The sequence below is a fragment of the Solanum verrucosum genome, unplaced genomic scaffold (assembly GCF_900185275.1).
Source record: "Solanum verrucosum unplaced genomic scaffold, falcon-dt-bn FXZP01000187.1, whole genome shotgun sequence".
Lineage (NCBI taxonomy): Eukaryota > Viridiplantae > Streptophyta > Magnoliopsida > Solanales > Solanaceae > Solanum > Solanum verrucosum.
In genome coordinates this window covers 681,166-753,254 of record NW_026020413.1, presented here as the reverse complement: position 1 = coordinate 753,254, position 72,089 = coordinate 681,166, and the positions used below count along the sequence as shown (strand labels likewise).

Genomic DNA, 72,089 nt, shown 5'->3' with positions numbered 1-72,089 from the left:
CGAATACAATTGATCGCTTCCCACATTGTCAATTCATATCTTGACAAAATATATCACCACGAATGTAAAAGTATAATGAAAAATATGAATTGTAAATTTAACCATATAACACAATCCCCTTATCTATCAACATTAGCTTATATCTTGAGTTTTTTTAATGAAATCCTAGATCTTCGCTTAGCATTGATCGTATCTCCATCGATCTTACAATATCTTTTCGCTAAAATTTCAATTGTACTCCTTACTAAACTCAAACAAAACAAGACACTTATCATCACACTCAAGCTAATGTCTGTACACACCTTTCTCAAGTCCTTTTCAATAGTTTTTAACCAATCTGACGAACTTGTGACACTATTACCATAGCCATATCAAAACGAACGAGATCATGTGTCCCTGAACCCTATTATCTACCCCTCTAAGGATATCTCTTTAGCCTTCGCAACCAAATAAAATATTCTTGTTCTAGCCTCTCTCTAAAGGTTGTACTATATTTCACTATATTTTCCTTCATTATAACTCTAACTCTTTAACATTCTATTCGAGTGGTGTTCCACTATCTCTTAAAACTTTCCATACAACCACGTTACTCATCAATTATTAGAAAACCACGACCTTGGATACTCGCAAGTCGTAATTAGTACACCAAAATTCACTTAACCCATAATTTATTATATAGTTGCATCCCGTCACAATCCATCACGAACTCTTATTACTATTTTACTCCGTCAACCTTGACTATCACTACGAAGTCACCTTGACTATCACTACGAAGTCAACCTTTGTCATCAACACGACGCCTCAAACTCAGGTAAACTCATCAAATTCAAAGGACTAACCCAATTTTATATGCACATTTTTCCTAAATACTTTAATTTCCTTCACCCAAGTATACTCAATGGGACTTTCTTTATCCATAAGCTTGTCATTCTAGTATCAATCCTCTCCTTTATGGCTTAAGATAAATTCACCAATCCTCATACCACCCTCATTCTTCTTAACAAAAAAGACAGGAGCACCCCACGGGGAAGCAATAAGACGGATGAAACCTTTATCAAGAAGCTCTTGGATTCGAGCTTTAAGCACACTCAATTCTGCCGGAGCCATACGATAAAGAGGAGTGGAGATGGGGCGAGTGTCAACTTCCAAGTCAATGTAGAAATCTATATCTCTATCCGGAGGCATACCGCAAATTAGTAGGAAACACTTCTCTAAATTCTGACACCACGGGAATAAACTCAATAGAGGGAGACTCAACCTCAACATCTCGAATATGAGCCAATTACGCCAAACAATCCTGCCCCACCAATTTCCTACCCCGCATGAAAGATATGACCTTAGTTGACTTAGGTTTGTACCCCTTCCACTCTAACCTTTCCCTACTCGAGATCTCTAGAGTTACCGACTTAGCATTACCATTAAGCACAACATAATAGGGGGCAAACCAAGTCATGTCTAAGACTATATCAAGTAAGTCATATCCAGCATAACCAAATCAACACAAATCTGAAAATCGATAAACACAATAGGACAACTCAATACTCATGGGTGACTATGACGGACTCTTCAACTGGGGTAGAAACATGGATGTGAGCATCAAGTATATCAGAAATCATATCAAATTCTGAGGCAAATTGCACAAATACATAAGAATAAATAGAACCCAGATCAAACAAAATAGTAGCCATCCGGGCACAGACAAGAGTAGCACTTGTGACCACTGCATCACACCCTCAAAACTCGGTCTTGCCCGGAAAAACATAAAACTAAGCCTTATCATCTTGACGGGCAACCTCCTTGCCTGGCTGCACTGCTCCTCTACCCGCATTACCATTTCCACAGCCTAGCTGATTTCCTCCTTATATGCCCAGGTTCTCCATAATTTCAACACACTTTATAACTTATATTCGATTGCTGAACACTGAATTAGGTCGCGGGGGTTAGTTTGGGTACGATTCGGGGTCCATAATTGTGACTAGGGGAAAAAATATAGGAGACATGGCTGAGGTTCTGTCTTGCCCTGTCCCGCTTTGGCGGGAGAAATCCCGCACATAGGGTCTCGCCGTGGAGGGGAAACTCCTTCCCCAACAGCCTTGATGGAAATAGAACCTCTGCCAGCAATTTCTGGGTTCCTCTCTTTTCTATATTTCCCCTAGATTTCCTGGCTATAACTAGGCATTTAAGAAAATCCCCTTATCTAGGATAATTATTGTCTACCCCTGGTCAACCCAATGAAGTACGCACTTTAGAATCCTTTTACATCGTTTCAACACTACCACACACATATCCCAAGGATACACCCAGACTCTCACACGGTTATCAGTTGGGCGCAACTTACATCCAGATTTCTCGCTTACGAACCACATCGTAATTTATCTAGACTCTTGTACCTAATCTCGTGATGACTTTCTTTTGACAAAATGTTTCATGACACTCAAACAGTTACAACTTGCAGACAAGTCCAAATTCTTTAATTAGTTAGTTTCATAGACGATCATTACTGATCATCTATGCCTTATACGACCCATAAGGCTAGATACCAATTGGAACCTTCTCAGTTCTAATTAACTTGCTTATGTCCCTTCAACCGGGACTACGACATCTAGTTCACTTCATTGAGATACCAATTGGAATCAGGAGATACCAATTGGACTCAACTCATACCACAAGCAACAATAGTAGCTAGCGAGCCCCACAAAACTTCTAATTTCAATCATAGAACTTGGTCGAACCCAATTCTTAACCGCCTCAATCTTTAACTGATGGTAACCAGACCTTAAAACAATCTTGGATAAAATCGATGCACCTTGCAATTGGTCAAAAAGTTTATCTATCCGAGACAATGGATACTTGTTCTTAATGGTAACCCTATTCAACTGTCGATAGTCTATACACAATCCTCTCTCTCTCGTGATGGTGTTACCTCTTTTGTTGCTTTAGTTCGGACCATAAAATGAAGGAGGAAATATATCAATTTGTATCACCCAGATACCAATTGAATTCAAGTCATAGCACGAAAGAGTAGAAATAAGTGAGTTTTTTCCTAAAGTCCTATAGCCTCTCGAAGAAAAGTACGGACGTCTTCGTACTGTTTCGCAAGACTCTACTAGACTCGTTTTCGTACAATGAGATCAACGAACCTAGGGCTCTGATACCAACTTTGTAATGACTTAAACCATCGTGATTGACACCCACACTAACCCTCTGGTGGGAGAACCATTATTACTAATTACCTAACCAAGAACTACACAACTTAATCAAAACTAAGATATTTAAAGATACACAAGCAGGTTTAAATGCAAAAATTATATAGAGTTCCCATAAACTCCAAAGGCTTAAATAAAGTAGTCAAACTAATGTGGAAGAACAACCCCTAGAACCTGAAAGTCATTGTACCAAAACTCTACTAACAACAAGTATAAGAACAAAGGGTACAACCCTGAAACTAAACAAACACCTTAAATAAATAGTCTGAAAAGAGTGGACTTAAACAAGAGAGATCCATTGTCACGCCCCGAGCTAACCCCGAGACGCGGACATGGGACCTAAGACCACAAGTGATCCCAAGCTAACCCTGCTGGCATGATCATGAGCATACTAAAGAACATAAACTAATGCGGAAGCTAAATCATAATTAAAATGAAAAGATGGGGAATACCAATATATTATAACTGAGATAAATGATAACTAATGAGTTTAATACAAGGAAGATATTAACTCAATAATAAGCTGAATCTAACTATGTCTGAAATAAGTTTCTAAACTGACTAGAAATGTTGGGACATGCCCTAACTAGATCTAGCAAAACTGAAACTAAAGGACTAAAACTACTGAAAAGAAACTCATGACTATTGTCCTCGGAGAATGAGGACTCACCACTGATTCTGCTGAGCTGGAGATCGGGAACCGATCTAAGTGTGATCTGGATGCTGAGAACCTGAACATACATGACGAGAAGATGTAATGCACATATGCGTTAGTACTTGAGAAGTACTAAGCATGCATGATAGAGTAATGCTGAAATAATATATAACTGAACAAAGCAATAAAGAAATGAAATCACCTAAACATGATATAGATACTGAAAATACTGAATACTGAGCTAACTGATGCAATGACCAAATTTATAACATGCATAGACTGAATACTGACTGTACTGAAATATAGTCAATGCAAAAGAGTCTGACTGAACTGTGGGAGATACTAATAACCAACATAAAACCACATGAACTAAATGTGGAGTCCGATGTATACGCTCCATCGAGAGGACTCAATATACCCTGCCAGAGATATAGAGGCATGCTGGCGTGATGACTAAACTGATGTTGCCTACAGAGGAGACTTACACCTACATGGCTCGTAGTTCTGGGACTATATGGGTACACTGAACCCTACTCCAACTCGGTATTATGCTACTCCCAATGAATTAAGTGGTTAATTGGTTATGACTGAAGTTCTGTAAAGTACTGGATAACTCAAAACTTAACATGCAAACTGAGAATGCAATAATTAATCTGATAATGATACATTAATAACTGAGGCATGTATAACTGAATAACTGAGATATCTGACCTAGCATGTGTAATTCAAGAACTAAAGAAATACATAGCTAGGGTTCTGAAATTCATGCGAGAAACGATGTAATAACATGATAATTTGATTTGGAACATTTAAATAACTAATTCATGATGATCTGTTGAAATTCTAGAAACCCTAGGTCTATTCATAATAAGGGAATCAAGAAACTGACTGAATTCTAGGGACCTAGTGGGCGAAAGGAACCCACTAGTGAAATCCCACATACCTGGTGACGAATTCCACGGAGAAATCCTTTGATTTCTGGGCTGGAACTGAAGAAAACTTGCTGCATTCTTGAACAAGGGTTCTTGACTTCTCTTCTTCTCTTACGCTCTAATTTTTCTAAATTTGATTAAATGTTTTGACTTGGGTAAGTTCTAGTTATGTTTCTAGGCTTAAACTGACTAAAAGCTCGTGATTTAGGGTCTAAACGACGAATCTTAGGGGTTAAATGAAATAGGAAAAGACCAAAAGACCCCTGACTTAATTGCTGTCAGAGTGACTGACGGACGGGACTGACAGGTCGTCATTTAATCGACAGTCCGTCAATTGGATCCGTAGGTCAAGCCTCCTCGACATGCTTTCACCAAAATGAGCATAACTTTTTACTTAGTGGTCGGATTTTTGCAAATCCAGCGACGTTGGCAAGAGGATTCAATTATCTATCATATCATAGATCATGGGATACATAATTCCTTTTGTTCTAAAATTTATGAACATGTGAATTTGATCAATCAACAATTTTCAGCTAACTAGCTGATGACCCTAACCTACGGTCAGACCTACGGACCGTGGATCAAATGACGGTCCGTGCTGGTCGACTGTAGTTTGTGTCAGAGGCTAGGTAAAGTAGGTCTCAATCCACAGACATAGACCACATATCGTGGTCTGACCTACGTGTCACGACCCGGGAGCACCCCCAAGTCGTAACAAGGCGTACTCGACCCCGAAGGGGTCTTATACAAGCCACATAGTCATTCATTGCATTCAATAATGAAAATAGTGCGGAATAATTATAAAAAAAACTTATTTACATCCACACATTTAAACTTCTTAAAACAACTTTAAAAACACACAGCGGAAGTCTAAGTCTCACATGGCCATCTTAGACACAGTCATTAAGATTTAGAGAAACTCACTATGACCCTCTCCAAGCCTACTCGTGCAATGTATAGGTAGCATCCCATACTACTACCTACACTTTGTAGAACCTGTCAAGAAACCATAATGAAATCTCACATGATGGGAAGTAAGCGTTTAACCGACATAGACCATGAGAGCTTGTCATGGAATCCGGTGTCATGAATCCCCACACCGAAAAGAGGTGGTCTACTTGCCTAAGGAAGACCGGTATATATAGCTTAATGGATCCACTAGCTTCCTATGCGGGCACATAGTTTATGGGATAAGGTAGACGATCATTGAAACTCATGCCTAACTGTCGGGGGAGTTTCCATCTAACCAAATCCGCTCGGTGCTTAGCCTACATTCCCATAGAATAGTTCATTACTTTGACATCATCACACATGAAAGGGTGCCATAAGCCTACCGATTCAAGGTACATTATTTAACACATGAAAGGGTGCCATAAGCCTACCGATTCAAGGTACATTTAGGAAAGCTCATTAACTCCTCTTGAAAGGGTGCCATGGGCCTACCGATTCAAGTCTCATCATTAACCTTTATGGAAAGGTGCCATAGGCCTACCGAATCCAAGGTTCATTACTTATCATTAATGGAAGGGTGCATTAGCCTACCGATCCAAGGTTCATTATAAGCATGTGTGGAAGGGTGCCATAAGCCTACCGATCCAAGGATTCAACAATCAACAATATAATCATTTATACAAGAAAATGATGCATAAGCCCTACCAATTCAAGGTATACTTTATATTGAAGAATCCTTCATATTATATCATCAACATTCATGAGTGTCATCAACACATCTCTGGATTTCCATACATCTCATAACTTAAACTTTAAAGCATCGATTCATCAATTCTCCATAGTTGGACATTTTGTCGAACACCTTGAAGGCATGTAATGGAATCAAAGAGCATGGAAAATAGGGTAGTAATTATGCAACCAAACCAGTGAACAACCTACAACAACACCTTTACATTCATAACATGATCACATTATCTTCATTGAATTCTCATTCGTATAATGTCATGATAACACTCCAATTTCTCATACTATGCCTTTAAGGCCATAAGCCTCACATACCAATACACCAACAATACACCATAAAATAAGCATGGGTAATGACATACTTCAACAATCTAAAGACCTTTAAACAAGTTTGATTCATATACATTCATTATCTACCAACCCACTTCATAAAGGCATAAACTAGGAATAGAGAGAAATCATGGGTTCATGGAGTGTTTTCATCTTAAATCGTCAATACAACAACAATATAACCATAAAGTGCCATTAAAAACCTTTTAAAACCATTTGGTGGAAGAACCCATGAGATTGAGTGAAAACCTAGATTTTTCATACTTTGAAATAACTTTGGATTTGGCTCCTTGAATGGAAAATTAGACAAGGATCAAGACCACCATACCTTTGCTATGATCTCCCACGAAATTTGATGAAGAAAGCCTTGAATCCAAAGCCCTAGCTCCCACTTCTTCTTCTTCTTAAATGGAGGATTGTAGAGAGGGAAATGTTTTTAGGGATGGGAATGAACTAATGGTATATAGGAAATAATATAAGTCCTTTGAAAAAAATGGTCCAACACTTAGAAAAAATTTCAGGCAGGTGAACAGTAAAATCAGCTACTGGAATTTGCCTTTTTCTGCCGGACAGATTTTACGAAAATGGGCATAACTTCTTCGTCCGAACTCCGAATGAGGTGAAACGAAGTGAGTTAGGTAGCTAACTCAAAGGGCTTTCCATGGATATATTATTGGCCACCCAAATAATTTGTGTGCTAGGAGATATGACCCTCCAAAGTAGACCCTCGAAAAAGGCTTCACTTGGAAATTTCGGATTTTGATACGGTTGCTCTAAAATTTGGGTTAGACCCATTTCCCACTCAATTTGACCCCCTAAACAAGAATATGAAGTCGGATTTTCAAAAAACGAAACGGATCTTTTAATATACAGCTAAACAAGTTTCCGGTAACTTCCGAAGCACATTTTAAAGAACTTTTGGGTCAAATTCAAATATAATCATTTCATTAAGTTCTCGACTCCAAACTCACATGTGAGGCTCTAGTTTCACTCTATCATTTTCCGAGTCGTTACACTACGGACCGTTGGTCTGTTCGTGAGTCGGGACTTAGCAAATTTTCTGAGCTGGGTCTGGGAGGGGTTTCAGTGGTGAACCACGGACCACCAGCACGGGCCGTGGTTTGACCTACGATCCGTGGATGGCAACCATGGGTTGCACCTGGAACAGCTTAAAATCTACATTTTAGGTCTGTTTCGGATACGGGGTGTTACATTATCTCCCCTTTGGGACCATTCGTCCTCGAATGAAGACTAAATTAGCTAAAATGGAGGGAAATGGCTGCAATCCCTACCACTAAACACTGAGAACTGAATTTCTGACTGAACTGAGTTCCAATGACATGCAAATTCGTTGAAAATGCAAGTACAAACTGAAGGAACATGATTCTAAGACTGAATTTACGCATGAATGACTGAAAAACTGAAGAGAAACTATTACCTCAAGCTGGAGTGGAATCAGAAGGAAAGAGGTGAGGATACTTGGCTTTCATGGCCGCTTCTGCTTCCCAAGTAGCTCCCTCTACGGATTGACTCCTCCACCAAACCTTCACGGAAGCGACTTCTTTGTTTCTCAACCTTCTAACTTGACGATCGAGAATTTCAACTGGTACATCCTAATAAGAAAGGCTATCTTTTAGAGCCACGCTCTCTAATGGCACTACGGATGTTGGATCACCCACACACTTCTTCAAAAGGGAAATGTGAAAGATTGGATGTACTGTTGCTCAATCTGCTGGCAACTCTAACTCATAAGCCACTTTACCAATCCTTTTCAAGATCCAGTAAGGGCCTACATATCTGGGACTGAGTTTCCCCTTCTTGCCAAATCTCGTCACCCCCTTTATAGGTGACACTTTCAGGAAAACCCAATTATCAACTTGGAACTCTAGTTCCCTTCTTCTCACATCTGCATAAGACCTCTGGTGACTCTGAGCAGTCTTAAGTCTATCTATAATGAGTTGCACTTTCTCCATAGCATCAAGGACTGAATCTGGTCCTATAAAGCCTGCTTCACCTACTTCAAACCAACCAACTGAAGATCTACATCTACGCCCATATAAAGCCTCATAAGGGGCCATCTGAATGCTAGAATGGTAACTATTATTGTAGGCGAACTCATTAAGAGAAAGGTGATCATCCCAACTACCCTTGAAGTCGATCACACAAGCTCTCAACATGTCCGCTAAAATCTGAATGGTACGCTCTGCCTGACCATCCGTCTGTGGATTAAATATTGTGCTAAGGTTAACCTGAGTACCAAGACCCTTCTGAAATGACTTCCAGAAATGAGAAGTCAAGTGAGGACCTCTATCTGAGATGATAGACCTTTATCTGAGATGATAGACAAAGGAACCCCATGCAACCTCACAATCTCATTAATGTAAAGCTTGGCGTAATCCTTCGCCGAATCTGTAGTCCTGACTGCCAAGAAGCGAGAAGACTTAGTAACCCTATCAACAATCACCCAAATAGAGTCATGTTATTTGCGAGTACGAGGTAAACCTGTGATGAAGTCCATGTTGATCACTTCCCACTTCCAAGTAGGAATGTTAATCTCTTGAGTCATACCTCATGGTTTCTGATGTTCTACCTTGACTTGCTGGCAATTGGGGCACTTAGCCACAAAATTTGCTATATCTCTTTTCATACCATTACCCCAATAGACTTCCCGTAGATCGCGATACATCTTAGTGGCGCCTGGATGAATAGAATATCTGGAATTATGTGCATCTGCAAAAATACATTGTCTTAACTCGCCCATATCAGGAACACACAATCTACCTTGATAGCGAAGTACACCATCTCCCCTTTGGGAGAAAACCTCCACTCTCTGATTGTGGACGACACCCTTAAGTTCAAGCAAGATTGGATCACTATCTTGCTTTTCCATAACTTCCACTACCAATTAGATTCTGCCCCATTCTGAACCGTTACATAACCATCTGATATGATCATAAGACGAACTCCTAGGCGAGCAAGTCTGTGAACATCCTTTGCTAGCACTCTTCTTTCTTCCTCAACATGTGTTACACTACCATGGATAATCTGCTAATAACATCTGTTACTACATTTGCCTTACCTGGATGGTAATGCATGCTCATATCATAATCTTTGAGGAACTCAAGCCAGCTTCTCTGGTGAAGATTTAGCTCTTTCTGGGTGAATACATACTGGAGGCTCTTATTGTCTATGAACACATCTACATGAACACCATACAAGTAGTGTCTCCAAATCTTGAGTGCAAACACCACTGCTGCAAGCTCGAGGTCATGAGTCAAATAATTCTTCTCATGCACCTTAAGCTGTCTGGAAGTATAAGCTATAACCTTACCTCGCTGCATCAACACACAACCTAGGCCGACCCTGGATGCATCACAATAGATCACATAACCATCTGAACCCTCTGGTAGAGTCAAGACATAAGCTGTAGTCAACCTAGTTTTAAATTCTGCGAAGCTTTTCTCACAATCATCTAACCACTGGAACTTAACCTTTTTCTTAGTCAACCTAGTCAATGGTGAGACTATGGATGAAAATCCTTCCACAAGCTGTCTGTAATAGCCCCCTAGACCTAAGAAACTTCTGATATCTATAGCAGAGGTACGTTTGGGCCATTGTTTCACTGCTTCTATCTTTTGGGAATCTACTCGAATTCCTTCACTAGACACAATATGCCCAAGGAAAGCAACTGATTGTAACCAAAACTCACACTTGTTAAATTTTGTAAATAACTAGCGATCTTTGAGAGTTTGCAGAATAACTCTCAAATGACTTGCATATTCTTCCTCATTCCTAGAGTAAATGAGGATATCATCAAAAAAGATGATAACGAACAAGTCTAAGTACTGCTTGAACACTCTGTTCATCAAATCCATGAAAGCTGCAAGAGCATTGGTTAGTCTAAATGACATAACTACAAATTCGTAATGACCATACCGAGTTCTAAAGACTGTCTTCGAAATGTCACTATCTCTGACTCTAAGCTGATGATAACCTGATCTGAGGTCTATCTATGAGAAATGACTAGCACCCTGAAGTTGGTCGAACAAGTCATAAATCCTGGGGATGGGATACATATTCTTGATTGTGACCTTGTTCAATTGCCTATAGTCAATGCACATTTTGAGAGAACCATCTTTCTACCTTACGAACAACACTGGTTCACCCCATGGCGAAATACTAGGTCTGATGAAGCCCTTATCTAGAAGGTCTTTTAACTGCTCTTTCAATTCCTTAAGATCAGCTGGAGCCATTTTGTAAGGAGGAATAGAGATAGGCTGGGTATCTGGAAGAAGATCAATTCCAAAGTCGATTTCCTTTTCAGGAGGAACTCCGGGAAAATCATCTGGAAACACTTCTGGAAACTCATTAACCACTGGAACTGACTCAAGAGTTGGGTTTTCGGAGCTAGAATCCTTAACATGAACTAGATGATAGAGATAACCCTTAGAGATAATCTTTCTAGCCTTAAGGTAAGAAATGAATCGAACCATAGGCGCTAAGCTACTACCCTTCCATTCTAGGATTGGTTCATCTGGAAACTGAAAATGAACAATCCTATTTCTACAATTGACTGAGGCATAACATGAATGTAACCAATCCATGCCTAGAATGACATCGAAGTCTACCATTTCTAACTCTACAAGATCTACTGAGGTGACTTTCTAAGAGACTGTGACAGGGCAATTTCTGTATATCCGTCTAGCTATAACTGGGTCACCGACTGAAGTAGAGACTGAGAAGGGTTCTGAGAGAGTTTCTAGACTACACTAATTGGACTGCTATCTAAGGAGGTACAAAAGATAAAGTAGCCCCTGAATCTTTCCACTGAGTGTACCATATGTGAGCCACATCCTTAAGCTGGTAGGATGTCAACTCAACCCTACCATTTTCAGTCACTTGCATCACTCCAAAGATTTTCTTAACCTTATCAATGAAGTTTTGTGGGTCTTCACCAACTTGTGACCCTAAAACTCAGGCGTATTCATCCTTAACAAAATCTCAAACTCTAGCTGCCACTGATCCACCATTTCTATTAGTAGGAACTGGAACCTGCTGATTGTTCTTGTTGGTCATACTCTGAGCCAATAGTTGGATCACATTCTGAAACTCTTCATTCTTAACCTCATGGTTTGGGACTAGAGGAATTGCGTTAGCATTTCTGGCATTCATATTCCTGGCGTAAGCCCTACGAGGAGGCATGATCTTACGCGTATAACGATGGATTAGAAAGGAGATCAAACCAACGCACGATAGAATAGCAAGAAAGTGAAGTTTTCCTAAAACACTTCATAGCCTCCCTCCCATTAGATGTGGTGCACTTCACACCCATGAAAAAGACTCTACTTAGTGCGGCTTTTTAGACATCCTAGGACACTTAAACCTAATGCTTTGATACCAAATTTATCATGCATCGAGCTACCTCTAAGACGCGACACAGGACCTAGGACCACAAGTGATCCCAAGCTAACCCTGCTGGCATAATCATAAGCATACTAAAGATAATAAACTGATGCGAAAGCTAAATCATAATTAAAATGAAAAGATAAGGAATACCCATATATTATAACTGAGATAAATGATAACTGATGAGTTTAATACAAGGAAGATATTAACTCAATACTAAGCTGAATCTAACTATGTCTGAAATAAGCCTCTAAACTGACTAGAAATGTTGGGACATGCCCCAACTAGATCTAGCAAAACTGAAACTACTAAAAAGAAACTCATGACTATTGTCCTCGGAGAATGAGGACTCACCACTGATTCTGCTGAACTGGAGATCGGGAACCGATCTAAGCGTGATCTGGATGCTGTGAACCTGAGCCTACATCACGAGAAGATGTAGCGCACGTATGCGTCAGTACTTAAGAGGTACTGAGCATGCATGATAGAGTAATGCTGAAATAACATATAACTGAACAAAGCAATAAAGCAATGAAATCATCTGAACATGATATAGCTACTGAAAATACTGAATACTGAGCTAACTGATGCAATGACCAAATTTATAACATGCTGAGACTGAATACTGACTGTACTGAAATATAGTCAATGCAAAAGAGTCTGACTGAACTATGGGAACTACTAATAACTGACATAAAACCACATGAGCTAAATGTGGAGTCCGATGTATACACCGCATCAAGAGGACCCAATATACCCTGCCAGAGGTATAGAGGAATGCTGGCGTGATCACTAAACTGATGTTGCCCACAGAGGGGACTTACACCTACGTGGCTCATAGTTCTGGGACTATATGGGTACGTTGAGCCCTAGTCCAACTCGGTATTATGCTACTCCCAATGAATTAAGTGGTTAACTGGTTATGACTGAAGTTCTGTAAAGTACTGGATAGCTCAAAACTGAATATACAAACTGAGAATGTAACAATTAATCTGATAATGACGCATTAATAACTGAGGCATGTATAACTGAATAACTGAGATATCGGACATAACATGTGTAATTCAAGAACTAAAGAAATACATAGCTAGGGTTCTGAAATTCATGCGAGAAACGATGTAATAACATGATAATTTGATTTGGAACATTTAAATAACTAATTCATGATGATCTGTTGAAATTCTAGAAACCCTAGGTCTATTCATAATAAGGGAATCAAGAAACTGACTGAATTCTAGGGACCTAATGGGTGAAAGGAACTCACTAGTGAAATCCCACATACCTGGTGACGAATTCCATGGAGAAATCCTTTGATTTCTGGGATGGAGCTGAAGGAAACTTGCTGCGTTCTTGAACTAGGGTGCTTGACCTCTATTCTTCTCTAATTTTTCTAAGTTTGATTAAATGTTTTGACTTGGGTAAGTTCTAGTTATGTTTCTAGGCTTAAACTGACTAAAACCTCATGATTTAGGATCTGAACGACGTATCTTAGGGGTTAAATGAAATAGGAAAAGACCAAAAGACCCCTGACTTAATTGCTGTCGAAGTGACTGACGGACGGGACTGACGGGCCGTCATTCAATAGACGGTCCGTCGATTGGATCCGTAGGTCTAGCCTGCTTGACTTGTTTTCACTAAAACAAGCATAACGTTTTACTCGGAGGTCGGATTTTAGCAAATTCGGCGGCGTTGGAAAGAGGATTCAATTATCTATCATATCATAGATCATGGGATACATAATTCCTTTTGTTCTAAAATTTATGAACATGTGAATTTGATCAATCAACAATTTTCAGCTAACTAGCTGATGACCCTAACCTACGGTCAGACCTACGGACCGTGGATCAAATGACGGTCCGTTCTGGTCGACCATAGTTTGTGTCAGAGGCTGGGTAAAGGAGGTCTCAATCCACGGACACAGACCACAGACCGTGGTCTGACTTACGGACCGTGGTCTGACCTACGGACCCTGAGTCTGTCCGTAAGTCGAGATTTAGCAAATTTTCTGAGCTGGTGTCTGGGAGGGGTTTCAATTGTAAACCATGGACCACCAGCACGGGCCATGGTCTGACCTACAGTCCGTGGATGGCAACCGTGGGTTGCACCTGGAACATCTTAAAATCTGCATTTTAGGTCTGTTTCGGATACGGGGTGTTACATCCATGGCAGCCTGAAAGAACTGGTTCACCCTTGAATCCGGTCATGCTCAATAGTCACCTAGATGAGGTCTATCAATAGCCGCCTGAAGATGCCCTGTACTCAACAAAGAACAAGCAAGTGCAGTATCAGTACACAACCACCGTGTATTGGTAGAATCACACGGCTATCCTAATAAGTGAAACATACATGAGTAACCACAACATTATAAACATACGTATACTGAATATATACAATAATAGTCATCTTTTCAGGATCAATGTAGCATCCCACATTCTTAATAATACACATTGGTTATTAATTTAGAGTAACGTACAATCTTCCAATATCAATCATCATTAGATATGAACGTAATCATCACAAGTAGATACACAACACAATTCAATAGTCCTATCACGGAACCCAATTCAATGGTCCTCTCATGGAACCCACACCCAAACTGTTAGCGTACCGGTACGTGGTAGCCAATCTAATATTTATGTCGGAACATGGTAACCAATCCCATGTTTATGTCGGAACGTGGTAACCGATCCAAGTTAGTGTGTCGGAACGTAACACCCGATCCATTCAACAAACCATAATCACAATCACAATGTATATTCTTACAATCATACAAGAAGAGGTGATTCATGACATACAATTATTCAATTATCCTCATTTATGATTAGGGTGATCACTAATGCAACATTTACATACATACATGTATCATAATGAGCAATTACAAACATATATCACACCAACATGAAATCACAACCATCACCTACTTCGAATCCAAGCTTGAATCCCCTAAGGCACTTCAATCTTCCCTTTCAAGATTTTTTTCGCTTATTCTAGGTCTACAAACAATAATTTATACGCAAGGATCAACAATCAAGACTCAATTATCCGGATCATAATCAATAATATCAACCCTAGGTCAGACCCTTGATCCCCATACCAAGATTAGGGCTTTTTCCCACCATCCAAACAGTTTCAAAACCCTTCCCCAATAATAATCACCCAAGAAACTAAGTTCTACCGATTGAAAAACATATTTGGGGAGTGAAAACCTTACATTTAGCCTCAAGAATGGTGGAAAACTGTCATGAAAACCCCTGGGGTCGTTCCGTAGCTCTCAAAGTCAAAAAGTGCAGAATAAAATATTTTTAGGGTTTTATTTCCAACTTAAGTCGCGTCTGTCCCGCTACGGCAGGACCCATCCCGCTACAGCGGCAACCATCCCGCTACGGCGCCATGCATGGAGTCAAAATGCTAGAATTTGAATTTGACGCCCCTATTTCACAACACACCTTCAACCCTTGACATTTACAAACCACCTGTTCATGCTAAGATTATTTTCGGGAGTTCTACCCGCCCGAATTTAATTTCGTAAAGTCGTACGGGTTCCTTAACGCCTTAACTACTTAACTATCTATTCATATAATCAAAATCATAATTAAATTACCAGTTGTTACCAGATTTTCCTAGAATTTATTGACTCCGATTTCTTCCAAATCTAGACTAGGTTAGAAAATTCCAAGTTACTACCACAAGTTTTTTTACCCCAATTCTTTCTCCATTGACTTTTCCCTAACAACGGAAATCAGGTCGTTACAGGTGTAAACTTTGGTGTTGGATTGGAGATGTTCTTAGTGACTTACACATGTCATAGGTTGAATTAAATGACTAAGAGCCCGTTTGACCATGCGATATAAAATCATGATATGATATCATAATATTAAATCATGGGATAAAATTGAAGTTTTGTTTGGACATGCGATATGAAATTTTTGTGTTGTATATTTTCTCATAAACATAATAATCCTATAAGTTGTAAAACTATTAAAATAGCCTCAATTGTTTATTAATTCTTACCAAATAAATAAAAAATTATAAAATTGCATAATAATAAATTATTACAAAACTATTTGTTCTCCACTTAAGTAATTATTTCATCTAACTTTAATTGGTCTAACTTTAATTAATAAAAAAAATTGAACATGAATTGTAGTGTCGTACTAGTTTTTAATATATTCCCCTACATAGTACGAACAATCTCCTCACGTTGAACTTGCATTTCTTGATCATATGACTGAGAAGACGAACCAACATTGATGCTTTGAGTAATTTGTTGGTCAATATCATTCGCAACTATATTTTCATGCTCATAAACCATAAATATTTCATCACTCCTTTGGAATTCTCGCAAATAATCATGTAACACTGCACAAGCTATGACAATTTTCACTCGTGTGTCAATAGCATAATGATTCATGTATTGTTTCACTTGTGTGCAATTACACATTTTTAGTGCATTAATTTGGTACTAAAATCAAACATATTGGAAGTAGTGATTATCAAACATACATCACCATTTTTATCCCTTTTCATATTAAATTGCTTTAAACATTCTCATAAGTAGCCGAAAGAGAAGGTTTTTTTAATTATGAAAAAACCAAAAAAAAATTACTCCCTCCATTCTTATTTATATTCACCAAATCAATTTCTACTTTATCATTTATATTCATAAAATTTAAAGTAATAATAAATTTTATGTTGGTGAGAATAATAAATTTTAAAAAGTAATGTTGTGATTATAAATGATGAAATAATGGTTAGTAAATATAAATGTGGGGTTGTTTGAACAAAATATAAACTTATGGATCAATTTTTATATTTAAAAATCCCTAATCATGATATGGAATTCTCATATCATGATTTTTTGAGAATATGAGATTTCATCTCATGATATGGAATCATGAGATGAAATCAACATGAAATCGCATGTCCAAACGCTGATTCCATCTCACGATTCCATATCGTGATATGGTATTGCATGGCCAAACGCCTACTTAGACAAAGCAAGTATTTCAAATAAATCAATGGAAGAATTTAAAATGAGACATACCTTCATGCCTATTTATAGAAAAATAGCAAACTTTAACTAAAGAAATAATGAACTCCGGACAACATTTAAGCAAGAGAATTAAATAATGAAGTATTTTTGTTTCAAACAGTGAAGAAAAAAGAAATGATGTACAACATACAAATGCTAAGTCACATCAGATAACAAAACGCAAACAAAAACCACGAATAAGAAGATTATTAACACATACTACTGAAATAAAATACAAGAAAAGAAAAGAGGGTTAACTTCTTCGTAGCAGGAACTGAGACAACGAGCTTGACCATGAAGAACTTTGTTATGATCTAAGAAGTCCAATAGTTGTAGAGAGTCGAAGTCGAGTAAGTAAGGGAGGTTAATTACGTTTCTTTTATATTGAGCGGCTGAGATTGAAATCAGTTTAATGAATAGCAAGAGCAAGGATTCAACCACGACACTAGAGCAGTTAACACTGTTATAACCACCTTGACATGGGAGAGCGGGTTTACGTGAAAAGTGGTATTTTTCTCATCTCTTCTAAATTCTCTCTTGTCTAGATTCTCTTCTCACATCCTTTTGTTTCTTCTCCTTCCTCCTCTAATTCCCTTTTTTTTTTCTATCAGGTTACCCGTATATCAATGAAATACTTATTAGTTTCTGTCATTTTCTATTTTCATTACTAGAAGTAATAGCTTTCAATTAAGTTTTAATTTAGTTAAATATAGAAACTTGTCCCAAAAATATATTGTGTTGATTATTTTCTATTTATTTGGGATTAAACAAGGCAAACCTTGACAATTGGTATCACAACCATCAATCCTACGACATGTGATCTTGAAAATGGCTGAAGGTACTCGTATGAAGCAGTTAGATGAGAAACTTGCTCGTCATGATGAACATTTAACTAATTTATTGAATAATCAACAGGATGTTCGCAATACCCAAACTGGGATCCAAGGTACACTTGAACTAATATTTGATCGTCTTGCGTTGGAAAGGGATCCTAACAGAGTTCCAGTTGAGCAATAGTTGGGTGGTGGATTGTTACACATTCATGAAGACTACTGGCAAACTAGGCTTCAAGTTGTGCTTGTTCCTCCGTCTAAGTGGGAGTTACCATATTTCATGGGTCATGACCCTAAGGTGTGGATCCGTAGGTGTAAGAGGTATTTCAACCTCTATAGAACCCTTGATAATCAGAAAGTAGAAGTTGATGCTCTTTATCTGAATGGGTTTGCTGAAAATTGGTATCATTCGTTGGTATTAAGTGTTGGGGTACTTGGATGAATTTAGTTTAAAGAGGAAATTTACAACAGATTTAGGGAAGAATCACTAGAAGATTCAGTGGAGGAGTTCAATAAATTGAGCCAAACTTGTACAGTGAACAAATTTCTAAGGAGGTTTGAATACTTGAAAGCACAAATGATCATCACGAATCCTACTTTAACTGAAGCACACTTTCTTTCCAGCTTTATGGGGGCTTTAAAGGAAGAAATCAAGTTCGTAGTGAAAATGTTTAAACCTACTACCCTCAATGCATCCAGGTATTATTGTGTCATAGCATGTGACTGAGAGTCTATGTAGTTTGATGATTGTTATTATATGCATTGTTTTATGTTACTGTATTGTAGTGAACTGCTTAAATTCATCTTGGAATGGTCGTGTGATCCTATCAGTACACTGTGATTTATGTACTGATACTACACTTGTTCTTTTCCTGGTTAAGTATATGCCATCTTCTAGCAACTGATCCAAGATTTGAGTTGAGAGACACTTAACTTCAAATTCAAGGGTGAGCTGCATCTTTCAAGTTTCCATGGATTTTTCTTCATCTTCTTGTTCATTTATTCGAACATAGATTTATAAACTTTAGTTTATGTTTAGTTCGGGTTGCATCCCATGTTTGATTGTTTAGAGTTTTGGTACTGTGACTTTCACTTTTTAGGGGTTATTTTGCATTAAATGTTTTCAGATTATTTAGTTGAGTTTATGGAGACTCGATTCTTTGGTGACTAAACTGTTTTCCTTATTTTATATAATAAACTTAGTTTTATTTAATGATGTTAGGTTAATTTTGGGTTAGTCTTTGCTTTCTCAGTAGGTGAATTAATGTTGATGTCATTTATGACGGTCGAGATCATGACATAAATAAATGATACATCTTACGTAAGAAGAGGAACTTTTTTTTCTATATTTTTGGACAAGATCATAATATGTTATTAAGATTGTGGGACTATAATAATTTTTTAAATTAAATATATAATGTTTTATTATTTAAATTATGTTTATAAATTTACTTTACATAATTAATCTTAGTAGGCGTTTGGCCATGCGATACCATATCATGATATGGTATCGTGCGATGGAATCAGCGTTTGGACATGCAATTTTACGTTGATTCCATCTCATGATTCCATATCATGAGATGTGATTCCATATTCTCCAAAACCCATGATTTGGGAATACCATATCATGATTTGAGATATTTTAATACAAAAATTGATCAACAAGTTTATATTTTGTTAAAACAACCCCACATTTATATCTACTAACAATTTATTTCATATAAAAATAAATTTATAATGGCATCATTAGTTTTTAAAATTTATTATTCTCACCGACATAAAATTTATTATTCTCATCAACATATAGTCACTTTAACTCACACCAACCGATTGTTGAGTAATATTAAAGACTAGTACATTACAATTTGTGTTCAATTTTTTTTATTGAATTAAAGTTTGATGAATTAAAGTTAGATGAAACAATTACTTAAGTGGAGAACAAATAGCAATGTAATAATATATTATGTGATTGTATAAATTTTTGTTTATTTGTCAAGATTGAATAAACAATTGGGGCTATTTTTATAGTTCTACAACTTAAGAGATTCTTATGTTTATGAGAAAATATACAACATCAAAATTTCATATCGCATGTCCAAACAAAACTTCAATTTCATCTAATAATTCCATATATCATATCATGATTTCATATCATGATACCATATCGCATGGCCAAACGGGCCCTAAGATTTAATGTTGATTGGATATTAATTCCACCATGAAGCCTCCTTATGTCTTTGTTAAGTTGAGTTATGCATGTTATTAATTTATTTTGTCTAACTCCAAATGTCCCCTTCAAATAAAGTAAGCTCTGACTCCTTTAGGATATAATTAAATGTTTGATTCCCCAAATTATGTCCAAATATCCTATTCTTTGAATTTTTTCAGCACTGTTCTCTTGCGTTTTTGAGTTATTATATGTGCAAATCTTAATCCATATTATTCTTTATTTACATGTGATAACAACCCGAGTTCAATTTGAACTCCAACCTTGCATGTCGTTTAGTTGTTTTGGGTCAACCTTGTCTTGGTTCGAGTGAAAGGGAAGCAAATATACAGGTCTCAGAAGTCAAAAAAAGGGATATATACATCCTTATACATAATATATACAAGAAAAAATAGGTGATATACACTTATATATGGTGTTGATATACATTGAAAATTGGCCCGATGTTTCTGGGCAGCAGCAGCTTGGGCCCAAAAGGCCAAATTCATCTTTTTTTTTCTCTCTCTATTAATTATTGGATTGAATTTATTTTTTTTGATTAATTCTAACTTTGAATGCTTAAATTAATTTAATTGAATCTCTTAAAAGATGAACCATTTTTGTTATAATGATTTGAATGATTTTACTTAATTACCTTTCTTTACTTGGTCATTTTTGACAAATTTTACTCTTTCTTTTCAAAATCATTTCAAGTGATCAAGTTAATTTACTCTCAAATGATTTTAAATATCTTAGTTCTTTTAAATACTTTTCAAGTTAGTAAGTTTTCTTTTTCAAGTCATCAGATAACCGTGTATTGACGGACATTTCAAATGCCTTAAAAAACTTCTTTAAGTGTAAATAAGAACCCCGTATCTTTTCTCTAAATTTTTTAGGCTTAATTATGTTAAAGTCTTTAAAGTTAAAGTTTTCTTTATTTTTATTTTTAAGAAATTAAAAGTTGATTTTTCTCTTAAAATGCATGAATCGATTTGGAAAACCAATTTTTTCTTAACACATAGCAGATATCAGCCTAGCCAATTTCAAAACAGGCCAAATTCACCGTGTTTCTTAAATTAAATTTTTTTAATAATTGCGTCATATTTTTGAAATTTTAAAATTCCACACGAGATGCCTTTGAGTAATGACGGATTGGATCATTACAACAATCACGCCCTACCGGAAGGAGTCCTCACCAAATCTTTCCTAAGCATAATCTAATTACCACGACTATCTTTCCCAGGATAACACTCAACCATAACATGCATACAACCATAACCAATCAATCCATCATCGGCCTAAACCATAACTAAACATATATTTGATCATCCAAACTTCATGTTCGTAGGCCTATGCATGAAATCTCCTGACAGTCTATAATATATATTATAAGAAAATCTAGCCTACTTGAACATTAAACACTTGCTGAAGAATGCTGAACATAGACTTTTGACTCCGTGTGACGAATCTTGTTGAACGTTGATAGAAAATTATTAGATTTTAGCCTCTTTTTTTTGTGCCGAAATCCCTCCCCTGTATTATTCTCAAGCTTAGAATTTTTTTAGGAATAACCCTCATCTATTTTCTCAATGGAAAGTGGTAGGAAAAATAAAAGACATCAAATTCTGTTAGCTCCAAAATAGCTGTCATGCAGGCACTATAGTGGCGTCGCCACACCGGGAGGCTACCCGCTATGACAAGTTGACATCATTCCAGATCAATGCAAAGTTAAATAATTTCGCCGTGTATCCCAATTTTTAATTTGGAACAGTATTTCAAGATTTTTTTGAAATTTTGCATAAGGTGCCTTTTGAATAACGATCGATCAGGTGGTTACACCCATGAGTAAACTTCTCAACAACTGCAAATCGTAAAACCTCTTTAATATTCATTTGTTTTATTTCTGTCGTTGTTCACTGTATATGTGAAATTCCATTCACAAACCCTATTATACATACCCTTCTCATATATAATCTCATATACTCCCTCCATTCCATATTAAATTAATTTTTTAGGTATTTCACATCCTTTAAGAAAAGTAGATTAAGACATAAATTGAACCTAATTTTTCATTTTTACCCTTATTAATTATTGTCAAATTTATGATTAAAATAACTAAATACTAATTAATCACTAATTCCAATACTAACTAATGAAGGGTAAAATTGGAAGAACACTTTAAAAGTAGTCTTGAAAATTGAACAATTAAGTTAATTTGAAAATAAAAAAAGCCTCAAAAATTAACTTAATATGGAATGGAGGGAGTATATTTTTAGTCTCCTTTCTTTTTGATATTTCCTTTTTTTTTTCTCACGTTCTTTATTTCTTTCCTTTCCTAATTTCCTTAAAATATAATTCTTTTATTTCCATTTTTTAGGCACAATCTAATTTCGTTTAAATCTTATTTTTTGCTTATTTTCTAATTCCATTTATTTTTATTTCAAATTATGTTTTTCTTTATTTCTTATTAGGGGTGTACATGGCCGGGTTGGTTCGGGTTTTTCAAATATCAAACCAAACCATTTGTGTCGGATTTTTAAATTTATAAACCAAACCAATAAAACTCGGGTTTTACAATCTCGGGTCTTTTCGGGTTTTTCCGGTAAAGTATTCATACAAACATATAATTTACTTGTATTTCAAATATTTCTTTAGTCCTACCAAAATACAACTATTTAAGATGTTTCTTAAAAATATAACACAATATGATATGATTAATGACACTAAAATATCCAATAAAAATAATAATAATGAAATCGCGTAAAATAAATATTGCAAATTAACAAGTCATAATGAAAATGATCATAATTTAAAAGTACTAAATCAAGCTAAAATTAAGTTTAATAAGTATTAGTTACATGACTAAATATTAAAGGAAGTTAAAATTAGATTATGTATTTTAATTGTCTAAATCAATGTAAAACTAAAGAACAAATATTCAATATTATTGTCATTCTTAGTGTTGAATTGATTTTCTTTTTGCATGAGTATTAATTTGATTTTGATTTAAGCTTTACTATAATTACCAACATTTGTGGACTATAATCTTTATTGGCTCATTCATAATTCTAAGTTTCAAACTTGAAATAATATATTAAAAGATAAAAACTATGAAAAAGTATAAGAAATATTTAAAAATTATATCAAAGTAAATATTTTTATGTATAAAATAAATTTTAAAATTATATATATAATGTCGGGTTGGTTTGGTCTCGGGTTGGTTTTTTTTAGTTAAAATCAAACCAACCCAAATATAGTCGGGTTTTTTTTTTTCAAAACCAAACCAAGTCAAACCAAATCACTAGTCAGGTTTTTTTTCCGGATTGACTCAATTTGCAGTTTGGTTCGGTTTTCGGTTCGATTTTGTACACCCCTATTTCTTATTTTGTTCATAATCTAATTCGACACACCTTCTTGGCTCCTTTATTTTTTTCTTTTGAACTTTTACTTCTATCAAAATAAATATAAAAGAGATACTAACTAATATGGTATAATTTTTTTTATATTTTGCTAGATTAATAATTTGCAAATAATTTATTGTAGTATATCGTATGCCAAAATTAATAAATGAGTAGCAGTAGAAGTATATTGTTGCAGTTACAATAATAGATTCATTTAACCATGCTAATGCATGCATTAAATACTATGAATTTCTTGGAATTAATAATGCAAGAGATTTAATGCATGCATTAGCATGGTTAAAGACTCAATTACTCCTCAAAATCCTTTTACATCTTTTTCACCATAATTGAGAAAGATATTTTGTATATTAATATTTTTATGCAGTGCATGCATGTTTTAACATACCAAACCAAACAATGCATAAAAAATATCTATGTATAATTAATGTAAATATAACTAATACAAACATTACTAATACATCCTATTTAACATTATTTTTATACACTCTCCTAAACTCTCTCATAATGTATTTCATATACTAGCAGAGTATCATAGATCAGAGTTCAAATTCATTCATTCAAAAAATGTTATTCTATCCTCTGTAATATCCAAAGGGTATATTTCATATACAGACAAAGGTATCATAATATATTCATGTTAATGTCATGTTTATGATTAACCTTTTGTATGCCTCTATGTTACACTATAAATAGAGGTATAAGGGTTCATATTGTATACACTTGAAGACTTGGAATAATAAGAAAAGTTCTCATCTCTTGTCTCCCTATTTCTATTGCTTTCATCTTCTATATTTCTTGTCTAATTTTGCTTTAGTTTTACAACAGAAAAGGGATTATTAACTTTTTTTTTAAAGTTAGCCACCTTTTTTTTAAAACGGAAGGCGCGACGTCTTGAGCCTTGTAAGGCTCATGCTGTCATATCACTACAACAAATTCGATTATCAGGGACAAATAATTTCGTCATTTATAAATCATATTTCGTCATTAAAATTCTTGTGAGACGAAAAATAATTCGTCACTCAGTCGTCACTAAATGTGTGTCTCTAAAAGTATACAAAGACGATTTAGTGCTTCTTCGCTAAAAGTATTATATTAACTACAAAAAGAAAAATCGTCCCCAAATGCTTAAACATTTGTGACAAATTCATTTGTCGTAAAAAGTATATTTTTTGTAGATAATAGTATGTTTTGTCACTAAAAACGTTATTACTACAGACAAAATTATATCGTCGCTAATGACTATATTTTATATCCAAAAATTATTTTGTTATTAAATGTATTAATTAGGGACAATTTTATTATTATAAAAAATATTAATTTTCCTATTATCCTCCCCCCACCCCCATCTCAAATTTATTTTAAACTCCTCCCTAGGAGCTCCCACATCATGCTTTCTTGGGGATTCGAACTCACAACCTTAAGGTTGGAAGTGAGGAGTGCTTACCATCAGATCAACTCTCTCTTGTCTCTCATTTTTAATTTATTTTCTACTTCATTCACTTCTTTCAAATTTAACTTTTGTAGATATAATATATTATATGATTATTTATACACATTGTGCATGAAATTTACCACCCACAACTCATTCAAATGTAGATTATATTTTAATTAAACTGTATATTTTTTAACATATCTTTAAATATATTCAGTACGATTCTGTTATTTTATTCAGTTATTTTTATAAATTTTAAAAATTATATAGTACAATTATAAATTTAAATAAAATTAAACTTTCAATTTTATCTAAAAATTTGAATAATCGGTTCAATTCGGTCAGTAAATCAATTGTTTTGTAAAAAAAAAAACATCGATACCCATAACTATATATAGTACTTCATCATAATATATTTGAAATCCTAGGTTGTTCGTTTCTTTCATTTGTGCTTTCATTTTTTTAGTTTATTTCGATTTTCACACTGATGGAAAAGTTAATAGAAATTCATGAAATATTTCGCACCTTTGCAAAGACTAAGTTTGTAAGTCGATGTTATCTCTGTATAGTTGATCTACGTGCATTTGTGGAATTACTATTAAATAACTACATATTTTTAGACAAAAGCAAATAGATCGACTTAGTCTATGTAGTTTACCAATCACAAATCAATAGACACGCACAAAAATTATCACCAAGACTTGAGAAATTATTTTTTCTATCGTCTTTATCAATGAAAGTGTATCAAATAAAAAAAAAAGTGTTAAACCAACAAATATTAGTGATCTAGTGGCAGAATCGTACCCCACTCACGATACTTATAACCTGGATTGTATTTTTGAAATGATGTATAATTGTGTAATTTAAGAAAATTCATGAATTGAACTTTTTCATTTTTACAAAATGGACCGAATTCGTTGGTTTTAATATTTTCCCTCGCCAATTAACGAAAGGACTCTGTCTATTTCTTATGAAACACTTATATTATTCTTTTTGTAAGTTGTCACTTGTAATTATGAACAATTGTGGCAAAAAAATTGTATTTAGCTATGATTTTTTTCGTAGCAAATAGTTGAATTATTCACTACAAATTTTAAGTCGTCGCTATTTAACACCTACATATTTTGTGACAATTTTTTTGTTGTCACTGAATCATAGATTGTTTAGAGACAATAAAATCTTTGTCACCAATTATTTATACTATTAGTGACGAAAAATAAATATCATAATTAAAGTTAAATTCTTCTAGCTAAAACTTATAATATTTAACTACGAATTCTAATTTGTCGATATTGTAACAACATATTTTTTTAGATGAAATTTTTTTGGGGTAAAAAATTCAATAAATTTTAAGACAAAAAATAATTTGTCATGAATTAGATACATTATTAGTGACGAAATAATGTGTCACCGATAACTTTAAATTTGTGACTAACACTACTTAACAAATGGCGCCAATTAATTTTTTGGTGGGAAACTTTAGTAGACGAAACTTTGCTACGGTTTTTTTGTTTCGTTACTAAAAGTATGTGTCTCATATATTTGAGCACGAAAAGTAAATTTTGTCACTAAAAGCGAACAATTAGTGACGAATTTGATGTCGTAGCTAATAATTTCGTAGCTATATATCATATTTGTTGTAGTGTATGTCTTACCCTATAATTTTGACGTCGTTAATGGCGTAACACCAATGTTTCCCTTTTGATATCATCCTTAAATTGTTTACACTTTAGAAATTTTTGATCAATTTTGTTGGACTTTTGACTCTGGACTCATCATATCGCACATAAAATGTATTACTTCCTCAGAGAAACACTGCTAATGGTTGAGCTATATCCTCTATGTCAATCAATAACTTGTCGAATGCGAGACCCGCGTCTAATAACGACGTCAGAAGGTTTTTCGTGCCGTTGAGTGCATTTCTCATGCCTGAACTAATTTTATAACTTGAGAATATTTTAAAAATAAATTTTCAAAATCTAATTAAATTTTATGACGAAATAAATTTTTAAGGATACATTTTTATAAATCTGATCTAAAATATATGGTCAAAATTAATAAATGAGTAGCAGTAGAAGTATATTGTTGCAGTTACAATAATGGATTCATTTAACCATGCTAATGCATGCATTAAATACTATGAATTTCTTGGTATTAGTAATGCAAGAGATTTAATGCATGCATTAGTATGGTTAAAGACTCAATTACTCAAAATCCTTTTACATCTTTTTCACCATAATTGTGGAAGATATTTTGTATATTAATATTTTTATGCAGTGCATGAAGGTTTTAACACACCGAACCAAACAATGCATAAAAAATATCTATGTATAATTAATGCAAATATAACTAATACAAGCATTACTAATACATCCTACTTGACATTATTTTTATACACTCTCCTAAACTCTCTCATAGTGTATTTCAATACTGGAGAGTATCATAGAGTTCAAATTCATTCATTCAAAAAATGTTATTCTATCCTCTGTAATATCCAAAGGTATCATAAATAATTTGTTCAATCCTAAAAAAAATATATTGTTGAGTCCTTTATGATACTAACCTAGTATATATCATAATTTTTGTCTTGATTCAATTGGACACCCATTACCATTGTGTCAAGGCATAATTTTTGTCAAGGGTGTCCAACTTTAAATATATATCCTTTAAATGAAAATTTTGACATATATATACAATGTAATTTTCCGATGAAAGGTGTCCAGTTAGACACCCTAGAATGGCTATAGCTCTACTTCTATAAACACACCTCATATGCGCTTTAAATAATATTGATTTTTTTCTAATTACAATAACTGTATAATATTATAAAATATTGTATATCAAAGGTATAAGTGTTGCTGCCCAGAGAGAAGAAGAAAAATAATAAGTTAACTATAGGGTGTAAATTTAAAATATAGTAAGGTGGGTGCAATGTTATGTTGGATGGTATATTTTAAAATATTTTCTTTTACGTATTGCAAAAAAGGATTGGTCAAAATAAGTATAAATATTTTTGGCCTTTTGTCTTGTATTACAAATAAATAAAATAAGGTAAACTATTATGTATTGGAAATTTATACAAATTCAATAAATATTTGAGACATGCATTTATGTATACTATTATTACTAGATTATAATAAATTAATGATTGATTATGATAAATTCATATAATTCAATATAAATATTAAACATTCATCTTTATGGAGTCCACGAGGAAGAGGAGAAGGAGATGGCTATGTGTTCTATTTTAAAATCAATAAATTATAGAAAAATAACAAATAGATATTGATGATCAAGATTCTGTATTTATCTTGAAAAGATGGTATAATATTTTCATTATTAAAATATTTCTTTTTGGGGTTCTTTTTAATGATCCAATCGTGATTTTTAAGTTGTTATGTTAACTTATGTACAACTTGGGAACACTTTAAAAATGAAAATTTCATCGTCGTGCAAACTCCTAAACTGCTCCACATTGTGAAATATTAATTATTTGGGGGTTTGATCATGTTTTATGTGAAAGTTGCAATTTTTTTTTTGTTTTTAAAGTGAAAAATGATATTGAAAATTGATTCATTTGTATTCGGTCATGAAATACATATTGAAGTCGTTTTGATTTTTTTAAGTAATTTGAAGTGAAAAAAATGAAAAAGCATATGTTGTTTTTCAATTTTTTGAAACTTTTGAAATTCAACTTCAAGTTGGAAGTTGAATTTCAAAATTTATGGCCAAATATATGTTATGAACTAAGAGGGTAAAATTGTAAAAAGTGTTTCTATGTTGACATTACTAAAAAAGAATTATTTTCCATTGAATTTTTCACCGAGAAATGTTTAGTAGCTAAGTGAAAAAAGAAAATAATAATATTGTTTTCATACGAAAAAAATAGAAAGTTTCTTAGTGTTTCAAAAATAATTTGTTGTTCATCATGTATTTTCCCATTGAGCTGATCCCGTGTGAATATGGTGAATTATATATATATATATATATATATATATATATATAATAACACAATTTATTTATTAATTTTTAGTGAAACAAACCGTAATATTTGTAGTGCTATGATAAATATTGGAATACTAATTGGTAACATAACATATGTAACATGTACTGAACAGAAATTGACTTAATTTTATTAAATATAGACTCTAATTAACATAGCAACAGATGATACAAAATATGTGGCTTCCAATAAACACATCATGTGTTAACATAGTCTGCCTTCTTATTTAGGGATTTTTACCATTTCTATTCACAAAGTCAGAGCTAATAAAAATTTACTCATAATAACCCTACACCACCTCTAAAACAAATTACCTCCACATACGAGGATTTAAGTTATATTCACTGATAAGATAAAAATTTTCTTACACTATCAGGTTAATTTAACCTATAACAGGTAAAAACAAAATAGAGTAATTAATAACCTATTATAGTTCGTTAAATCAAAACTGTCATGTAAAAAATCTTTAAATTGTCAGTGTATATGATTTAACCCCTCTAAAAATTATAGTAACCCTTTGTTAGCCAGCAAAGAATGTGTTATCCTGGTTGTCCAAGCAATAAAATTGAGGAAACATTTTAGTTTCTTCTTCATTTGACATCCATAGAGTGTTTGGGCAATAATTACATATAGGTGATGGCATAATTGGCTTAATATTATTCATTGTTTCACTTTCTTGTGATAATTCAATATCTTTCCATATTTCATCCATGGAGTACACCTTCATTTTGTCACCATCATTCTTTTTCTCAAATCCACCCGTATCGTAGAAGTTCCTTTCATTGTTTTTCTTAATGGGCGTGAAATCCACATCAGGACTATTAGATGAGAAAGATGAAGAGTTGGAGAAGGATGAAGATGGAGAAAAACAAGACGTGTTATTTTTCCTCTCATCATGAGCCTTTTTCCTCATATGAGTTCTCCAGTAATTCTTGATTTCATTATCAGTTCTTCCTGGTAATTTCATTGCAATTCTTGACCATCTATACATGAAAGAATTTAAATCATATGATCATTCAATCAATATAATATAATATTACTATAAAGTAATTTTTGAATCACCTATTTCCCCATTTGGAGTGGAGTTCAAGAATAAGACGTTCTTCTTGAGGAGTCATCTTTCCACGTTTGAGACCAGGATGTAAGTAATTCACCCATCGTAATCTACAACTTTTTCCTGTTCTTCTCAAACCTATTTACACAACATAGAAACAAAATTTGTATATAGAAAAAAAAGGAGTTAGAATTTGTTTCATGAAAATAAGATTTCATGTCCAAGACAAGCCTACCTAATTTATATGTCTCCCTCCAACCTTAAAAACCTGAAACTTTGGCCAAGAAATCCCATCGTCGATCGCCAAACAAGTTCACATAAAATGCAAGTTGAAGATCTTCTTGTTCCATCCATGGTCCTTTTCTCATTTCTGCTTGTGCCATCTTTTTGCTCTTTCCTCTTTTTGCCTTTTTCTCTTAAGTCACCTTATAATTTGTTGGTGCAAAGTGTTGTCTACATGGGTGATATTTATACTTGGAATAATTGTCTTGATGGCCTTGGAAAGGAGGGGATGTGAGCATTGACATGTACGGAGTCAGAATTTTCAGTAAGCTGGAGTTTCAAAACATAAAAAAGTATACATAAAGAAGTTAAATGTGATTTAACATCTACTAATATATACATATAAAAAATATTTTAATTATATATATAGATAATGTAATTTTTTAAATCGAAAAAAGTTTGACTAAACCCTTTTGATCTTACTTGGCTCTGCTCTTGGATGTAAGGACTTATGGGGTTTTCTTGGAAAAATAATAATTTTATTGACCTGAAAATCTAAATTCCCGTTGGATAATTTATTAAGGGGTAAAACACTCTTCCAACCTACAATTTCTCTAATTAATGAAATCAAACCCAAAACCTCTAATTACTATTAACTAATTTAGGACATGGATGAATAAATTTTCTAGCTAAATAACAAAATTTATCGTTAGTCTTATTTAGCTATTAAATAACCATGTTAACTATGTAGAATTTAACAACAAAGTTTTTTTAACTAATTTTAATACTTTTAGAAAGTGGTATATAACTCACAACTATTCCATTCACACGGTTATTTTTTTATTGAGAATTTTCTTTTGATTTAACTATATGTGTGTGTGTATTAGTGCAATTTGATATAATCTCTTTCCATGTTATTCTATCTTCACTTTATAAGTGGTGTGTGCATGCTTGGAAAGAAGCCAATGTGTTGCATATATGATGCAAGCCACTACGAAAAAATGTAGATAAGAGGTTGATATGTTGATGCAACTTTCATAATCTAATTGCCATTTCACTATTGGGTGCCTTGTTGGAATTTGTCTTCATCTCTAGGAAAATTTAAACAAGTAAATAGACGTGTGGAATACACAAGTTATAGCTACTTTATTAATTTTTTTAATAATACATTGAATCCATTAATTAATAAAGGTGCAAGTGGAGTGAGCCATCAAATTTGAAAGGTTGAATGTGTTTAGTTATAAAATTTTGTCTGTCCTTAATTTTTTGTTTTTGAATAGTATGATTCATTGGATTTTGTTATTTGATCATCCAACTTGACTCAATAATTTCCTTAAAAGGGTTCATGTTCTACTACCCATTTATGCATAATAATGAAAAGAGGGAAATTCAAATCAACTACTTATCACTAAATTGATGACAATTGAGATGATTGATATATGAAATCATTGCATTGTGTGATATTTCAAATTAATCACTCAAATATAGACACAAACACTAAAAAGTGATAGTCATGCTTGGATTATTTGGGAAAAGACATCATGTGATGAGCTCTTGCCAATTGTGTGTCCCTTGATTTCAGCAAAGGCCATTGATCACCTTGTGATTATTTTAAAAGAAAAGAGGGTTCTAGAAGTGGGAAATCAATAGTAGGAAACTATGCACAAGTCAAGGCTTACAGTATAGATATAGCTAGCACTATTTTATAGAATAACATATTTATTATAATCCCATAAAATAGGGTCTAGGAAGGTAAAGTATATGTAGGCACGATCTCTACATCAGACATGAAATTATTATTTTCGATAAATCCTGGACTCAAGATAAAAATAGTCTAAAAACGAAGTAATAATGCATAGCATACAATAATAACACAACGTATGGTATCAAAGTAATACTTCAACAACATAATAATATAATCAAACTACATGAAACAACAAATAATAACAAAAAATGATAAACAAGAAACACGAATAATACTACGATTACTAAAACGCACACCAAATCAATACACGCCTACCTATTAATATGGACATTTTCTTATTTACAGTCATTCTACCCTAATTCGTGACCTCCATACTGTTATACTAAAACAACAAAATTTAAATTAAATTTGTTGGGTCAGCTTGCCTACCACCAAAACATACTAGACATGTCTAAACAAACTATTGCCTTTTTTGTGTTGGGTTATCCCACTCTCCACTAACGTCATCCAAAAAAAAGAAACGACGAGAAGGAAAATGTAAAATCTACTTTTAGTGTTGAGTTCGTATGCGTAATTGCATTCTTTTTAGAAAAATACGTATATTAGCAACACTTTATTTTAACTTTCTAATGATATTTTAAAATCACAAGTTAAAGAATGTTTTATACATTCTATATGTCTTTAGTTTAAGGTTACAAGATTTGAAAGTCTTCTACTTTCTTAAACTTCATTCAAGTTAAAACTAGACAAATAAATTAAAGGGAAAAGGGTTTGAAAAATACTTCAACTTTGAGCGAAATTGTTGTTATAATACCAAACTTTATGGAGGACCTTTTACCCCCTGTACTATTTAATAATGTATTTTAACGGTATATATGTGCCCACGTGGACACGTTACTATTTATAATGATGCAATATTTATGATATCCACGTGGACACATATATACCTTTAAAATACACTATTAATAGTGCAAGGGGGTAAAAGGTCCTTTACAAAGTTCGATATTGTTACAACAATTCGGTCAAAGTTCAGATACATTTCAGACCTTTTTCCCTAAACTGAAACAAAGAAAGTATTATTTTATCAAAGAAAATTTATGAAGAATTTCACGATTTAAGTTCAACAACAGCAAAAGCAATGCTATTATATTCTGTGTCACGACCCAAAAATGGACTTGATCTCACTTATCTATTCCCACTAAGACAATCAGCCTCTTCCTAATGAAATGAAATAAAATGTGGAAAGATAAAGCAAGAACATGATAAAAGCGAAAAATTTATTCATTCTATTAACACACAAAAACCTGGTTGTCATGTGTACAAACAACTAATACATAAAGTGTGGAATTAAGAAACAAGTACAATCTCAAGTCCTTATTTGTCAAATAGAATAAAGCATAAACAAAGAACTAGAGGGCTCGCCGGGATGACAAACAACTATCTCTCAACAACTCTTTGAAAAACCTCGGGGATGAGAGAGAAAGAGCAATCACGATATACCGAGCTCGGAACCTACACAAGTGTAGAAGCAAGGAGTGAGTACCAACAACACGGTACCCATCAAACAATCAATAAGCAAATCAACTAGCTAGAAAACGGATACTCCTTTCATCCCAACCGAACCTCCTCAACTACAACTTGCATAGAAGTCAGCCAAACTTAACAGTTCTACAACACACAACTAACAAGGCTCAAATCACAGTCCAATAGTCACAATTCAACAACCAACATGTATCAAGTCAATGTCAATGTCAAGTAGATCAATCACATGTAATAAGTGCATTAATTACAGTTAACAAGTCAAAACCAACATGGGCTGTGGTGCAGTGGTGAGACTACTTCACCCTTAACCAGAGGTTTCAGGTTCGAATCCTGGGTATGAAAAAAATCTTGTTGGGAGTGCCACCCCCGAATGGACCCTGTAGTGCGCGATTCAGATTTAGTCGGGGCTCCAATGTGGGTTTCAGACACCGTATGAGAAACAAAATAAAGAAATTCAACCATAATCATCAAAATGCATCAAATCACAATAATCAATCTCTTGTCGTAACCATTTTCCATTGGCACAATATCACTAGCCGGAACCATTTCACATCGTCTTTATATCAAATCACTAGTTGGAAGCGTTTCCCATCGGCTTTATATCATTATACTAGTCAGGACCATTTTTCATCGGCTTTAAATCATATCACTAGCCAAAGCCATTTTCCATCAGCTTTATATCATTTCAATAAATCCCAATTCTGAAAATGAAGTTTGAAAATCCGAAATTCTTTACTTGAAATCATTACTCAAGACATTTTGAACCTATTGATGAAAATCATTTTGAAAAAAGGACTTAAAATCAGTTCACAATCTCCATTTTAGTTTAGAATACTTGAGTTCTTGAAAAACGTTGTCATTTGCTAATCAAAACCTCAAATTTTGATGTTAAAATCTATAAATAATTAAAGAGAATTGAAGTTTTAGGATCATAAAAGCTTACCCAAATGATTTAGCGCCAGAAATCATTTCACAAATCGCCTCCATGAATTTCCCAAGCTCAAAAATAAAAAATGGGGGTTAAACCCCAAAAATGATAGGTCAAAACCTCTCTCGCGAATGCAACTCTCCCTTCACATAAGCGATGCTTGTTTAAGCGAGCAGCCCATCGCTAGCGCGAAGCACATAGACACCACATATATCAATCAACTCTCAAACATCGAAAGGATCCTCGAGATTCATTCGGAACCCTGTGCAGAAAAATCATATATGCAAATCAATTATACTCGACGTTCCGGACTCAATGGAATTGTTGAAATACTAATCCAAGGTCTCCATCACTCGACATCTGTGAAAACTACAAGAAACTAACACAATGCTTAAAAAGGTCAAAACAAGTTCGGGACCTCTAAAAAAATCAACCAAGACCTCATCTAGGCCTAAAATCATCCCCCAAATCTAACGGAACTCTCAAAATTTGGATCTGAACATCTGAACCCTGAATATTGACCAAAGTCCATCTGAAGGCTAAATTTTCATAATTTCACAATTTAGAATCTCAAATCCTCAACAAGATTCTGGATCTAAAACTGAAAAACTCTCACAGACCAGATTCCACATTTTGAGACAAATGAAATTGATATAATTCCATTTCGACACTCGAAACTCTAAAAGACATTGAAAAGCACTTTCTTAACCACTTTGGCCTTTCAAACTCAAAACTTACCAATTTCTTAACGTTAAACTCAAAGTTCAAAGCCAACTTTCAAAACTCGATTAGAAATAACTCGGGATCAATGTCGAAAGAGAAAAATGATAAATTTATGAAACTTTCTAAAGATGACCAACCAAATCATTACATTATGATTATGTAGAACTTCTATACACATTTAGTTGTTTCTTTAAGTTATAAGATAACAATGAGTCTCAAACTTTGGCTAGGTATTTGATATCTTGTAAGAATCGTCCATTAGTCAAGAGACTAGGTCCCATGACATAAACTAGTAATATAAAGTAAAGTGAATGCTTAAAGTAAAGAACACGAATATTTACGTGGAAACCTCCCTATTGAAGAGAGGAAAAACCACGACATGTTACAAAGAATTTCTCAAAAGGCTCCATTAACTTCAAGCAACTCAAAAATACACATTCGAGTAATAACGACGGATTAAACTCTTAATCCTACATACCTTGTAACTCCTCTATTACGAGACACAAATCGATACCCCTATTGCCCACTATAACAATTATATTTGGTTAATAAAGACTTCAACAACACAACTCGACTAACTCTAGCCACCAACTCAACTCCCAATGATTTGGTGTCACAACCCAAAAATGAACATGATGTCACTTTTCTATTTCCACCAAGACAAGTTAGCCTCAACCCAAAGAAAAAAAAGTGGAAATATAAAGCAAGAGCAAGATAAAGAGGAAAAATTTGTTCTTTCTATTAAAACCTCCAAAATCTAGTTGTCACGTGTACAAGCCACTACATTGCATAAAGTGCGGAATTTAATAAATAAATATACGTCTCAATCATTGTTTCTCAAATAGAACAAATGTTTAGGAAAAAGGAAAAAAGGGTCCGTCGGGATGACAAACAACTACCTTTCAAGTCCTCCAACGAGCCTTAGAAAGTGAGAAGAACAATCGCACTAAACAGTTCGTTACCTACACAAGTGTAGAAGCAAGGAGTGGGTATCAACAACACGGTACTCTGCAAACAACCTAATAAACAAGACATCTAGCTAGAAATCGAATACCACTTATACTTCAATCGAACCTCCTCAAACTAAAATCAGCACATAAATCAGCCCAACTTAGCAATTCTATAATACACGGCTCACAAGACCCAATATCCACAATTCAATAGTCACAATTTCACCATCAAACGAATCAAATAAATCAATCTCAATGTCAAGTAGTTCAATCACATGCAACAAATAAATCAATCAAAATTAATAAGAAAATCACACATAAACATCAAATGCATCAAATCACAATGATCAACCTATCACCATAGCCATTTTTCATCGGCACAATATCACTAGCCAACAATTTCCCATCAGCTTTGTATCAAATCACTAGCCGGAACCATTTCCCATCGACTTTACATCACTTTCTGGAAATGACCTTGGCGTAATAGCACTCGCCGATAAAGACCTTGGCATCATAAATAATCTCATGACTTATCATAATGTTCAAGAATCAATGCACACAAACAATGTCACACCACAAGGACGAGACAAAAAATCGTACAATTCAAGTGCACATTCATGCTTTCATTCATTTCATCAATCAATGAAGATCACAGTAAGGCAATTTACATCATCAAGTTCATCACATAGCCCTTTTCATTTCAACCCCTTATTATTCATTTAGATATATCAAGTGGACAATTAAACTATTTACCTCATACCTATTACTCCCAACACACAAGCAATGAAGGAAGCACACAAATTCTATTAGAATACAAGGTTTAGGAGATCACTTGCCTTAAATCAATATACAATCACTCCAGTAATTGATTCTTTCCCTTCCGAATCACTTTCAAAGCCACACAATCTATAACTATCAAGTATTCACAATCACTATCGGAAACAACACTTCCCATATCAATTTTATAGAGAAATGAGTCAATCAACTCAAAACCCAATTTTAAAATTAACCTTTGAATCCAAATTTAATACTTGAAAACATTACTCAAGGCTTTAAGAACTCACTGGGGAAAATCATTTTGAAAAATGACTTAAATTCAGTTCAAAATCATCATTTTAGCTAAGAACTTGAGTTCTTGAAAAACCTCATCATTCACCAATCAAAATCTTATATTTTGATGTTAAAACCCATGAATAATCAAAGGGAAATAAAGGTTTAGGATCAAGAAAGCTTACCCATATGGTTTAGCATAAGAAATCCTTTAACAAATCGCTTCCAAGGGTTTCCCAAGCTTAGAAATGGAAATGGGGGTTAAACCCAAAAAATGGTAGGCCAAAAACCCTCTCAGGTATCGCAAAAACGACCAGGGGTTCGCTTAAGCAAACCCTGCTAAAAGCTCGAGTCTCGCTTAAGCGATTAGACCTTCGCTAAAGCGGAGGTTGCTTAAGCGAAGGTTTTTTGCAAATGCTAAGGTCAACAAGCTTGACCCTTCACAAAAACGACCCAAACCTCGCTAAGGCGAACCATATCTCGCCAAAGTAGAGTGCAACAGAACACAAACATTAAAAAATCAGCCTACACTCTAAACATCGAAAGAACCCTCGGGATTCATTTGGAACCCATGCTCACAAACCGCATATGCAAATCAATTATACTCGACGTTCCAAACCCAATGGAACCGTCAAAACACCAATATGAGATCTTTTTGGCCTAACATTCGTAAAAATCATAAGAAACTAACTCACGCCTAAAAGGCTAAAACAAACCAAAACCTTACCTTAGCCTAAAATCATCCCCTAAATCCAACAGAATTCCTAGAATTGTGATCCTAGTATCCGAACCCCAAATGTTGACCGAATTCAACCCAACAACTAAATTTTCATAATTTCACAACTTCAGACCTTAAATCCTTAAAAAGGCTCGAAATCTGAAATCGACAACTATCATAGCTCAAATTCCATACTCTAGATTGATGGAATCAATGTAATTTCATTCTGACACTCGAAACTCCAAAAACCACTTTCTTAACAATATAAGCCTTTTAAACTCAGAACTTATCAAATTCTCAACTTTTAACTCAAAGTTCAAAACCAACTTTTCAGATACAATCATAAAAGACTCGGGGTCAATATCGGGAGGAGCAAAATGGTAAATTTGTAAAACTTTTCAAAAATGACCGACCGCACCATTACATTTGGACTAACACGATCTATTGTCATGTACAACATACGAATAGATCTACAATATGAGAGAAAAAGACACTAAGCTCAAATAAAAACTTAAAATACTCATTCCCACTCTAACATATACCTACTCGAGATTTCTATAGTCATTGTTTAACACTATCGTTTAACATAACAAAATAAGGGGTCATCCAAGTCATAACCAAGATCACATCAATGTTTGGCATATCCAACATGACTAAATATACCCGAGTTTGTCGGCTCATAAACAACACAGAACAATCACAATACACATGGATTACTACTACATACTCTCCAATAGGGGTAGCAACATAGATAGGGGAATCAACGGTATCACAAATCAAATAAATTCCCAAAGAAAAATTCACAAATACATAATATAAGTTGAACCTAGATCAAACAAAACATAATCCATTCGATTACAGAAAAGAATAATACATGTTATCACAATGTCTGATGTCTCAGCCTCTGGTCTGCCCAAAAATGCATAATACTGAGCTATGTCATCATTACGAGCAACCACCCTTCTAGGTTGTGCCTCTCCTTGCAATACCATTATCTTGACCTCTATAGCCTCGTTGATTACCTCATCGCACATCTTATGTACGTCCTCTACCAGTAGTCCCTCCACCCGCCAGAACCTTGCATTAGTCGACTACTGAACCTGAAAAACTATAGGCCTGAGGGAAATCCTTCTTAAAGTGTCATAAGTGGAAAAAACCACAACCAAGTGTGATCCTGTTGGATGATGCATAAGAAGCCCCTTGACCACCCATAGAAGTGGGCATAACCGACTGAATCGGACGACCTCAATATACCTGTTGACCGGAACCCTTAGAATACAAACTAGTGTAGTTTCCCACAATTTTGGCCTTTTTACCCAAGGTCTTGGGTTGTCCAGCCTATCAAACTCTCTCTACCTTCTTCACAAAATTAGTCACTTCATTAAAGCTTCTACTTGTAGAGGTCATTTGCACCGACAAAACTTGCAACTCAGAATTCAAACCCTTGATGAACAAATGAATCATCTCCTCCTCAAAATTCACCAATTGCGTAGCATAACGGGACAAGACATGGAATTTGGCCTCATAAGCAGCCATAGTCATGGTTCCCTGCTCAAGAGCCACAAACTCATCATTTTTCCCATCTCTCAAAGTGAGAAAAACAGATATCTCCAAGAACAATGCATAGAACTGTGTCCAATTTAGTGGAGACAAGACCGATGATCCAAGTTCCACAAAAGCTCTCCACCACTACTTTGTTTCACCTTGAAATTGAAAAATTACAAACTCAACCCCATATTGTTGCACAATATCCAACTTATGTAGCCTCTCATAACAGATACATATGAACTCAAATAATCCTTGCTCTTAGAACCATGGAAAATATGAGGCTTAAGCTTTAAGAACTTGGTCAACATTTTATGTTCAGTACCGGAAATCACAAGGTTAAATAAAGGACAAAAGAGTGAATCAATGTCCGAGCCCCATACATCTTAGAAACAATAGTTCCAACACTATGAGTAATTGATACCTGAGAGTATCTTGAACTATATGAGTGGCTCCAGTATATGCCAACACTTAGAAGAGCTAACACATGTTGAACCACTCCAACATCAACAGGGGGAAAACCTGTAAACCCAACATGTGCTCTCACCTCTGGTTCAACCTCGTCCTCATCCTCAATTTTTACCTCTACTTATTCGCCCATGGGGCCCTGGGTGGGGGTGGGGTTTCTTCTCTTAGTATATTCCCTACTTGAGCTCCACTTCTAGCCTTCTTTTTCCCCTTCCCCTTCTCCTTCCCCTACCCCTCTCTCTCCCTCTGCCACAACCACTTCCCCTCGCTGTGGGCTCATCTACTAGCTCTGCTGCTGGAGCTACTACCCTGCATCATTGTGTCTGTTAGGGCTTTGCCCTGATTTTCTTACCTTATTTGAATTTTATTTTTTCCTTAAAGAAAAATTAAAGCATTACCATAATTGGTTTTACTTTTCTTGAAAAGAAAATATAATTCTCTTCCATATTTGGTTTATTCTTTCCTTAGAGGAAAAGTTTAGAGATCTATAAATTGAAGATCCATATCTCATAGCATAACACAATAGAATCCACAATGTAGACGTTTAAGAGTTTAGTTTATGGGGAGATTTATTCTCTCAATAGTTTTAATATTTTTCTTCTATATTAGTTTTCATATAATAATATTATGTTTTTAGTATAAGTTTTTGTTATCTGATTTATCATGTCTATGATTTGCAATTGTAAGCTTCCACATGACGCTCTAATCACTTTTGAACCCAACATTGTCTAGCATAAACCATCTATGTACCGAAGAATAAAAGAGGTTAGATACAAATGTAGATCGCTAGATACCAATTGGAATCAAGCCATAACACAAAAGAAGAAAGAAGAGGGTATTTTTCTTAAGTCATGTAGCCTCTTGCATAAAAGTACAAACCTCTCTGTACCATTCAATAGGACTCTAATAGAATCGTTTTGGTACGACGAGATCAACGAACCTAGGACTTTGATATCAAGTTTATCATGAGCCAGACCATTGTAAGTGACACCCACACTAGTGGGAAAACCGACAACTAACCCAAGCTAACCCAAAACTTCTTTCATAAAATCAAGTTCATCATATAATAATAAATATAAAACACAGTTTTCAAACAACTAATGATTGAGTCCCCATAAACTCAATTAATAGTCTAAGCAATTAAAGTTTAAAGGATCGAGTCTCCATAAATTCAACCCAATCATCAAAGGCATTTGTGCAGAAATAAACCCTTAAGAACGGAGAGTCATGATACATGTGAAGAAGAGTATTCTCTTTATTACATAGAGAAGTACTTAGCTCAGAGAACATATCCTTTAACTACTAAACTTATAACTAACTGATTTACTTAATAACTAACAAACCAACACCCTTATTAATCAGGCTCAAGGAACTTGATATTTTGCACTTCCGTTCTTCTCTCAACACTTTCATAGTCATTACTATATTGAAACACTTCCACATAGAAAACTTTCCATATTTACTTATATTTTAAAAGTAATTTTCATAAATGAATTTTTTTTAAAAGTACATTTTCGTTAATTGAAAAAAGAAAAACCTTCTTTAATACTGTCAACAAGTGATTTATCCACGTATTATTACTTGTTAGACACCAAACATGCTCACGTTACACATACATATTTGAAAATCCACCAAGAAACAAAATGATATACTATATTAGATATCTGAAAGTGGAATATGAGATCATTTAATCCATTTGTGAAAGCAACGTTGAAAACATTTTTCATGAAATAGTGCAACACAAAATACTAATACACAAAAAGACAAAAAGATAGTCTGATGCATAAAATATTCTATATTCACGTACGATTCAGAGAAGAATTATACTATTTAGAAGATAATTTATCTTAATACAAACATTAATACCTAGTTTTACGACAACTTAAATTCTTAATTGCTTATAGATTATTTGAAGAAAACTTTATCATAAATTAACAAATAATTTAAAATTTCAAATAAATGGTGACTCCTTTTAGTGGTAAAATTAGTGGTGGCTGCTGGGGTTTCATTCAAAGAAGACTTGGCTAGGAAAAGATGAACCACGTAGTGACGTGGATGTCACCATTTTTATTGTTTTCCACTTAAATATTAATCACTTTTAGCATTTAAAAAGTTTTTTGTATATTGAATTTATGAGGGGTCACCTCTTTCTTGAATTTTAAATATACAAATCATTACTATTTTAATCATTATCTACTCAAAAAGTGTTTTGACAAAATCCCTTGAATAATTATGGTTTTGAAATTTGCAAATTTTCTATTTAATAAAAACAAATTAGAGCACCTTTTCAACTTTTTTCTTTCTTTACAATAAACAACATATATCCCAAATGGGACGTAAGGAGGGTGAAGTATATTATATACACGCATCTTATCTTTATTTTTTATTTTTGAAAGATTCTCGATTAATTATTAGTATGATTATCTTCATTTTTTAAAGAGAAAAAGGTTTAATATATTCCTCAACTTTGTCATTTAGAGTTGATATACCCCTCGTTATGAAAGTGACTTTTATATACCTTTACCGTTATAGAAATGACCCACATATACCCCTACCGTTGCAAAAGGAGCTCACATATACCCTTCATCTAACGGAAGTGAAAAATATTAGTTTTAGATTTATTTTTTTGACTTTTAATTTAAGAAAATTCATGTAAGGGGGGGTATATATGATCCCTCTAGCAAAGTCCAAGGTATATTTTTAATATTTTTTTTTCATACATAAAATATTTTTTTGACTACTTTGATTATCAATATTTGAGTTTCTTTTCTTTTTCTTTCATTCTTCAGTGTAAAGAAGAAAATGTAAAACTAATTTTTTTGCAGCTATATTGTAGTTTAATTTTTGTATTTGTAAAAATAAATTAGTGAGGAGACAAGAAAATTAGTGAAACATAAATAAATTTGACCATCAAAATAATAAATTTATATTAGCTGTTGAAACAAGACGGTAAAAAAAATGTGTGTAAGGAGGATCAAATATGCCTAAAACTTGTCATTTCTGTTAAATACGATACCCCATCCGATTTGATTGAACTCACGGATTCAATCCCCAAGGAGGCTGCTAGTCTACTAACTAGGGTTAAAAGAGTTTACACCCAGGCATGAGATAAAGGGCAAGAAGACCCGAGATGGAAAATAGAGCAGCCTATTGCGCTAACAATATGCATTATATATATTTTTTTCAAAAATATAATTTAAATTTTTTCAATTAAATTAATTTTTAACTTCTGTTAGAGGGAAAAGGTACATGTGAGCCATTTGTATAACAGTAGGGGCATATATGAGTCATGACTTTCATAACGAAGGGTATATCAGCTCTAAATAGTTAAGTTGAGGGGTAAATCAAACCTTTTTCCCTTCTTTAAATTTGAAAAAATGAATAATATTCATAATTTTTCTACCAACCCACAACCTTCAGATTGAAGATACTTACCATCTAAGTAACTCCCTCTTTCTTCATGTTTTTGATTACTTATATATATATTGTGTCCACAAGAAGTATTAATTTTTAAGATTGTCATCTTAATTAGATAAGTAGGGTATGGTAATATTACATGGAATATTTGAGACCTCGTATTAAGAATTGTTAGGCAACGAAGATAATAGTGATGGCTATTTAAATATGCTAAATTAAACATCTAATAATATTAATTAAATTGTAAATTACAATGAACTGCTTAATATATTTATCATTTTACTCATATTATATATTATCTATCTTCAAAGTTGAATTACCATTGTACTCCTATTTTATATCAAAATATAATAAAAACATCTATATATCTATCTTATTCATGTCACATTTATATTGAAATTAAATTCATTGAATACTGATTATTTTAATATTTGTTCTATTACCTTTTCTAAAATGCATGTCTGCTCTCTTTTTTTCACAGAAAATAATTAATTACATCATTTTTTTACGCATGCATCTTCAGTTTAGAGCCCACTTTTATGATTTTTATATATTTAATCTTCGTATTCTTATTTCTTAATCTTGACCTTTCAAATTTCTCACACAAATGAAAAAAGAATACAAATGAGTAATTATTTCTTAAAGACAAGAATTTAAGGTAGATACATGTATCTTTTAAAGTTAAATTTCATGCTCTATCTTTTATATATTTATTTTAATTTGATCTTTAAAATTTCTATGTGACTTTTCATGTTTCCGCAATTTTTATCCTATAAATTTAACTTTTTTAAGAATTTTTTTTATTTACTACTCCTATAATTCTTGTGTGTAGGCCGCTTTAAACTGATGAAATAATGTCACAATTTATGGTGAAAGTTGTGAGATTTCCTTTGTCCAATCACGAGAATAGACAAGAATTCAATTACTGAAGCATCGGAGCTTGGTGTGTAATTAGTTCATACTTATTTGTAGTAATTAAAATTATAATGAGACTTCTCTATCTCTCTTTATATAGTTGAATTGTTGCTTTGTTAGCAGCTTGCTTTAATTTAATTCCAAATTTTTATTTTGTATGCTTAAATATAGACTATATTTTTATGTTAGTTTTTGTTTCAAATTTCATTATAGAGACAAAAGTAAAAAAGAAATGTCTAATTGTCTTGCTGATCATGTGTATTAGTTTTTAGTTTTCTTTTATGTTCTTTGTACTTTTAATTTTGTATGTACATTAACTTTTATCTTTAAGAATAAATGTGACAGAATGCTTACTCTCTTTTTTTAAAGAATGAATGTGATAGAATGCTTACTTTCTTTTTTTTTGGATTTTTTTTTTTGGAAAAAAAGAGAAGGTTAAAGACATAGCATTAGATTAATGGTGGATAAGTTATATATGAAGAGACAATTAAATTTTATATAAAAATAGTAGTTATGTTCTTAGATATTCTGATTTTAAAAGTATAAATAATAAGACTTTTTACACCTTAATTTTTAATATTTATAATTAAATAATTAGTTTTGAGTGCTTGTGGATAAAAATCTAATATAATATTTTGAACACATTCATTATAAAATTATCAAGAGATTCAAAAGGTAAAAAAGTTGAAAGAATTTTTTTTCCCTTTCGGTCAGAGTTAATCTTACACCATTTTTGGTACAAAAAGTAAATAATCTCCTCTCAAGCTTTTAATTGAAGAAACATTAATATTGCATTACAATTTGCATGGTATTAATCTCATGCAACCTTTTGATCTTCTAACACTATTTTACCAACAAAAAAACATTTAACACTATCAAAAAATTTAATTTGGATAGTTGTTATCTTTTCCCTTTTGCTTTACGAACTCATTTTTTGACTTATAAATAGAGTTTATTTTATTAACTTCTCATATTATTATCTAGGTGATGAAATTGGAGTGTCACATTTAATAGTGAGACAAAGTATAAAACCTCAATTAGACACATTTTATATATATATATATAAAACTCAATCATATTATTTAATAATATTTCATTTTTTTAAGAAATAATATACTCATTAATATTTATGCGTGTTCATCATATATTACTAAAAGTTGGAACAAAAAATTAAAAAATGGATTATCATTTTACCCTATACAAAATCAAAATATTATAAAATATTTATTTAATTAAATATAAAATAATAATCATTTATCATAAAATATAATAATTTGAACGTTTTAATGTTAGCCTACTACTTAATTGGTATAACTTTTAAATCTTCTTAACTTAGTGCTAACCTTCTCAATAGTTAGATCATGTTACCTTTTCATTTTCTTTGTGAATTTTATCTTATTTTATTTTTTAATTACAACCTTTCCACTTTCCAGCTTAATGTACAAAATATAAAAAGAATATTTAAGAAAAAATATTAATCACGCAATGCACAAGAAGCGTTTTTTTTTTTCCATTTGTGTTCTTAATATGAAATGAACATTTACTTTTTAAGTTAAAAAAAAAGAAGCAAGCATTAGAGAAAATGAAGAGAGAAATAGTGTTAATATATCATTTATGTAATAGTATGAGTAATTTTAATTTTAGTAAATTTTAATCGTACATTCAAATTTGTAGTTTGTTTTCTTTGCTACATCTCTTTACAGATTACTATGTGACTTACATGCAGAGCGTTGAACACGAAATTATAAAGGATAAGTCGAACATATATGGTATTGACGTATTCATAATATTAGAGGCTATATTTTCTTTGTTAGCTACACATATTTTTCTTTAATGACAAATGCAGAGGTCTATTGTTAGCATTTTCTATTTTTATAACTCGACTTTTTTTTAGAAGCTTTTATAATAATGATAAGGGACAAATGTGCAACACACGTTTTAAATAACTAGTATATATATAAGTTAAGTAAGTAGACACATGCATTTTACTTGGCAATTCACAACCTAATTGACATCCTACATGTATTATATATGCCACCAGGACATATGTTTCTACTTATTTAACAATATACAAGTTTAAGTGTTTATCTGTGTACACCCAAAATTAGAGGAGATAGATGTCAGCCGATCGATGACAAATTAAGAGCAAGTATATGTATTATGCCTCAATTTTAAATTGCTTTCTTTCTAGCATGATAAAAGTATAATTTAGGACGTGGCACAATCTATGTCCAATCTCCAATTTACTGAATGGAGTGATTTATTAAGAGAAAAAAACAGATTTCAAAAAATGAACTTTTTTTTTTTTTTGCATCTGTCTATTTCTTTATGTTCTGGAGATGTTTAAAGTAATTGCACTTCCTATGAGTCATACTCTACTTCACTATTGATATGATAAATTTGATGTATAGATGACTTATTAAATTGTCATCCCAAAATGAATCAGCTTCTAGTATGATTAATTAATTAACTCATGATCTTGCGAGTCATGTTCTTAGCTTGTAGATGTACTACTTCACTATAATAATAACATATCCAGTGAAATTAAACAAGTGTGGTCATAAGAGGATAGAGTGTACGTGAACCATACATTGACCTTAATAGTATCTTGTAGAGGTAGAGAGACTGTACTCTCAACTCGAGTACAACAAATCAAAATAAGTATGCAAAAGGAAAAATGTAATGCTTCACTATTAGTTGGTCAATGATAGTGGGAAAGAGGGTTGGTCTTCTAAGTTGCAACTTTGAGATCCCAATTCCTTCTTTAGTGATGTATTACCAGATGTTTAAACTAATTGATTAAGAAAGGTATAATAGATTAAGCCGTTGCTAAATTGATATGCTTGGTAAATGTTGGTGAAGATATAATTAAGAAATTATTAACTAGTAAAAAATAATAATATCTTCAAATTAAGACGTGGATATCTTGCTTTCCATAAAGAGATTTAATCTTGTTGATATAATTTTCACGGATCCAACGAAAATACTTGATTGTGACATATTTCTTTTAAAATATAACGGTCCAACAACATCATAATATTCGAACATGAGTCATTCTATAGTTTATCTATTGCTATCATGCATGATCAACTTGATGTCTAGATGACTTATTATATTGTCATGTTAAAGCGATCGTACAAAATTAATAATTTCTTCATTTCAAAATGATCGATTTTATTTATCATATCTTGTGTGTGTTGTTCTTAGGACCAACTGTTGGTTAACATGTTTTATATGTATGTATTATCAATGAAAGTGGGAAAGAGGGTTAGTCTTTATCTACATAGCAACTTTTCTTTTTTCCCAATTCCTTGGTTAGTGAAGTATTACCAGATGTTTGAACTTATTGATGGAAAAAACTATGATAAGATCAAGTCAACACTTAAGTTTTATATATAGTTACTAGATATAGAAAAAAAATCAATTTAAAAGTCATATGTTATGTTATGGTTATGTTCATTTAGACCATTTGGTCGTCTGAATGGGCAAATTTCAGATATGCATTACTTGTTATATTTCATGATTTCATATTTAGTTTAGTACGTATTTGTATATTATTCTTATACTTGAACTGCTTATTGTGATTTAAAGCATTAGTACCAACGATTTCTAAGACTCGACACTTGTATTCCATTTCTCCATTTATCTTTTTTGGACACGTGCTTTGTGCGTGTATTTCATGAATTTGTTAGAACATAAAAATTCTATGAAAACATACATATAATGAGTAATAAAATACTAATTTGAGCTCAAATAAAAATACAAGAAGTCTAATAGGAGAAAATACCAACAAAAAAAAAAATACATATAAGAAAAAATACAACATACACATTTTTCTTAAGACTATAATCATAACATTATTGATCAAAAAAGCAATATAGAATCAATACAGGATTTTTCAAGTACTAGTTGACTCTTTCTCCCATATAGCCTTCTTCATCGAGCCATAAAAAAATAACTTAGAAATAGATGTCAAGATTCTATATCAATGCATGTAGCTGCGCCTCTTTTGGTCTAGCAGTGAACAAGTGTTTTCTACAAAACGTTGATTGATTGTTTATCTGTTTTGCTTCTACTTTCAAACTTAAAACTAAAATAGTACCTAGCCAAAAATTCATCATATTTCATTTAATCCACGTTCTATTTCTAACTTATTTCTTTCGAGTTCCATTAACGATTATCCATTTACTCTATTGGTGGAATCAATAAATAGTAGTAATTGAATGATTAAATGAATAATCCATATAGTAGAAAAATAACAAACACTTAGATTACGATATAATGTTCATACATTCGTTATAACCCTAGAACAAGGGTGCTTAGACACTCATAATCTGATTATAATTAATAGCAAGAATTCATGTTTTGAATGATAAAATAATATTAAGTAAAAGAAAAGAGAACTAACCCTAAGAAGAAGAATGCTGTCATTCCTCTCACTATATTGTATCCCTTTTTTAAAACGTCTAAGAGGCAAACAATGACCTTGTCTTCTCTTTTCGTTCAACATTTAGCCAATTTTTCAAGCATTTTACCAACAAATTTCAAAATACATTACATTAGTTCCAAAACACTAGAATAAGTAATAATCAAGAGTATATAGTATATTTTATCTCAGAACAAGATACAAACGTGGACAATTTATGGATTAGAGATGTGTACATTTGTTTATTATTATCTATTTTGTTTCTTTTGAGACAACGAAGAAATAATTTCAAAATATGTTACTTTAAAAAAAAAAATCTCAAAAAAAGAAAAATTAAGCCATAATTTACCCAAATGCCCCATTTTCAAAAATAAATTCTTAGAAAAATCAATTGGATTAAGGGTGTGTACAGTAAATGCTTTTAATTTTTTCATGTTCAGATAGTCAAAAGAATTCTTTAAAAATGAGAAAAATGATCACTTCTCCAATAAACGTAGAAAAAATAAGTTTCACAAATGTTATTCCACGTTGATTGTATCCTCCTCATCCTCCAGCACACTGTATTTTCACTCCATCCCCGACCTCTGCCTCACATAGTATTTATTGATTATATATAAAGACTTTTAAAATAATATATTTTTCTTACGTATCGAATAAGAAAATAAGAAATCTAATCAATTTTCTAAAAAATCATTTCCTTCATACCGAACATACACGTATTTGGTCCCAATAGGCAAAATGTATGCATAAACTCGGTTTCATATTAGAGGGGCGGGGGGGGGGGGGGGGGGTAATATTTGAAGTCTATGGTACGTATATAAGTTGCAAATTGTGAAAACTTTAAAGAGATTTACCAATATTTGTCGTATACATGATCACTTGATTACATTGAATTTTTACACTTTTAATTTAAGTATGTTTGGTATGAACGGAAAATATTTTTAGAAAATGTTTTTTTAATTTCTCATGTTTGGTTGGCTTAAATGTTTTGAAAAATATTTTCCAAATCAACTTATTTTCTTCAAATTTAAGGAAAATGACTTACCTCCAAGAAGTAAGGAAAATATTTTCCAAGTCTTTTTGCAACCTCACACCTCAACTTTCCACCCTAACTTGAGTCTCGAGTACTGACACCCAATATTAATTCAGAATCCGATTCTTGATTTGTGATTCATATGCTGACTCTCGACCTCGATTCGAGACTTAGGTCTCAGGTTTAAAGTCAGATCTCAATGTGGGTGTCAGATTTCGGGCTAAGATTCAAGGTTATATCTTAGATCGGGTGTCGGGGTGGGATCATGAATCACGTGTTAGGGTGTGGTTCTAAATTGGGTAAAAGAGACGGATTTTGGGTCCAAAATCGGGTTGGGTCCTGGTTAGGAATTGGGTTCAGGTCCTAGATCGGTCATAGCGGTTGGATGTTGAAGTCGAATCCCAATTGAAAAGTTGGGTTTTTGAGTGGAATCTCAATTCGAAAGTCGAGTATTGGGGTCGAGTCTCAATTCAAAAGTCAGGTCTTGCATCGAAAGTCGGGGTCGTGTCTTAAGTTGGGTGTCGAGATCGGATCCCAATTTGGGAGTTGGATCCCACGTCGAGTGTCAGGGTCAAATCCTGATTTAGAAGTCAGGTCCCAGTTTGGGTGTGGGTCTCGGTTCGAGTGCTAGATTCGAGTCTGGGTCAAGTGTCGAAGTTGTGTCTTGGATCAGTCATCGGGTTCAGGGTCAGGGTCATGGTTGGATCCAATTTGAATGTAGGGTCTTGGGTTGGTAGTCGGGTGTCGAAATTGGATCGGTCGTCAAGGTCGTGTTCAACTTCATGTATGAGGGTCAAGATCGGGTCCTAGTTCGAATTTTGGGTCCTAGGTCGGGACTTGGGGTCAGATCCTGGGTTCGAAGTTGGGGTCAGCTTGTGGTCGGATCCTAGATCAATCGTTGAGGTCATGTTCCAGTTCTGGTGCCAGGGTCAGGCGCCGGCTCAGCTATCGAGATTGATTTCCAGGTCAAAAATTATTTTCCTAAAAACTAGTTTCTACTCTCTAGCAAAAAATAAAAGATATTTTCTCGAAAATGTTATTCTTTCACCAACCAAACAATAGAAAATATTTTTCACCAATCAACCAAACATGAAAAAAAAAAATTAGAAACCAACTTGTTTTTTTAAAAAAATAGATTGAATCTCGTCTTTTTCTCTTTTTCTTCTTATGGAAGCATTAGAATGATTAAAAATCTATATAGATTGACGAGGACTATTCCTTGCTACTAGATAGTGTGTTGCGCACTTACGATGCATGAAGGCTTTTAAACCGTTAATTAAGACATTTCTGAAAATCATGTTGGCCACTTGTACTTATTTTGTGGTCACCATATGTTAATATATTCAAAATCATGTCATGCAATTTGGTTAACTTCAATTGGTTTTATTTTAACTGATGTGATGGGTCATCATATGTGTGAAAAGCAATGACCAATAACTTTATGATACTTGGACATCAGAGCAGATCTAGAGTGTAATCTTATCGACAAAAAATAATTATATGATATTTATAAGGTAATTTTTAAAATATTTATATGCCTATATCAATTTTGAACCTTTAAATATTAGATTAGGAGTTGACATAGCGATTAAAAAATATAAAACTTACTTTGAGATTTTAAATTTAAATTTCAAATTTTAAAAATAAAAAATTTGAATCCGCCTAACATATGTGAAAATCCTAATGGTGCAAAGAATGAAACATCACTTAGCTCCACGACACTTTTTTTTTTTTTTGGAATCAGCTGGATGAAATAAGTGAAAACTTTAGGCACATATTGTACTATTATATTTTTGAGTTATTTTTTCATTTAATTTCTAAGAATAAACCGTCGGTAGTAGTTATTATATGACAAAATGCTTATAATTAAGTTTATTCGTGTTATATACACTACATTGTGGATGTTCATTAAAATACTTCATAGTCTCCTATAGCTATTTGAAGAAGTATGCAATCAAGTAAGTAGCTCGAGTAAATAGCTTGAACGTAGTTTATGCAAATACTATAAAAAAAATAGCTACAAATTTCTTCTCTAAATTGCTCTTATCTAATATATTTTTATGATAATTTGTCGCTAAATAGGATGAACGACAAATTTTACTATTTGGTTATAGAATTTATCTGCCGCTACATCCTATTTTTCTAATAGTGAGATGACTTGTAAACAGTTTCCTGAAACGTCTTGTAGCAGCTTTTTAAAGCTTGCAATGGAGTAGACAACTTATAAATGAAAAGCCTTGCAACATCTTTCTGAAAAGTCTCGAAACAACTTCCTTTAATAGGAAGCTAAATCAGTCGATTTTTCGTACAACAATCACAAGAGAAATAAAATATATCTCTCCCGACTTCCTCACTACATTTAATTTCTAAAAATTAATGAACCGTCGGTAGTAATTATATGAAAATGCTTAATTATAACAAAATACTAATTGAAAATGTATTTTTTTAGCTTAAACTTTTTTGGTGTTGAAATCAAGAATGTGTTTGTTTCAAATCAAAAGGATGTATGTTGCTTAATTATGTTGTGTCATTTGAACTCAATAACATATAGTCTCATTAATTCCTATATAAATATTGACTCCAAAGATTATGTGAATTGCTTTTTAAAGGAATTTTATAGATGAGTATAATTACAACACTTACGAAGCCCTTAAAACATTGATTAAGTGATTTATTGGACACTTCTAGCAGCAACAAAAGGATAATAAGATATGTCCAAGGAGTATTGATCAATACACCTCAGTTCACAATCATATCACTAATCAATTAATTTATGTCAAAAGTTTAGAACTTACAAGTAGATAATGTGTGCAATTAATCTTATCTTAGCTTCATCCATTTTTGTCCTTTTAAATTGCATGTGATAGAATCGAAAGATAAGGATATTGTTGAGGAGTCATCAAACCTTTTCCACATTTCTATTTTTCTTGGCTTATCTTGAACAACACTAATTATCCTATATAAAATATTTGCTTTAAAGATTAAAGAGGATAGAGAGTCTCACTTCCATAGATTCAATTGGGAATGCTTCTAAAGATCGAGTCCTTATCAGAAATATGTGTAGAGGTTCGAGATGGTAGGAGTGGACCTAACGTGAGTTAAATACACTAGAAATATGGAAACAATAAAAAACTATCGGACCAGAGATGTGATTGCATTATAAGGTCGGGAAGGGGGGTTGAATAGTGTCTTGACAAATATTAGACCTATTAAAATTTATCTATAAAAACACCTTATCAATTAAACTTAATTACAAGAAACGTGTTCTTTGTATTGATTCAACTAACTCATGTAGCAAGTTATAACGTTTGAATACATGTAGAATATAAATTTTCACGTGAAAATCCTTCTTGTTCAAAGGAGTAAAAACACGACCCTCTTCAAAAATTTCTCTTTCAAAACATCACTAATCAACCAAAAGTTTAAAGTTACAAAAAATTAAATCATCCACTAAATAACCTACAATTAACTCTTATTGTAGATGAACCTCCAAACTAATTTTAGCTTAAAATTAACAGTTTAACTTTGTCCTCTAATAGTTATTGTTGGAGACCTATTAATAAAAAAAAATGTAAAGAAAAAGCTTGGCCAAAATCCCTTTGAATTTTTTTAGCTTTTAACAAACGTCTTGCAATATTAAAAATTGTTCTATTCTTTCTTTCAATTCTTTCATTCTCTCCTTAATTTATTTTATTGTGATGAGTATGGTATAAGATGGTGTTGAATTTCATGAGACTAACCAAATTCATTAAATTCTTTTGAAGTAAATTTGCCTTCTCTGTTAAACCTTAAAGCTTCAATTTTATAGCCAATGTCTATTTTTAAGGGTGTTTTGAAATTTTGAAAGCATCAAATACTTTAAAGAAATAAATCTAGTTAACAAACGTCATCAAGGAAGAGCAAGATGTATTTATTTTTATCAAAAGAAGGTGGATTGATTGGCCCACACACATTTGTATAAACAAGTTGGAGTGATTTGGTTGCTCCATGGACTCCTTTAAAAAACTCTTCCTTGCATACTTTTAACAATATAAGCTCTAGACAAATGATTAGGATGGTTGATTGAAGGGATCACATGCACCATGCATATTCTTTTCTTCTATTGATTTGAGTGTTGTAAAAATCAAGATTCAAATTTCATGTCCAAATAATTCATCTTGCACATGATGATTAGCATTCAAACACATTGTATCAATTGTCTAAAGATTCAAAGAAAATGATTTATTAGCAATTAAATTTCCACTTGAATAGAATGATCTCTAGGCCAATGATGAATATTTTTCATTATCAAATCCCTTTACAATAAGTTGAACCAAACTCAAAATATTATTTGTCATTTTTTACACCTAATAAACATCTTTAATCAATTTATGGCCGCCATCAATTTTATGTGAGATTGAAATTCTACTCATCCCTCAATTTTAATCTTTGAGATACCTCCAAAAAATATTATCTCTTATCATTTTATTGATCTCTACAAACAACAATTGTCGAGCAGTATTATGCCAATGAGAAATTATTCCGACGGGTATTATTATGTCGATATGAAATGGTTCCGGCAAGTATATGAACTTCATGAATCCTCCTGGGTCCCGACTATCCGACAGTGAAAGCGAATGTGTACCAGTTTTTCGTCAGTGCATTACATTTCATCTACATTGCATTTCATATTTATTTGGTGTTGAGTTGTTGAGATGATTGTGAAACTGATTTGACTCGTTACATTTGAGACATCTTGTGATATCATCACTAGTGTAACTGACAGTTTTGGAAATATATGTTTAAATTTTCGTGTTGAGGGGATTTATTTTATGACGTAATTATACTGTTGAGAAAAGAAACTTTTAAAATATACCTCGTTATCACTTTTAAGAAGGGTTAGTAATGAAATCTTGCTGAGTACATGTGTTTTCCTACACACTCTATTCTTGATACACCCTTTTTGCGTGCAAAAACTGAGTTAGGTACTAGCGGTACTTGACTTGCTCCTACTATTGAGATTGGTGATTGTAAAAATCAAGATTCAAATTGCATGTCCCAATAATTCATCTTGCACAGGATTAGCAGTCACACACATTGTATCAATTGTCTTAAGATTCAAAGAAAATATATATTTTTTTTTTCATATGCACATTAGCAATTAAATTTCAACTTGAATTGAATGATCTCTAGGCCAAGGATGGATATTTTTCAATATCAAATCCCTTTTCAACAAGTTGAACAAAACACAAAATATTATTTATCATTTTCTTTACAACTAATAAACATATTTAATTAATTTATGGCCATCAACTTTAGAAGAGATTGAAATTTTTTTTTAATCGTTGAGATATCTCCAAAAAAAAATATTATCTCTTATCATTTTATTGATCTCTACAAACTTGTCTAAAAACTAAAACAATTATCGAGTGATATTATGTCGATGAAAAATAGTATCGGTGAGTATTATTATGCCGATGAGAAATGGTTCCCACAGATATATGGACCTCATGAGTCCCCCTGAGTCTAGACTATCCGACAGAGGAAGCGGGTGTATATCGATATTTTTGTCAGTACATTGCATTGCATTACATCTCATCTACATTGCATTTCATATTGATTTGGTGTTGAGTTGTTGAGATGATTGTGAAACTGATTTGACTCGTTATATTTGAGACATCTTGGAATATCATCACTGGTGTAACTGACAGTTTGGAAAAGTATATGTTTAAATTGTCATGTTGATGTGATTTTTTTTATGATGTAATTATACTATTGGAAAAAATCTTTTAAAATATACATCGTTCTCGCCTCTAAGAAGAGTTAGTAATCAAAGCTTGCTGAGCACACGTGTTTTCCGTACTCACTCTATACGTGATGCACCCTTTTTGCATGTGGGTACTGAGTCAAGTACTAGCGGTACTTGACTTGTTGCTACAATTGAGATTGTTGATTATTGGATTCAGGGTGAGTTGTTTCCTGTTCAACAGTACTGGATTCTAGAGCTCCTTTATTTTCTGTCTTATTTCGTTCTAGATAGTTGTTTTAGTTTTGAGACTTGTTTCGTATTCATAGATGCACTTATACTGGTGTCACCAGGTCCTTTAGGTAGTTTGCTTTTTAGTTTGTTTATTCCGCATTTATACGAGTTATGTTTAATTCAATATTATTTCTACATTAGTTGAATTCGTTAGTTGATCTATTCCTAATTCATTCTCTCTATAGATCTCTTTTCACCTTCATAATCTTGGAAGGATGTCTTGGTTTTAAGAAATTGCTATAGTGATTCTTCTTTATCTCATCTTGATATATTTTTTTTTCATGAGTTTGTAAAGAACCCTCCAATTAACACATCGTCGTGGAGTCTAAATCATTGAAATCTTTAATAGCACAAACCACATAAAATAAATTTAGATATTGAAAAGTGAAGGAACTTTTCTGCCACACGTACATCGTCTACTTCCTCTCCTTACTTCTTTATTTATTCACAACAACCATCATTTTTTAACAACTTAAATGGATTGGATTATTTCATTTTTAAAACTTCAAAATAAACCATTAGTGTTTGAAGTCTTACTTTCTTCACTTGATCAATTCCTTGGAGAGAAATTTGTAAGATCTCTCTTGCTTCCTTTGAGGTAATTACATTAGTCACCTTCGAATGAGAGTGAGAGATTGTTGATTATTATTTCTTATCTTTTTCAAGATATTCTTTTTATGTTAAGGCAAAGTTTCTTCGTGATTTTGATACCACGTTGTTCGAAAATAACACCTCACATAAAAAAAATTATAATAACAAAAACAAGAGAATAACGAAGATACCAAGTTCTTTTAACGTGCAAAATACAATACTCAAGAGAAGCAACACAATACTACTATAGTGAAAAATTTAACACACTAGGTAGACTCAAGAAACTACTACAAATCCAAAAAGAAAAACCTCTTTATAGTATACATCTCATTATAACACTCCTCACACTTTATTTTTCTTATAGACTATTTTCTATTCATTATTGATAAACTACTCTCAACCAAGCAAATGATAAACTTCAACCAAGCAAAATTTGTTTTATTTGCAATTTGCATTTCACAAATGATAACCATATTGCAACTTGTTTACCCATCTTATTTTTCTTTATTAACGTGTTAGAGTACAAACTCATCTTTCAATACCTACACCAACTATAAAAAAACAAAGAGCCTTCAAACAAATAACCCTTTGTTAGCCAAAAATGTGTTATCCTGGTTATCCAAGCAATAAAACATAGGAAACATCTTACTTTCTTCTTGATCATCAGCCATCCATAAAGTGTTTGGACAATAATCCCATATAGTTGATGGCATAATTTGTTTACTCTTTGTTTCATTTTCTTCTGATAATTCAATGTCTTTCCATATATCATCCATAGAGTACACCTTCATGTTTTTTCCTTTATCATGGTCAACAACTTTCTTTTGTAGTCCACCTATATGGTAGAAGTTCCTTTCGTTGTTTTCCATAATGGGTGTGAAATCCACATCAGGACTATTAGACGAGAAAGATGAAGTATTGGAGAAGGATGAAGATGGAGAAATACTAGATGATGCTTTGTTTAACTTCCTCTCATCTTGAGCCTGCTTCCTCATGTGTGTTCTCCAGTAATTCTTTATTTCATTGTCTGTTCTCCCGGATACGTCCCTTGCAATTCTTGACCATCTAAGTACATAAAGGAATTTAATTTTATTATATATATAGCGCGGTTAGAAATTCTAACAAGATAAAAAAACATAAAGAAGTTTGAAGTATAGTCAAACCTATTTCCCCATTTGGAGTGGAGTTCAAGAATAAGACGTTCTTCTTGTGGAGTCATCTTTCCTCGTTTGAGACCAGGATGTAAGTAATTCACCCATCGTAATCTACAACTTTTTCCTGTTCTTCTCAAATCTATTTACACAACATAAAAACAAAATTTGTACATAGAAAAAAAGAGTTAGAAGTTGTTCCATGAAAATAAAATTTCATGTCCAAGACAAGCCTACCTAATCTATATATCTCCCGCCAACCTTAAAAACCTGAAACTTTGGCTAAGAAATCCCATCGTCGATCGCCTAACAAATTCACATAAAATGCAAGTTGAAGGTCTTCTTGTTCTGTCCATGGTCCTTTTCTCATTTCTTCTTGTGCCATCTTCTTGCTCTTTTCTCTTTTGAGTTGTATCCCTAGCTATTTCTAGCTTAGCCTTTTTCTTTGAGTCACCTACTTTGTTGGTACATAGTGTTTATGTACATAGATCATATTTATAGTGGAAAATATACTCATGAAAGGAATAAAGGGATAGGATATTTTTAAATATATGTAGGTATATTAAAGTCCATTACATTGGGGGTCCCGTTTAATATAAGTTGATTGTAGTAGTGTAAGAATATTCTATCTTATAATCAATATAATTTTAGTGATAGCAAGTCAGTGTACTTTATAGGAAAGTTGTGATCAGTGGCGGAGTCAGAAATTTTATTGAAGATATCTACGAATAATGATGTGTGGCTGTTAAAATAAAATAAAAAATATTGTGTTATTTGGGGTTTAAAATTAGAACTCCTTGACTCAAATGGACACCCATTACCACTATATCAAAGGCATAACTTTTGTCAAGGGTGTCCAACTTTTATAAATATATATCATTTAACGTAGTATTCGACATATATATATTTTCCAACGAAGGGTGTCCAACTGGGCACTGGCAATAGCTACGCCCCTGGGTGTAATGGGAATTGAACCCACACATGCTTAGAAGACTCTCACACATATCACTAGACTGTAAGTCTGAGTTGTAAACGTTTATTATTTTATTTTATTTTATTTTTCTTAATTTTGTTGTTTTTAACCATTGCATATTGATCAAGTTCAACACTAGTGTATAAGGTGCGACCATTAAAGGGATAAATCGTTTCCAATGGGAAATACGAATCAAGTTCAAGACTTGAGGTTAAAAATGGAGGTAGTGCAGCCATCAACTACATGTGTCCAATTAGGAGGATAATAAGACCCTAATTAGTTAAGATGTGTCGCTGGGATTTCGATCATAGTTCAGACGTACTTATGTGTTATTCCATTAAGAAACAATAAAAAAGGATAAAAAATGTTTTAGCATATTGGTGATTTATCTCATGATTGTCCTTCATTAACCTATCGACTCATAGCATTATCATTTGTTTCAAACATATCCTTGGACAATAAAAAATGATTCAACTATGTTTTTGCACTAATGGTGGAAACCACATAGAGGCATATTGTGACTTTTTTAATTGTTCAAGAATCTTTGAATTTTTTTAATTGTTTAAGGGGAAAAGGTACAAGTACCCCCTAAACTATGATCGAAATTCCAGAGACGCATCTTAACTAAACTAAGGTCCTATTATCTCCTGGAACTCTTTTTTTTTTTTTTGTAAATTTGTACACCTTTTTGGCTTACATGGCATCCAAATATCTTCCACGCGTCTCAATTGCGTGGAGTCACAGAGTGTGCCACGTAAGACAAAAGGTGTACACAATTATAAAAAAAAATGAGTTCAGGAGGTAATAGGACCTTAGTTTAATTGATGTGTGTCTCTGAGATTTCAGTCATAGTCTAAGGGTACTTATGTTTTATCCCTTGTTTAAGGGTATATTTGACCTTTTAAATTTCTCAAATGCATGCATTATTATTAAATTAATATATTTGATATTAAATTTGTACTAAAGAAAATATTTTGACCCTTTTATTTAAAAAGGAAAAAAAAGGGGTCCATCATCACTTGTTCACTTTGTAAGTGGTATACGACGGTCCATTGCCCCATCGTGGTGGAAAGAAGCCAATGTTGCATTTATGATGTAAGCCACTAAAAGGAAAGTGCCTAAGTGATGATAAATGTAGAATAAGAGGTTGATATGTTGATGCAACTTTCATAACCAGCTCTCCATTTCACTATGACACTCATTGTTGGAATTTGTCTCTCATTCGATATTTGCATTGGAGCTCGATGAATTCAAATTCGTGCAGCGTAGGGCTTCATTCAGAGGGAAGTGCTCCCTACTAAAGCTTTTAGCATAGTCACCTAACTTGAACCTGAGACCTCTGATTGATGAAGAAACAGTCTCATCCACTACACTATATCCCTTTTGATGGTATCTTTAGGAAAACTTAATTATGTAAATAGACGTGTGGAATGCACAAGTTTTTCCAACTAGGATTGTTATTTTTAATATCCAAATCCACCAATAAAGGTACCTAAAATATTGGAGGAAGACATTACCAATTGATCTACGTTCATGGTTACAAACCTTTAGTAGACGTCTAGAGTCTTCCTTCATTTGTCCATTAAGTAGTGCTTAGTTTTTCTCAACCTATGGACAATTAATTTTTTGTGTTGGTTATAGAATAATATCTTGATTATTTTCTTGGGAAAATGCATAAGTACCCCTCCAACCTATGCCCGAAATCCCAGAGACACACTTATATTATACTAATGTCCTATTACCCCCCCCCCACCCCCCCCCCGAACTTATTTTATAAATAATTTTCTACTCCTTTTCGGCCTACGTGGCACTTTTAATCAGATAGCTTGAAAAAATTGCCAAGTTGGGCCCCAGAGGATAGTGCCACGTAGGCCTAAAAGGGATAGAAAATTATTTATAAAATAAGTTCGAGAAGGTAATAGTACCTTAGTATAATATAAGTGTCTCTGAGATTTCGGACATAGCTTGGGGTACTTATGCATTTTCCCTATTTTCTTAGTTGATTATAGTATGTATTGTTTTATATTGTAAAAGACTCCATTGACAGGATAGAGTCATTTTATAATGAGAGTAAGACGGTAGAGGTTGAGACTATTGGGAACAATTCCTTAGGTGTTACAAAAACAATTGTAAACCTAAAATTGGGGCTCAAGTTTTGGGGAAAGTTTGGAAAAAAACCTATAGAGGTAGAACGTGGCTTTTGCCTCTCTTTCCCACGCTAAATACTTGTGTTAATTTATATTTCGCAATTTATTTGCTTCTTGCATAGTTGCTCAAATAACTTGGTTGTTTAAGTTGTCGTCAAACTAACAATTGTTATCAGAGCCAGATCTTTTCGATAAAGATTTCACCTTGAAAGACTACAAATGATTGCACTTCTTGGAGTTCAAGAAGGTCAATTAACAACAAGACCACCATGCTTCAATAAAAAATACAATGGCTGGTGGAAGGTAAGACTTTGTTATGAGAGAAGATCTTGAATTAGGAAATATTATCGGGAAAGGTCTCAAAGTCCCTTCTACAATAAATGACAAAGCAAATAAGACTATTCCAAATAAGAGGGACGAATAGAATAATAAAGATATCAAGAACATTTAAAGTGTAATACCTCGGATTTCGATAAGAGAATAGGTTGCATGAATTTTGGCTAAAGGTTAAGGTCTATGAGTCTAGTCTACGGTTCGTAGACCAGTCTCATAGAAATGGGAAAATAATTTTTTGATAATAAAGTTTCAGTACCTCATACTACGGATGACCAGTATGGTCCTTTGAGTGATCTACGAGTCATAGATGGGTTCCATAGAAGCAATGCAGACTTAGTGATATTTTTGGGGTTAAGGTTAAGTTTTACAGTTAGGGTCTACGGACCGTAGGGATTCCTACGAGCCATAGAAGGGTACCGTCAAGTTGAGTAAATTTTAAGGTCTCATTAATTGGTCTACGGTTGACCAGTACACTTTCTACGATTTGTAGGTCTCACCAATAGACCAATTCTGACAGTTATTTCTTAAGGACTTTTAGGTCTTTTCCTATGTGTTTTAGGCCTATGTTATGTCGTTTTGGCCTCTATCCTAAGCCCTATATAAAGACTTTAACTCCTAAATCTACCCATTTTAAACTCGTTCTCTTATTTCCCCAAAACTTAACCAAATTCACTCTCTCAAATTCCCTCTCAACCTTCAATTCACCATTCATCTTGGGCTTGGAGTAGCAAGGTATGTGGGCATTCACCTATGGATTTTTAAAGGTTATACATTTCTTAGGAAAAATGATATTTATGATGTTAGAGTGATTTAGAAGAAAGTATCAATCTTGTTGTGAAAGATTTTTCTCACATACGAATATGATCATGATTGTGAAAGGTATTTCTCACATATGGATTCATATTGGTAAAAGGTTTTCTCACCTATGCTTGAATTGTGTGTTAAGGAGCTATTCTATATTTTGACTTTAAGATGCGGATTGATCATTGTCTTTCCTATGTTATAATGATAATTGATTTTTATCTATTCTGTTGGGATTTGGACTTAGCACCGAGAGAGCTTTGAGGTGGAGGCTCAAATAGGGTAGTCTATAGTAGCAACCCCTAGTCCCAAACTATGTGCCCCCGTAGGATTGTCTTAAATGACCTAGCTAGTAGATCTACTTTAGCAAAAGATGATGTGTACGGATTCTACCTTGGCAAGTGGAATCCTCTTCTTTTGGTACGAGGGATATACCACATTTCGTGATATAGTTCTCATGGTCTTATTGTCAGTTAATATAATTACATGTTTTCCTTGTTATGGAAAAGCCAATGGGAAAGGAATTTGGGCCAGAAAACTTTTAAATAGTAATTTGAGAATTTCTAGCCTAGGCCAAACTTGGACGAAATTTGAGTCAGGTGAGGTCTAGGGAAATCTGGTAATGGATGGGGGATTAAATTATGAGTTTGATCACGTGAGTGGATAGCCAAGAAGTTAAGGAGCATGTACGTCTTTACGGAATAGAATTCAGGCGAGTAGAACTCCCGAAACTGATCTTGGCGTGGAATGATAGTTTTAGAGCGTCCAGGTTTGAAGGTAAGTTGTGCAATGGGAGCTTGGAACTCAAATTTTGAGTTTCTGTCTCCGTGAAAACCGTTGGGGCGGAATTAATGGGTCGTTGTGGCAGGACAATCGCGACTTAAATTGGGGAAAACCCCCAAAAATCATTATTTTCTGCAAAACTTCATTCTTAAGAGCTAAGGCACGATCCAGAGCAGTTTCTCATCAGATTCCAACAATTTCTAGCGCTAAAGGTAAGTTAATTACTCCCCTAATCCGTAATTCGATTCTTAGAACTTAGAATCTTGGGTAATTATCGTTGGGGGAGGGTTTTGGCTTGAAGTTGATGGTGGGAAAAGCCCTAGATGAACATTAGGATCATTGGATTGGCCTTGGGTTAATAATGTTGTTATTATCTGAGTAAATTAGATCTTATTTAGCGATCCTTGCATTAATTGCTTGTTTTAGATCAAGAACGAGTTGAAAGACACCGAAAAGGGAAGGCTCATGTGTCTTAGTAGTATTCGAACTTGATTTCGAGGTAGGTGATAGTTCAATTTCCTGATTGTGTGATATATGCTTGTTAACTACTTCATTGTATACATGTGTGTATGTGAATAGAGAAACATGAACTGAATCGAATGAAATGAATATGTATGAACAATTACATGCCATAAACTTGTTATTGACTGTGCTGATATACACTATTTTATGGGTGTGATTGTGATTGTGATTGTGATTGTGATTGTGATTGTGATTGTGTTGATTGGACCGGGTGTCACATTCTGACACATATATTGGACCGGGTGTCACGTTCTGACACATATATTGGACCGGGTGTCACATTTTGACACAAATATTGGATCAGGTGTCAAGTTCCGACACATATATATTAGATCGGGTGTCACGTTCTCACACAACAGTTTGGGTGTGAGTTCCATAAGAGAACCACTTGTGATTGTTACATTTATATTATCTAACATGGTTATTGGGAAATCGTATGTTGTTCCTAAAATGATGATTGAATTGTGCGCTCTGTATATGTGTGTTTACTTTGTGGTGATGACTTGTTTATATTGCGCTCACCGGAGTAGCCGCGTGATCCTACCAGTACACCGTGGTTTTGTGTACTAATATTGCACTTGCCCTTTCTTTGTTAAGTACAGGACATCTTCAGGCAGCTATTGACAGATCTCAGTTAGGAGATCATTGACCGAGACCGGATTTGAGGGTGAGCCGGTTCTTTTAGGCTGCCATGGATCCATCTCTTAGTTTAGTCCATTCTTTTCGGACTCAGACTAGATCTTTAGACATTTACTTATGCTTAGCTTTCGGGGTTGCACCCTCTTTTTCTTAAACTTGTGGATTATTAGAATTTTGGTACAATGACTTTCAGTTCTAGGTGTTGAATTTCCGCGACAGTTGTTTGTTTAACTTTCGGAGTTTATGGAAACTCCTCATTTTAATTCGTTATTTAAACCTGTTTCTGTATCTTTAAATGGTTTAGTTTCTTTAAGTTGCTTGGTTGGGTTGTAGTTATGGTTCTTCCACTGGAGGGTTAGTGTGGGTGCTAATCACTGTGGTCGGGGTCGTGACAGTTAAAGCTAATATCCCACAAATATGAATATGTTTCTTCAAGGTTTTCTTACGTCTCTTAATTTAAATGCATTGACCAATCTTAAGAAATATATGTTGTTTCTCTAAGTCTTTAAATGTTCAAATGTTGGTCATGCATTACATGTTTCGGTTATCTATGTCATCATATTTGTTTATGCATATTGTTTCATATTTAGTGCATTACATGTACTAATGCATAGTTGTGCATACATTGCCTCATTAATGTAGGGTCTGCCACTCTTACCTCTCACACACCTAACTAGTTGATCATCCTACTGGATTTGAAGAGTTGGTGAATCCTCATGTTTCGAGGACCGAGACACATTTACTTGATTTATTTATTTTTAGTTTTTGGATGATGTATGTGGTGTGTGAGTTATGTCTCAACCACTTATTTGATATTTTAGATGATTTGTTGAAACTATTTTAGACTTCCTCTTTGCCAAACTCTTTGTTTTTATGAAAATGTTTCTCTGAAATTTATATTTCTATTATCTTATATGATGTGTGCTAAGTTACACCTAGGAACCTTCAGTGCGGATCCTGAGGCTTCTAGGCTCATCCCGAGCCTTCATGTAAAATTTGGCTTTAATTGGAGGTTGGGTGTGAGATCCATTTTTTGTCGAAACTGCCTTTTTGGAGAGTTTGGACATCTTTGTTAGGTCTGAAATGCCACATTTTGTGAGATAGTATATCTTGTTTGCATGCACAGATCTCGAGTACCCCGTCGTGGGTTTTGAAAGTTGGGTATTTATGTTGATGCACCAGCAGCTAGTGCAGGTGACTTCCTTCAGTGCGATCACGAGAAAGCCTCTACGATCGCAAAAGGCATTGCACCTAGCCATAGCGATCGCATGGCCTCTTGGTCGTGATCGGGAAAAGTTGTCCAGTGGCGTTGATCATTTTTTGTAATCGTGATCGCAGATATTGACCTCTCTGATCATGGGGATCATTTATAATGTGGGTCACGATTGCGACACTCATGTGTGATCGCGGTGAGTATTTGTCTAGACTTTTAATTAAGACTAGAGAGGATTCAAATCTTATTTCAAAGGTTCACTTTGAGGTTTTGAGAGTTATACACCTCTGAATTGAATGATTCTTGTTGGATTTGGTCTGGATTGTACTTGGCTTCGTATTAGAATGATCAGGAAAGTGCGCGGAGCATCGGGTCGAGGTAATTCTCATCCCAAAGAGATTGCGTGGCTTCATTTTTATGTTTTCTTGTTTTCTTTTTGCTTGTTGTTGAATTATTCCCCTCTGAGCCAAGAATTGTGTCCCATTTTACGACACAAGCTTGGTAAGTTAATTATGACCTTTTGACAGATCAATTTCAGAATTTCCGACGTGGGTCTTACAGTTTTGTTTTTGACTTGATTTTGGGTTTGTCTCCAATTATTATATTTTTTGTGTCAAAATGCTTATTTTGATGTTGTGATTCTATTTTTGATAGCATGGCAGTGATCAGGAATCTTTCAAAAAGGCGAAGCTCTATAATCGTGATTTGCAAATATGTGCGATCAACTTTTAAGGTAGGCAACGACTTACGACTTTAGATTGAGTTTGTGTTTGTGATTAGGATGGGTTTCTAGGTTGTTTAATGTTTAGATATTAGAATTCATGTTTTAGGAGCCTTTCGAGTAATTAGGATCATATTTATCTAGTTGTCTTGATTCCTTCATGCCTTGTGTTATCTCTTGATTTATTGTGTTGCTATTGGTAGTTGATTCATGTTTTCTGATTAGAAATCATGTCTTATGTGGTTGTTTGGGTTTTTTAGGAAGTGATAGCATGTTTATTTCATATCTTTTGATCATGCCTTACCGAGTAGTCTTCGTGGGTACTTGTTTATGATTATTGGAAGCTTGTTATTGGCCTTAGCTTAGGTGTAGGCTAGTGATTGTCTTAAACTCGTGTTCTGGAGCTGATAGGCCTTAGAATCGCTTCAAACAAATTAGTTCCCTATAGATTTATTTAGCAGACTTGGTTCTAATAGTATAGGTCTTAGCTAGGCGGTAACTCAACTTCGATGACCTTTCATCTATAATTCCCTTTCTACTACAACCCAAATGATTCTCAGTTATGGTTTTGGGCTTCATTCGATGATTCAGGGTTGGATTTAGTTCAGACGTAGAGTGGTTCATTGAAAACTTAGGGGTGAGTGTCGATCCACAGTATCCTTATGATGGTGAGCTTCATATGGACTCTTTTTCGAATGATCATATAGCCGCAGATTTAAGGTTTGGGCACATCATTCTTATAGTCGCAGATCAAGGTCTATACATATGATCTTCACCCGCAGTCTGAGATTCGGATATATTAGCCTTTATTGAGTTGATACATAGAGGCATGGTTCTATTAAGTTATTTGGGCATCTTATCCTCTATTTGACGTATGGGCTATCACTCCCCAATTTTGGATTCATAGGTTCTCATACTCGATCTATAGTTGTAGCTCTTTTGTGTACTCGTCGGGCTTATGGGGAACCGTTTGAGTTATTTACTTTGAATTGTGTGCAGTATACCTTCTAAGTTTATGGGGATCCAGTTAAATTTTAGCTAGTTACTTGCTTTCCTTTTCGTATAGTTCTAGACTCATGTGTACTTCAGTTTGATTATCCTTATCTTCTAGTTTCTTGACTTCTAGTTAGTGTTATTTCTCATTTTTCATTATAGTATTTACCTTCCAAGCTCAGTCGGCCTATGATGCCTACTAGGTACCTGTTGTTTTGATACTCATACTACATTCTACATATGTTTTCATGATGCAGGTCTAAGAACCAGTTACCAACATTAATATTGAGTCAGTTGCAGGAGGATTCTGAGACGAGGGTGAGATTTTGGCATTCTAGATCATACATGTCTCCTTATATTTAGTTTTGGCTAGTCTTTTGCTTTTGAGATAATTCTATATATTTTGATCCACTTTTAGGACTTATACTCTTTTGTAGTAGTTATGTGCATGTAACTACCAGGTTTTGGGATTGGGTCTCATTTTGTTGTATATATATATATATATATTTTTACCTTAGTCTTATCTTCCGCTTTGTCGTTTAATTATATCATGTATTTCTTATTTTTGGTTGTTTCTACCATGTATGTCGGCTACTTGTCATTTCGAGCTTTGGGTTGACTTACCTACTAGTGGTTATAATAGGTGTCATCATGACTTGAGTTTTCGGGTCATGACATTCAATATTTTAGGGATTTAACATCATCCCTTCCTTTGAAACTACATGCCCCAAGAAGGCCACCGAAGTTAGCTAGAATTCACATTTTGAAACCTTGGCATATAATTTCTACTTTCCTATGATACTCTGAACAATACGAAGGTGTTTTGAATATTCCTCCTTACTTTTGTAATATATCAGATTATCATCTATAAACACAATCACAAAAGAGTCCAAGTAAGGCTTGAAGACTCTATTCATCAAACTCATAAAGGCTACCGGTGCAATAGTTAAACCGAACGACACTACCAAGAACTTATAATGTACATATCGATTCATGAAAGTCGTCATAGGTATGTCTTCTGGTCTAATCTTTAACTGATGATATCTAGACCTCAAACCAATCTTAGAGAATATTGAGGCACCCTGCAATTGGTCGAACAAATCATCAATGAGAGGTAAGGAATACTTATTACGAATAGTGACCTTGTTCAATTACATGTAGTCTATGCACATCCTCCTTCTACCATACTTTTTCTTTACAAATAACACTGAAGTACCCCAAGCGATGCACTAGGACGAACAAACCCCTAATCTAAAAGCTATTGAAGTTGAGTCTTGAGTTCTCTTAATTCTGCTGCAACCATGAGGTAGGGAGTGATAAAGATTGGATGAGTGTCTGGCTCCAAATCTATGCAAAATCAATATTCCTATCTAGAGGCATGTCGGCAAAGTCGTAAGAAACACCTAGAAAATCTGAAACTATGGGAATTGACTCAGCAGAAGGGAACTCTGCACTGACATTTTGGAGATGAGCTAAGTAGGCTAGACAACATGTCCCCACCAGCCTTCTCACACGAATGTAGGATATGATATTTAATGGCTTAGGTCTATACAAACCTTCCCACTCTAACTTATCTCTACTCAGAATCTCCAGAGTTGTTGTTTTAGAATTATAATTCGAAACAATATGGTAAGGAGACAGCCAAGTCATATCCAAAATCACATCAAAATTCACCATATCCAAAATGACAAAATCAATCCAAGTCTACAGACACATAAACATCAGAGAACAAGAAGGTACACATGGGTTACTACAACGGACTCTCCAACTAGGGTAGCAACATAAATAGGGGCATCAAGCACATCACAAGTCGACTCAAGTCACAAAGTAAAACTAATAGATACATATGAATAAGTGGAACCTGAATCAAAGAAAATACAAGTCAGTCGGTCACAAACAAGAATAGTACTTGTAATCACGATGTTTGATTCCTCGGCCTCTGGCCTACCTGGAAAGGCATAACACTGAGTTCAATCATCATTATGGGCAACCCCTCTACCTAGATACACCATTCCTCTCCCAGCATTACCATTTCATATGCCCCCACGGACTCCCTAATAATTAACTCGTCCACTATGAGGAAGTCCTTTGACATTACCAACTCCACCTATGGGAACTACAACTCTAGTCTACGGATATACTAGTTTACATATCGGAGGATAAAGGCATTCCCTCCTAAAGTGGCCTACCTCACCACAAGTGAAGCATACTCGATCAAGTGAAGGCTTTCCCACTGAGGAATAGGAGGTCCCTTGGCCACCCTGAGCCTGAGACTACTGGGTGACCCTAGAATAGTCATCCATAGAAGCGAGAAAGGCCGGTTGAATCGGACGGGTTGAATATGCCTGCTGACCAAAACCTTTTGAATAAGAACCACTGCAGTTACCCATATTATTGGGCCCATTAGTCAATGCCTTGGTCTGGCCAACCTGTCGAACTCCTTCAATTTTCTGAACATAGAATTGTCACTCCCCGATCCTACACCCTAGGCGGGACTGAAACTTGAGAACCATTGCTGGCCCCAAGCAAACCTTGGTCTGGCTTACTTACTCAGCGAAAGACAAACACAAGAAATAGCCTCAAATAAGAAACTTATGAAATAAACTTAGAATGTCTTTAAAGAAATATTAAAACTAGCCAAGATGGCTACTCAATTCTCAAAACAAAAGCCAATAATAAAGTAGTGACAAATGAACTAACTGACTGATTATCTATGAAGCCTCTAATAACTAAGATGGATGTTAGGAAAAGACCCACAACATCTTAATGAACTAAATACTGAAAGCAATAAAAGGGATCCTCCGGAAGAAAAAAGGCTCACCACCAAACTCTGAGGCTCAACTAGAATCAACGATGCTCTGTATGTTGATCATGGTTACCATATCTGCACCATTAAAATATGCAGGCCAAATGACATCAGTACATTGAATGTACGAGTATGCGAGGGGAATTCTAAAACAAGACATAAGCTTGAAAGGAATTAAAGAACAAACCTGGTCTCTACACAACTCAACTCATTTCAATATAAAGCAGTATAAACAAGTTCAATATAAAGAAAAGCTTTTTAAATCATGGCTAACAACTCTGTGTATTTGGAAATACAATAGTAACTTTGATGTGTATGCAAGGATACAATTTAACTCTGAAATGTATATAAAAATACAAAATGATACTGCTATGGGAGTTTCTCTAACCAACAACCATCACGTAAGAGCTATTGTGATAATACAGTATTTTGCCTCACGCTGCCAAGGTCGTCATGTACCTTGCCGAGGGTATAAAATCTGACTACTAAGTGGATCCACTAGTCTATATGAAAAAGCAGTAAGGAATCATCTAAAAAGTGTGACCTTTTTCTACCCATGATGGCTACATGGTTTATTAGGCTGGGAGTTGTCTGAACTCTCATCCATATCGGTGCTCAATACTACTCCCAAAATATATTACTAGCTCTTATGTTTAAAAACATACTTTTTTCTGTGATTTGAGATATTTGCTCAAAACTTAGCTCAAAGGCTATCTTGGAAAACAAAGTTTCCTCTCCTGCTTAATTGTGAAAGCATTTACTCTTTACTGAAAACTAGCTCAAATGCTCTTTTGCACATCAAAGTTTCCTCTCTTGTTTAAATGTGAAACATTTTATCCTTTGGGAATACATAGTCCCCATATACTCTTTTGAAGAAATGAACTTCAGCTCTTACTCTTTACTCAATTCAAAACTCAAGTAAAAAACAAAGTTAAAACGTTTGAAAAAGACTTTTGGAAAACTTTATGAACTTCTCTTGACTTGACTCTTAACTTCTCTTGACTTGACTCTTAACTTTTTTTGAATTGAATTATGGATTCAAGGCTCGTGATCTCATGTTTTTGATAATTTCATGTTATTTAGATGTACCTTAGAGTGTAGGAATCAACTAGGAAACATAGGTACGTTTCAAGGGAACTACTACCAAAAGATGTGGGAAGAAGTAGAAGACTTGGCGTCCAAGGCGTTCTGAGTGGCGTGAGGCGCTAGGAGAAAAACTTCAGAACTGAAGTTGGGGCACGCAGTCTGTCACGGCGCCCCAAGCCCCAAATTTCAGAAACACTTCTAGGGCGCTCTCGCTGGCACTGCGCCCCAGGCCCCTACCTCAACTCTACAATCTCTAGTTTCGATTGGTTCTTTCCCCAAACACTTAGATTCTACTACATAACCTAAATATGCAAGAATTTACTCAAAATAACACCTAATTTTATGAATCAAAATCAAGAACTCCTCAACAACTCCAACAATCTAGAACCCAACAGAACTTCAAACAAATCCATCAAGAACTCAATTTCTTAACCTTCAAAAATCAAAATTCACTGAAATAAATCATGGTTGGCGCGTGGTTTAACTAACCCAACGCTATGTGATCTCACATACCTCGTAGGGATCACCCCTTGACTAAATCCTCAAGAACGATGAACCATGGCTCTTTCTCCTCTTTTCTCCTCTTGCGTTCTTTCTCTAAAAACCTAGCGTGAAATCTTTGAGTGGGTAAGGAAAAGACGAATTAATTTAATTGGGTAAGGAAAAGACCATAATACCCTTCTAAAATCCGGTTTTGACTTTCCTTATCTAGACAACCCAACTTCAAATGGCCATATCTCCCTCATACGAACTTGAAATCATGCAAACTCGGTGGCGTTCGAAAGATAATTCAAAGATATTTCCTACGGTATCTTGTAGAACACCTAAATCAGCCTGATCTAGGATTTATGGTCGTTTGAAGTTGACCCAAAACTCATACTTAACTTAATTTTGCCAAACTTTCCAAATTTGATTATTTCCAAAAACGGTTTCTTTCTAATTCCAAGTCTTTCTAGTAGAGGGGTGTTACAATATTTACCCATTGGGAACATTCGTCCTCGAATGAGACTACTCCTAGAAGGCTAAGGGTGTAACATCTAACATCTAGCTCAAACACCCAACTAGATACATGTTGTCTGCGAGACTTTGGTAAACTTGTGATGAAATTCATATTGATCATCTCCCACTTACATTCTGGAAGTTCTATATTCTGAGCCATACCACCGGACCTTTGGTGCTCTACTTTAACTTGTTGACAATTCGGGCATTTAGCAACGAACTCATCAATACTTTTCTTCATACTATTCCACCAATATACCTCTCTCAAGTCACGATACATCTTTGTGGAACCCGGATGGATAGAATATTTGGAGCTATGTGCTTCCTCCATGATCCTCTCTTTGAGTTCATTCACCCTTGGTACACACAATCTACCTTGATACCTCAATACTCCATCTCCCCCTTGTTCAAAAGCCATTACTTTTTGCATATGAACATTTGCCTTCAATTTAAGCAAAATA

At 33.9% G+C, this 72,089-nt stretch overlaps 2 protein-coding genes across 5 annotated transcripts; both read right to left on the bottom strand.

The window, feature by feature from the left end:
- Nucleotides 1-29,316: 29,316 nt before the first annotated feature.
- LOC125840740 (transcription factor MYB48-like) lies at nt 29,317-58,094 on the bottom strand. 3 transcript variants are annotated; one of them, XM_049519716.1, is made up of 4 exons: nt 57,880-58,094; nt 30,442-30,474; nt 30,215-30,344; nt 29,317-30,135 (listed from the first exon to the last, which is right to left on the bottom strand). In XM_049519716.1, the coding sequence occupies exons 3-4, from the start codon at nt 30,268-30,270 to the stop codon at nt 29,673-29,675; spliced, it is 519 nt and encodes a 172-aa protein (XP_049375673.1). In that variant the 5' UTR covers nt 30,271-30,344; nt 30,442-30,474; nt 57,880-58,094; the 3' UTR covers nt 29,317-29,672. The 3 variants fall into 3 exon arrangements, with proteins under 3 accessions (XP_049375673.1, XP_049375672.1, XP_049375671.1); XM_049519715.1 differs by having other exon boundaries at nt 30,215-30,474; XM_049519714.1 differs by lacking the exon at nt 57,880-58,094 and having other exon boundaries at nt 30,215-30,641.
- On the bottom strand, nt 57,030-58,018 carry LOC125840739 (transcription factor MYB48-like). 2 transcript variants are annotated; one of them, XM_049519713.1, is made up of 3 exons: nt 57,847-58,018; nt 57,622-57,751; nt 57,030-57,523 (listed from the first exon to the last, which is right to left on the bottom strand). In XM_049519713.1, exons 2-3 carry the CDS (start codon nt 57,675-57,677, stop codon nt 57,031-57,033), a joined length of 549 nt encoding a protein of 182 aa, XP_049375670.1. In that variant the 5' UTR covers nt 57,678-57,751; nt 57,847-58,018; the 3' UTR covers nt 57,030. The 2 variants fall into 2 exon arrangements, with proteins under 2 accessions (XP_049375670.1, XP_049375669.1); XM_049519712.1 differs by lacking the exon at nt 57,847-58,018 and having other exon boundaries at nt 57,622-57,793.
- Nucleotides 58,095-72,089: the final 13,995 nt, after the last annotated feature.

What these genes read in the sequence shown, in the direction of transcription:
- LOC125840739 (XM_049519713.1), bottom strand. Translation starts at nt 57,677, where the DNA reads ATGACTCCACAAGAAGAACGTCTTATTCTTGAACTCCACTCCAAATGG. An exon ending in CACTCCAAATGGGGAAATAG is followed by an intron (nt 57,524 to 57,621) that starts GTTTGACTATAC and finishes TTATGTACTTAG; the next exon opens with ATGGTCAAGAATTGCAAGGG.
- LOC125840740 (XM_049519715.1), bottom strand. Translation starts at nt 30,270, where the DNA reads ATGACTCCTCAAGAAGAACGTCTTATTCTTGAACTCCACTCCAAATGG. An exon ending in CACTCCAAATGGGGAAATAG is followed by an intron (nt 30,136 to 30,214) that starts GTGATTCAAAAA and finishes TTTCATGTATAG; the next exon opens with ATGGTCAAGAATTGCAATGA.